This window comes from Cervus canadensis, chromosome 29 (genome assembly GCF_019320065.1).
Source record: "Cervus canadensis isolate Bull #8, Minnesota chromosome 29, ASM1932006v1, whole genome shotgun sequence".
Lineage (NCBI taxonomy): Eukaryota > Metazoa > Chordata > Mammalia > Artiodactyla > Cervidae > Cervus > Cervus canadensis.
The window spans coordinates 44,646,808-44,708,220 of NC_057414.1; the positions used below are offsets into that span (position 1 = coordinate 44,646,808).

The 61,413-nt window shown below is 57.7% G+C and overlaps 1 protein-coding gene across 1 annotated transcript; it reads left to right on the forward strand.

The window, feature by feature from the left end:
• Positions 1 to 11,033: 11,033 nt before the first annotated feature.
• MUC5AC (mucin 5AC, oligomeric mucus/gel-forming) lies at positions 11,034 to 43,035 on the forward strand. The gene is given in 56 exon segments (XM_043452386.1): positions 11,034 to 11,119; positions 12,179 to 12,253; positions 12,718 to 12,777; positions 12,954 to 13,215; positions 13,692 to 13,806; positions 14,140 to 14,230; positions 14,942 to 15,051; positions 15,150 to 15,320; positions 15,578 to 15,640; positions 15,642 to 15,704; positions 15,706 to 15,896; positions 16,136 to 16,274; positions 16,425 to 16,535; positions 19,814 to 19,883; positions 19,963 to 20,100; positions 20,181 to 20,347; positions 20,520 to 20,612; positions 21,532 to 21,658; positions 21,791 to 22,046; positions 22,115 to 22,167; positions 22,307 to 22,407; positions 22,485 to 22,636; positions 22,750 to 22,888; positions 22,980 to 23,093; positions 23,234 to 23,407; positions 24,174 to 24,413; positions 24,597 to 24,753; positions 25,104 to 25,232; positions 25,484 to 25,646; positions 26,074 to 26,117; positions 26,207 to 26,395; positions 27,138 to 28,036; positions 28,159 to 28,397; positions 28,489 to 28,656; position 29,058; positions 31,034 to 31,656; positions 32,011 to 32,466; positions 33,908 to 34,027; positions 35,470 to 35,704; positions 36,217 to 36,391; positions 36,795 to 37,045; positions 37,162 to 37,345; positions 37,794 to 38,001; positions 38,446 to 38,624; positions 38,948 to 39,035; positions 39,136 to 39,239; positions 39,423 to 39,454; positions 39,768 to 39,939; positions 40,178 to 40,279; positions 40,384 to 40,421; positions 40,756 to 40,878; positions 40,959 to 41,057; positions 41,337 to 41,456; positions 41,616 to 41,676; positions 41,767 to 41,881; positions 42,372 to 43,035. Coding segments are annotated over 56 exon segments (9,087 nt in total). The 5' UTR covers positions 11,034 to 11,046; the 3' UTR covers positions 42,637 to 43,035.
• Positions 43,036 to 61,413: the final 18,378 nt, after the last annotated feature.

Genomic DNA, 61,413 nt, shown 5'->3' on the forward strand with positions numbered 1-61,413 from the left:
GTGAAGTCTGCACAGAAATGAAGACCCAGCGCAGCCATAAATCAACAAACAAAATGATAAAAAGAATACAGTGCCAATTGCAATTGCTCAAGTCAATTGAAAAAGTCAGATGTAGATCTAACAAAGCATATATGTAACTCGCGTGTCGAAAGCTACAGAACACTGATGAAAGAAATCAAAGAGGCTCTGAACAGATGGAAATGTTCTTGAACTCAGCTGGCTGCTCACCAGCTGAAGGATCCAACGCTAAGAGACAGATGTTGGGTAAACAGAAAGGTAGCTTTACCGAGGAAGCTGGCAGCCCTGGAGAAAAGGGGGACTCATGTTCCAAAGAACCAACTCCCCAGCTGCCAGTAAGCGGGCAAGCGATTTTCAGGGATTGTTCGGGATGCATAGGTAGAGCAAGAGGGTTGAATGTGAAAGCAACTGAGTCAGCGCTGACATCATCGTGAAACTGGTTATGTAGTGGTCTCATGAGCATCATCTTGATTGTTTTAGTTTTAAAGTTAATCTTCAACTCCACGGTCATTTTTTTTTCTTCCTGTTTCCTTGAGGCCAGTTCTTAGAATTGTGCAAGATGGAACAGTTTATGCAATTGCTACCATCCGATCATCATGCAGTTGGCTTTTTCCAGTTTCAGCATCTATGTAACAGCTCAGTGGATATTATCCACAGCCCCTGAGGAGGAACAAAAGATCCTTGACTTTGTTTTATAGCTAAACTATTATTTTGTCTTGCTTGACTGTTTTCCTTTGCTTTTGCATTTTCTCACTTCTCGGATTAAATTTATCATTTGGAACTCAAGGAATGTCTAGGAGGCTAGTTTTTCTATAAACAAGAGGAAGATGGAGGACGAGAGTGAGGTCTGTTCCAAGAAAGCCTCATAGGGTCCTGTTCTCTTAAAGACATCCCATGTTCATGCACTGGAGGACTTGGCATAGTAAAACTGTCAGTTCTATCCAAATTAACATACAAGTGCAACGCAATTCCTATCAAATCCCAGCAGGAATTTTTGTAGATATAGACAAGATTATTCTAAAATTCACGGGGAAAGATGAAGGAACTAGAGTAGTCAAAGCAATTTGAGAAAGAACGATGTAGGAGGAATCAGTGTACCTGGTTCTAACATTTCCTGTTCAGTCGAATGACCAGAACTGTGTGGTGGTGGTTGCTGTTTAGTTGCTTGGTCATGTCCGACTCTCTGTGACCCCATGGACTGTGGCACGGCAGGCTTCCCTGTCCTTCACCATCTCCTGGAGCTTGCTCAAACTCGTGTCTACTGAGTCGGTGATGCCGTCAAACCATCTCATCCTCTGTCATTCCCTTCTTCTCCTGCCTTCAATCTTTCCCAGAATCAGGGTCTTTTCTAATGATGGGCTTTTTGCATCAAATGGCCAAAGTACTGGAGCTTCAGCTTCAACATCAGTCTTTCCAATGAATATTCAGGACTGATGTCCTTTAGGATGGACTGGCTTGATCTCCTGGCAGTCCAAGGGACTCTCAAGAGTCTTCTCCAATACCACAGTTCAAAAGCATAAATTCTTTGGCACTCAGCCTTCTTTATAGTCCAACTCTCACATCCATACGTGACTACTGGAAAAACCATAGCTTTGACTAGATGGACCTAGTCAGAAGAGTAATGTCTCTGCTTTTTAATACACTATCTAGGTTGGTCATAGCTTTTCTTCCAAGGAGCATCTTTTAATTTCATGGCTGCAGTCACCATCTGCAGTGATTTTGGAGCCCAAGAAAATAAAGTCTCTCACTGTTTGCATGGTTTTCCCATCTATTTGTCATGAAGTGATGGGACCGGATGCCATGATCTTAGTTTTTGAATGGTGAGTTTTAGGCCAGCTTTTTTACTCTCTTCTTTCACCCTCATCAAGAGGCTCTTTGGTTTCTCTTTGCTTTCTGCCATTAGGGTGGTGTCATCTGCGTATCTGAGGTTACTATGTTCCCCGGCAACCTTGATTCAAGCTTGAGCTTCACCCAGCCCAGCATTTCACATGATATATTCTGCACAAAAGTTAAATAAGCAGGGTGACAATATACAGCCTTGACAAACTCCTTTCCCAAATTTGAGCCAGTCCATTGTTCCATGTCTGGTTCTAACTGTTGCTTCTTGACCTGCATACAAGTTTCTCAGGAGGCAGGTAAGGTGGTCTGGTATTCCCACCTCTTAAAGAATTTTCCACAGTTTGTTGTGGTCTGCAAAGTCAAAGGCTTTAGTGTAGTCAATGAAGCTGAAGTAGATGTTTTTCTGGAGTTCCTTTGCTTTTTCTATAATCTAATGGATATTGGCAATTTGATCTGTGGTTCTTCTGCCTTTTCTAAATCCAGCTTGAACATCTGGAAGTTCTTGGTTCACATACTGTTGAAGCCTAGCGTGGAGAATTTTGAGCATTGCTTTGTTAGCATTTGAAATGAGTGCAGTTGTGCGGTAGTTTGAACATTCCTTGGCATTGCCCCTCTTTGGGATTAGAACAAAAACTGACCTTTTCCAGTTCTGTGGCCTTTGCTGAGTTTTCCAAATTTGCTGGCATATTGAGTGCAGCAGTTTAACAGCATCATCTTTTAGGAGAAAGGAGGAGCAACCCCACAAAAGACTGAACCAAGCTTACCTGTGAGTGTTTTGGAGTCTCCACTGGAGGTGTGGGTCTACGGCGGCCTGCAGTGGGGTAGGGGCGCTGACAACAGCAGTCCTGGGAGGTGCAGCATGCTGGCCTAAGTCCTTTTGCAGAAGGTTGCCGTCCCGACCCTAGTTTGGCCTCAAGCCAAACTACAGGGAAGGAACACAGCCCCACCCATCAGCAGAAAATTGGATTAAAGATTTAATGAGCATGACCTTGCCCACCAGAGCAAGACCCAGTCTTCCCAGCAGCCAGTCCCTCCCATCAAGAAGCTTGCACAAGCCTCCTATCCTCATCTACCAAAGGGCAGACAGAATGAAAACCACAAACACAGAAAACTAACCAAAATGATCACATGGACCACAGCCTTGTGTAACTCAATGAAACTATGAGCCATGCGGTGTGGGGCCACCCAAGATGGATGGGTCATGGTGGAGAGTTCTGACAAAACGTGGTCCCCTGGAGAAGGGAATGGCAAACCACTTCAGCATTCTTGCCTTGAGAACCCCATGAACAATATGACAAGCCACAAAGAAAGATCCTATACAAAGATACAAAGAGAATGTATCCACTGGGAGGGCATATTTGCAAACTTCATATTCACCAAAGGATTAGTATCTAGAATATAGAACAAACACTCGAAATTCAACTGTAAAAACCAAACAATCCAATTAGAAAATGGGAAAAAGGTTTGCAGAACCGCTTCTCTGAAGAGGACACAGAGGCAGAGAAGCGCACGAGACGATGCTAAACATCATTGGCCCTGCTGCTGTCATTGCTCAGTCGCTCAGGCGTGTCTGACTCTTTGTGACCCCACGGACTGCAGCACGCCAGGCTTCTCTGTCCTTCACTACACCCCAGAGTTTCCTCAAACTCATGTCCACTGAGTTGGTGATGCAGTCCAACCATCTCATCCTCTGTTGCCCCTTTCTGCTTCTGCCTTCAGTCTTTCCCAGCATCAGGGTCTTTTCTAATGATGGGCTTTTTGCATCAAATGGCCAAAGTACTGGAGCTTCAGCTTCAGTCCTTCCAATGAATATTCAGGACTGAGGTCCTTTAGGATTGACTGATTTGATCTCCTGGCAGTCCAAGGGACTCTCAAGAGTCTTCTCCAACACCACGGTTCAAAAGCATCAATTCTTTGGTGCTCAGCCTTCTTTATGGTCCAACTCTTACATCCATACGTGACTACTGGGAACACTATAGCTTTGACTATATGGACCTTTGTTGGCAAAGTGATGTCTCTGCTTTTTAATACACCGTCTAGGTTTGTCATAGCTTTTCTTCCAGAGGGAAATGCAAATTAAAACCGTACTTGTCAGCCTGGCTAAGAAAACCACCACACCAGATGCTGGTGAAGATGTAGAGAAAGTGGCTCACTCATTCATTGCTAGTGGGAATGAAAAATAATACAATTACTTTGATAACACTTTATTGCTGAGTTTTTAAAAATCTAAATACGTAACTGCTATTTAATGCAGAAATTGCACTCAGCATTTATTTATCCCATAGAAATGAGAACAGATGTTCACACCAAAGCCTGTGTACATGTCTTCACCACAATGGATGGACACGCTATGGTCTAGCCAACCCCCGGAATCTCACTCGGCAGTGAAAATCAGGGAACACAGAACAGTCTGAGTGAATCACCAGAGAATTATGTGGAGTGGAAAGAGCCAGCCCGCAAAGGTTGTGTACTATCCTGGAAACAACAGAATTACAGAACTAGACGACGGATTTGTGGTTGTCAGGGGTTAAGTAGGTGGCAGGGGTGAGAGCAAAGGCAAGGGCAGGCTCCTGGAGGAGCTGGGGATGCTCTGTGTCTCGGCCACGTCAACGGCAGGCACTCTGCGAGATGTCACCCCTCAGGAAGGCTGGGAAACGGTGCCTGGAATCTTTCTGGATTATCTCTTAGAGCTGCATGAGAATCTACAATTATCTCAAAATATGAAGCTTAGTTGAAAACAAAAAACAACACCTCATAGGGCTTCCCTGGTAGCTCAGCGGTAAAGAATCTGCCTGCCAATGCAGGAGACACGGGTTTGATCCCCGATCCGGGAAGATCCCACATGCTGTGGAGCAACTAAGCCCGTGCTCCACGGCTGCCGAGCCTGTGTTCTGGAGTCCGGGACCCACAGCTACCGAGCCCGCACTCTGGAGTCTGGGACCCACAGCTACTGAGCTCACACGCCTCAACTGCTGAAGCCCGTGTGCCCTAGAGTCCGTGATCTGCAACAAGAGAAGCCACTGCAGGGAGAAGCCCTCTCACCGCAACAAGAGAATAGCTCCTGCTGCAGCTGGAGAGACATTATTTTCTCGGGCTCCAAAATCTCCTTTCAGGACTTGAAATAGCTCAGCTGAAATTCCATCACCTCCACTAGCTTTGTTCGTAGTGATGTGAACACCATCCTGGTTTATCTGTGTCATTAAGATCTTTTTTTTTATATAGTTCTTCTGTGGTTTCTTGCCACCTCTTCTGAATATCTTCTCTTCTGTTAGGTCCGTATCATTTTTGACCTTTATTGTGCCCATTTTTGAAAAGGCAAAAAGATAAGATACCAAATTATTTACCAATATTTTCTCAAGGTGAGAGTGGCAACTTTTGATTCATTTCTTCTCCCATTACAAAAAACCGTGTTGGCCTCTCCTTTGGGGTCGGCCCGCCCTCATGCCTCGGAGGGTGTACAATCATTTATTTACACGATAAAACTCTTGAGCTGTTAAAAAAAAAAACAACTGTGTTACTATCTGTGTGACAAAGGGCTTCCCAGGTGGTGCAAACAGTAAAGAGTCCACCTGCCAATGCAAGGGCCATAAGAGATGCAAGTTCGATCCCCGGGTCGGGAAGATCCCCTGGAAGAGGGCATGGCAATCTACTCCAGGGCTCTTGCCTGGAGAATTCCATGGACAGAGGAGCCTGGTGGGCTATATAGTCCACAGGGTCAATAAGAGTCGGACATGACTGAAGCCACTTAGCGCACATGCACGCACGTGTATTTACCATGCTAACCACGTCGAAGTGAACAGCTCAGAGGCAGAAAGGGGCCCGCATCACTGTGCGTCTCGCCCACCGTCCACCTGTAGAATCTCAGTCTCCTGATGAGCCCTCACTGCCCTCCCCCATGGCCCCAGCCCCTGGCCACCTCCCGTGTCTGTGGATGCGACCCCTCCAGGGACCTCCTGTGGGGGGAGTCAGACAGCATCTGTGCTCTGCGACTGGCTTATCTCATCGAGCACCGTGTCCTGCAGGTTCCTCTTGTGCCGGATGTCCTTCCTGCTGAAGGCTGAGTGACGCCCACCGTGTGGAGAGAGCTCCGTTCACGTCCCCCTCATCCGTCCGTGGGCCATGGACCCCTGGGCTGCCTCTCCCGGACTTGCTGTGAGCACAGGCTGCTCATATCTCCCTGAAATCCTGCTCTCATGTCTTTTGGGGATACGTCCAGAGGTGGTCTGGTTTACACTGTGAAAAACACCTTGAAATGTGCTGATGCGTTCACCCCCACCCCCCTCCAACTGCTGACTCCTTTGTCCTGGGCTCAGCAGCTGAGCTGGACAGCTGACCCTCAGCAGGCCCCCGGGGTCACAGTCAGAGCTGTTTGGACAGCCTGGCCGTCCTCCTGTCTTCCCGGAGGCTGACGGAGCGGTGATGGGGACGCCGCCTGACCTGTGCAGACCCCTGCCTGCGGATGGCGGTGCCCGGGGAGGGGCTGGCACATAGCTCTGAGGGCAGAGGAGGGGCTTCTTCGAGGGTCAGCTGCTCCCTGGCCCCTGGCTGCTGAGGGAGGCAGGTGCCTCCTTGGAACGGTCTCACTGCTGGGAGGTGGGAGATGACTGCTGAGCGGGCCTGGGGCACTGCGGAGGGAGGTGGGGAGGGGGCTGAGGCCTCTGGGCTTCCTGGGGCAGGTGGAGTGAGGAGGCGGGCAGGGCTGAGAAGCTGGGCTGGGCCCAGGGAGGTGAGCGACCCCAGGGCCCGCACTGCCCTCCCAGGCCCTGACAGAGCGGGGCCCGGCTGCGGGGCGCGGACGGGCAGGGGCATCCGGGGTCAGGGCCGGCCGGAGCTGCGGGTCGGGGCTCAGGGCTGCGGGTTCCAGGCCAGCTCTCGGCAGGAATTCTGTTTGCCCAGTGACTCAGATGAACAAACACGTGCAGAAAGGTCCAAATCAGTGCAGCCCCACCATGAAATCAAATTTACTCTCCTTCCGCCCCACGGGCATCTCTTGGTGTCTCTGCCTCCCGGGCCCCAGGGCGGGCATGAGGGTGAGGGCACCTTCCTCCTTATCAAGGAAGTCTCTGGGCTGGGAGAAACTCGGGGCTACCCTGCCCTTTCTGTCAACAGCGCGATAATTCCTGTAAGGCTATCGGAGGTTCCCAGCACCTCCAGCCAAGATGGCACCCACTTCCTCTTCATGGGCTCGAGGGGCTCCGTGTGTCTTTGTCCTGGGTTCATCCCCTGCCACGCGGGAGACGCGGCAACCTTTCCCCAGACTGCTGGTTCCCCACCTGTGACATCAGGGCCCAGAGTGGCCCATCTGCTACGCGGCCAAGGCCGCACCCTTGGCCCACAGGGTCCCCTGAGTCAGGCGCGGCTGCGGGTCCCGGATGCTGAGAATCTGGGTCAAGAGTTCAGACGCCGCCAGGCGAGGAAGGCGTGGCCCTTTTGACTGTCACAGTGCAATCTGGCCTGCGCCACACCGTGACTCCAGGCGTGCTAGAATGCACACAATCACGGGTTATACCGCGCGGCATCAGGAAGTCTCCTAGGGGGACCCCACGAGGGTGGTGGGGGCTCTTCTGGGGGCTGGATGCAGCTCAGAAGATGCTCCCCTGAAGTCTATTCTGTCCTGGGGGCAGCTCGGTCTGTGATCACTGATTTCCAGACGAGGCACAGGGAGGGTGATGTGCTGGCCGGGGGCACACAGCTGATGGGTGTCGGGGCCAGGATACACCTTCTCCCAGGGTCTGGAGCCCCTGGCCCTGGGTTCAGACCCTAGTTGGCCCCCTGAGGTCAGGTGCTTCCCACCTGTGTCACCCAGAAGTGGGGACACCCCGAGACCCTACCTCTCAGGAGTTGTTGGTGTCCCATGGACTGGATTACACGGTGAAGCCTCCAACAAGTGCACCTGGCTCACCAGGGCCGCCGTGATTGTGTCGGAGCAGCTGGCCCTGTACTCAGGGCGTCCGAGATGGGACTGGCAGAGTACCCGCAGGGGAGACAGCCGGCCACTCCACCGTCTGGGCAGAAAACAGGAGCCGCAGCCGACTGTCTGCTTTACCATCTGTGGCTGGTCCAGGCCTGTCCTTTTCTTCAGGGGGTGGGGCTGGAGGGACCTGGCATTTGGGGTGCAGGCGTCCACCTCTGGGTTGGAGGTGTGCCCCAGGTGTGAGGATGGAAGTCAGGTCTCCCCACGGCGGCCCCTTGAGGGCACTGGGCTTGCGGAGGGTGGCCTGGCTCCCAGCCGCCTGGCCACTCTGCTGTGCTCACCTCTCTGGCCTGGAGGGGCAGAGGCCAAGCCTCGAGTCCCACGTGGGAAGGGCCGTGAAGCTGCCCTCTTTTGCTGCCCCGAAGCTGCACCTGTGCCCCTGGACAGAGCATCCACCTTGGTGGGGAGCAGGGAGAGTCGGGGCTGAGGGCAGCTGATGGGACCGCTTGGGGCCCCAGGTCACACAGCTCCCGCAGAGCAAACCCCAGGCACCTGCGCTGGGACCGCAGCTGCCCCCCAAAACTGGGAGGGGTCCCGGCACTGGGCAGGCAGTGCTGAAGCCGGGGTCCCCTGCCCTGGCCACTTCGGTCAGGAACAGCTGGGCTGGGCCGGGCCAGGCCATAGTCGAGATCAGGGTCGGGGTCAGGCAGCCCCGGGTCCAGAGGGGTGGACGGGTGGGCTGTGTGTCTGTCCAAGGAGAGAGCTGTGAGGACCATGCTGCCCCTGGGTGCCCGGGGTGCTGTCACCCCGGGAGGAAAGCGCTGGGCCGGTTCCCTGGCCCCGCTCCTGCGGGCTCCTGGCCCACCCATAGGGCCGGCTCCCTGCCCCTGCTCCTGCGGGCTCCTGGCCCACGGTGGGGCCTGGTTCTCGACGGGCGGGCATTTCCCCATCATCTGAGTCAGTCACTTGTACGTGCAGGGTTGTCTGATGCTCGCCTCCCATCCCAAATCGGAGCTGCCGGAGCGAGTCGGCGGCCTGCATCCTGGGCACATCCCGCCACGGTCCTCTTGTTGCCATGGCAAGCCGTGGGCGCTCCTGTCAGGGCGGGATCCCAGCCCTCCATCCACACAAGCACTGCCCTGCCGGACCCCAGTTGACCCACAGTTTATCAGGTCCAGGTGGGGCCGGCAACAGCCCAAGGGCAGCTGACCCCGAGGAAGCAAGGCCTCTGGGGCCACTTCCCTGTGCCAGCCATGTCCCCAGGCGTAGTGCCCTACGTGAGTCCTGGACACGCAGCCTTGCTCCTGCCATGGACTCTGTTCAGAGGGGTAAACTGAGGCGGCCGACACGTCCAGCTGGGCTCCTTCCCCTGTGTGGCCTCTCACTGAGCATGGAGGCCCTGAGAGGAGGACGCTGGAGTTTAAAGGGTCCCCCTCCAGTCCCCATCCTTCCAGAGCCCCTAGTGGGCACGTGGGGAGGTCCCAGGGAAGAAGGCCCCTGGGTGCCTGGGCTGGGTCACTGGGCCACTCCGGCCCCGAAGCCAGGCCCTCTCCCCATGGGGTGCTTCTTATGGGGTTCCCCTGCAAGGCAGGCTGACCCTGGGGTGGGGCATACACTGGTGGCTCAGACAGGGCAGGGGGCATGGGGGGCCCAGGCCCCTGCCCCACGCCAGCGGCGTGAATGCCGGTTGTCCTGCTGCCTCCCGGCCTGCCTGGGGTCACGAGGAGAGTGGGCTCACGTCACCGCAGCCTCCTTCCCTGACCTGCGCTCCGGCCCCCGAGGCCGACCCTCAAACCTCCCCCAAGGCACGATTGCTCACGTCCGATATCCCAAACACAAAAGCCACAGCCCTTTGGAGCCAGACGTGACCCTTGGACTGTCCCCTAGGGACCCACTCTGCTCAGCACCAGGCTGCCAGCTGGTGGTCCAGCTCTAGAGCCCGGCAGCTGCGTGGGGACAGTGGGGATGCGAGGCGGCAGCCGGTGTGCGGGGCCGCTCCCACTGTACCCCTCAGCCCGGCCTGTGTGAGCGGCCACCAGCGCTCATCACTCACCCTCACTCACTCATTCATTCACTCACTCATTCACGTTCACTCACTCATTCATTCATGCATGCACTCATTCATTCACTCACTCATTCACATTCACTCACTCATTCATTCACACACTCATTAGTCATTCATCCACATTCACTCACTCATAACTCACTCATTCACTTATTCACTCATCACTCACATTAACTGACTCACTCATTCACTCACTCACCCACTCATTCTTTCATTCACACAGTCATTCACTCACACGCTCATTCATTCACTCACTCACCATGCCCCCCCCCCACTCCTGTTCTGTGTGAGGTGTTCTTTCTACTAGATACCAGGGTAAATCGGGGGCGTGAGAAGGGAAAGGCTCCGGGACGGAAAGCTAGGTGCCCGTAAGGAGCTCAGGACAGGCCCCGAGAGCCAAAGCAGAAGCTCCAGTCAGCTCCACGGAGCCCCTGAGCCAGGCCTGCCTCAGCATGAGGGACCCGGCCCCGCGGCTCTGCCCCGGGAAGAGCCTCCTGGCCGGCCCCCTGTGGCAGTGGGGCCACCAGTTACGGTGGGTGCTGTGTGTGGTCACCTGGGACTGAGATCCAGCCCCAGTGCCCAGCACCCTGAGTGGGTGACCATCACCAGCGTGCTTCCTCAGGCAGAGCCCGTCATGGCCAAGACCACCAGGCCACTTTCTGGGCTGGTTCACTCGGCATCGCCCCTGCCCCTCAAGGACACAGGCCTGCGTGGGAGGAGCTGGCCTGCGGCTGCTCACCGCCCGCCGGGAGCACAGCCAGCCTCCCAGGCAGCACTGGTCGGGGGGCAGTGTCCTGCCACCGGGCGTGCCGCCCCTGAGCCCCTCTGCAGCGAGGGCGGGGCCGGCCCAGCAGCCCCGGCTGCAGGAAGGATGGCGGTGGCCTCCAGGCACAGGGGCTCAAGGGCTGGCCTCACGGGAGCCTGCCCAGCCAAGGTTCAGAGCTGGGGGCACAGCAAGAGGATGCCTGAGCCAGGGCTGGGGGACCCCAGGAATCATGTCCCAGCTGCAGACACACCCGTCTCTGCTGTCTTCAGCCGCTGGCCATCCCAAAGCCAGTGACCACTGTTTACCTGGGCGAGGGGAATTGCAGGCCTGGCCCCGCCCTCCCACGTGAGCCCGGTGGGGCCGCAGCCAGCTCCAGGACTACAAAAGGCTCCTGCTGGCTCAGAGCGTCCTCAGAGGCTGCCCTGGGACTTTCTCCCACACACCATGGGTGTTGGCCGGAGGAGGCTGGCCTCGCTCTGGGCCCTGGCTCTCACTCTGGCCTGTGCCCAGCACACAGGTAAGGTGCCTGCTGACATCCCCAGGCCGGCCGTGACCGGAGCCTGGAGCCCCTGCCGCCCTCAATTCCTAGGGTGGCCCTGGCATCAGGAGGGCAGCAAGCAGCTCAGAGGCCTTGCCCGGGGCTCTGAGAAGCTGAGGGTGTCTGTGGGCCACTTTTCCTGCTCAGTCCCCGCTCCAGGAGATTGTGGGGTCGGGGAGGCGCTTTTGGGGCTGCAGGGTCCAGGTGGGGGACGGGGAGGGGTCAGCCGGGCATCTGTGAGCTCCCGGCTGCAGGGTGCCATCCTCAGAGGCCTCTCCCACCGGGGCCGGCGTCTCCCCGCCTGCTTCCCAGGGCACAGCTGGGCCCTGCAGCACTCGGCAGCCTGGGGACCACACCGTGCGGCTGAGGTGCCCAGCCTCCTGTGGCCGCCCGCCTGCCCGGGAACCAGGAGCCCGCCTGCACTGCTCAGGCCGAGGCTGCCCCACTGGGGGCTCCCTGGACGCACCTCAGAGACAAGGCCAGGTTCTCGGGGCGGCCTCTGGGCCTACTCCGCCAGTCCCCGGGTGCTGCCTGCCCGGCCTCCGTGGAGCTGAGCTGAGTTGTGTGATGGCGCTGAGCACCTCGTTTTGGGTGCAGCTCTGTCTGCGCTCTTGGTCCCAGATCCCCAGCTGGCTCTGAGTCCCTCAGGACCCCAGCTGTCTTTGGAGGGGCTGAGCCAGCACGGCCTCGGGGTCTGCCCCTCGGATGGGCTGCTCCTGGAGGGTGCTCCCGCCTGTTCCCCTGTGTCCTGAGCAGGGAACCAGGGCCTGGCGCCTGGGGGACGCTTGGTGGGCATGAATGCACCGTGCTCCAAGGAAGGGCCCCTGGAGAAGCCAGCTCAGGGCGGGGGGGTGGGGCTCATGGAGGGCATGGTTGAAGGTGCTGCGGCCCAGCGGAGGGCCTGGGGTGACTCAGAAGAGGCCCTCCCAGGCCCCCTGTCCGTGTGGAGAACCCCACCCTCCAGGCTCCCCCCACCCCCTTCTGTTGGTGCGTCCTTCGGGGCCAGCTCCAGCCCAGCACCCTCTCCTCTTCCCACAGGCCTGGCCCAGAGCAGCACTGCAGAGCTCAGCTTCAAGCACCCAGACCTCCCTCCCGCCCCTCAGGGGCCTGGTGGTGAGTGGACCCCCCACCTGTCCGAGCCCACGCCCCGCCCCGGAGGGGCCGCTCAGGTCTCATGGCGAGGCCACTGGCCACAGAGCAAGGGCAGGCTCAGGGACAGGCCCGGCCATCTGGGTCTGCTTGTCCCGGGACGGGGCTCCCGGGGAAGGCGCACCTGGGCCTGAGCTCAGCATGGAAGCATGGTTCGCAGCCATGGGTGTTGATTCAGGCATTTTTGAGATTCCGGGAGCCGGGAACTCCCAGGTGCAAACAATATCAAGGCCATGTGGGCATGACAGTTGACCTCTGCTGAGTCTCCGCTGGCCCTGGCGCTCACGCAGCAGAGAGGTCGCACACACTGCAGAGTCCAGAGCAGCGGGGGCCGGGGAGGGGCCCTGCCGTGGCGGAAGCCCTCCTGGGGTCGAGCTGGGGGTGGGCGGTGAGGGTGAGGGCTCTGCGTCAGCTGCCCGTTCCCTCAGGCACCGCCCTCCGTGGAGTGACCATCCACCCGCCTCTGAGGACCACCCCCGTGGTGCGAGGTGAGACCGCGGGGCTGGGTCGGGGCCGGGCGGCCGTGTCCACGGAGATCTGGGTCTCCAGAGCAGGAGGTGGTGGGAGGGTGCGTGGCTCCCCGCGGGGATGAGGCCCGGCTTTCGGGAGGTCCGGGCCGTGTCGCCGGTGTCCCTCGGAAACGGCCCGCTCTGCTTGACCGCAGCCCTGAACGCAGCCCACGGCGGGCGGGTGTGCAGCACGTGGGGCGACTTCCACTACAAGACCTTCGACGGCGACGTCTTCCGCTTCCCCGGGCTGTGCAACTACGTCTTCTCCGCGCACTGTGGCTCCGCCTACGAGGACTTCAGCCTGCAGCTCCGCCGCGGCCCCGGGCCCAACAGCACCGCGCCCAGCCTGGTCACCATGAAGCTGGACGGGCTGGTCGTCAGGCTGGCCAAGGGCTCCGTCCTGGTCAACGGCCGCCCGTGAGTCTGGGCCCGGATGGCACACGTGCTCCTGGGACCACGGCAGGGTGGCCCCAGGCCCCCAGGCCCCCGCACTCAGCCCCCGTCTCTCCTGGGGACTCAGGCCCCCGCACTCGGCCCCCAACTCTCCTGGGGACTCAGGCCCCCACACTCGGCCCCCGTCTCTCCTGGGCCGGGCCCCGTCTCTCCTGGGCCGGCCCCCGTCTCTCCTGGGGACTCAGGCCCCCACACTCGGCCCCCGTCTCTCCTGGGCCGGGCCCCGTCTCTCCTGGGCCAGCCCCCGTCTCTCCTGGGGCTCAGGCCCCCGCGCTGCCCCGGACATGGCCCCTGCCTCGTGCTGCTGATGCTTGAGCTCCGCACGCTTGGGTCTTGGTGACCTTGTCGGGACGTGACCTGAGGGGCCTCCCCGCCTGTCCTGACCTCTGCTGCCCAGGCCCTCGGGCCCCATGTGCCCCAGCCAGGCCCTCTCTCTGCAGAATTCAGCTGCCCTTCAGCCAGTCCGGGGTCCTCATTGAGCAGAGCAACGGCAACCTGAGGGTGGTGGCCAAGCTGGGCCTGGTCTTCATGTGGAACCAGGACGACAGCCTCCTGGTGAGGCCGGGGGCGGGGCCGGGGCCGGGGCGGAGCCAGGGGTGGGGCCGGGGTCCTGGCACATACCTCCGGCCGACAGCCCCCCAGGGAGGGAAGAAGGTGCTCTGGGTGAAGGAGGGTGGGAAGACAGACCACACCCCGATGGAGATGCCATGTGTGGGGGAGGTGTCTCCTCCAGGACACACTCCTGCTCGGGGTCCTGGCTTGGAGGAATGAGTGTCGGGGGTCCTCTGTGAGGAGCTGCAGCCCCGACCTCCTCGGGAGCCTGGTCCATCCTTCTGGTACTGGGGCAGCCCTGGTGCGGCTGGAGGCTGACGGGTCCTCTCCCGGCAGCTCGAGCTGGACGCCAAGTACACCAACCAGACATGCGGGCTGTGCGGAGACTTCAATGGTGTCCCCGTCTACAACGAGTTCTTCTCGCACAGTGAGTCCTCCCAGGCGCCTCCCCGTCCCCCCACCCCGCCCGCTCCCGGGTCCTCAGTGCTCCGTGAAGGCTGCCCCAGAATCCCAAGTCAGAGATCTCAGTCTGAACACGTGTGCACTGCCCACACATGCACGCAGACCCGAGCACTCGCACACTCCACACACGTGTGCAGACTCCCGCACCCCCTGCAAACCCCCCCCCCCCCACCCGCAGAGCAGGCAGCCTCCGCCGCATCCTGTTCTCGGCGCCGGCCCGCCCCCTCCGCTGAAACTGCAGACCTGCCTCTGCCCAGACCCTGTCTCTGTGTCTCAGTCCTGAGCCTTTGCCAGCGAGCAGTGCCTTTCCTGTGACCCACGCCTGCTGCAGCCCCGAGCTTGGGGTCCCCTCTGCCCGGCCCGTGGAGCCCCACGCAAAGCCCATCTGTGAGGGCTGCTTACTGGAGGCCAGCCTGGGGGCCTGGGGGCAGCCGGCATGGGCTTGGGCTCACTCTCCAGCCCCCTGGGCTACGAGGTGGCCCCAGGCCCATGAAGCGTCAGGTAAAGGGCCGATCCCATGGCCCTGCAGCCTAGAATGCCCGGGGATCCCTCACTTCATCTCCAGATGCCCTTGTCCTGCAGAGCTGCCACTTAACTGGGCAGTGTGGGCAAGGGAGACAGGCATAGCCGGAACACCCTGAATGAGGGATGCGGGCGGTCCTTGTCCTTCCGGCAGATGTCAAGCTGACCCCCACCGAGTTTGGGAACCTGCAGAAGATGGACGGCCCCACGGAGCAGTGTCAGGACCCTGTCCCCGAGGATGCTGGGACCTGCTCGAACAACTCTGTAAGGCTCAGAGTGGACAGGGTGGGGGTCTTGCTCCCACATCCCCGGGGCTGAGCCAGGGACGCCGGACTAAATGAGGGGTCCGGGCTCTGCCCCAGGGCATCTGCGAGGAGATGTTGAGCAGTGAGCCGTTCTTGGGCTGTGCCCTCCTGGTGAATGCCAGCAGCTACCTGGAGGCCTGCCAGCATGACCTCTGCCACTGCAGCCAAGCCAACCTCACCAGCTGCCTCTGCCACACCCTCGCCGAGTACTCCCGCCAGTGCGCCCATGCCGGGGGGCTGCCCCTGGACTGGCGGGGCCCCCAGCTCTGCCGTGAGTGCCCGTGTGGCCCGGGCCCTGCCCTGCTGTCCCCCGAGGCCGGGGGCAGGGCAGGGTGTGACGCGGCCTGTCCTCCCCCGCAGCCCAGACGTGCCCCCTGAACATGTGGTACCACGAGTGCGGCTCACCCTGCGTGGACACCTGCTCCAACCCCGAGCACTCCCAGCTGTGCGAGGACCACTGCATGGCCGGCTGCTTCTGCCCCGAGGGTGAGAAGGAGCCCCTCCCCGGCCCCCCGAATCACACAGATGCATCACGGGTGTCGGATGGAGCCCCTGAGGCGTCCCTTGGCCCCTGGGTCTGAGGAGCCCTCTAGGGCAGGTCCGTGGTGGGCGGGGGGCCATGCCCCTCCCCACGCCCTCTCAGCGGACAGTCTGGCACCTGCCACACGGCCTGCCTGCCTCTGCAGGGATGGTTCTGGACGACATCGGCCACACGGGCTGCATTCCCGTGTCTGGGTGCTCCTGCATGTACAATGGGGCCACCTACGCTCCAGGGACTGGCTACTCCACAGACTGCACCAACTGGTAGGACCCGGGCCCCGTCCTCTGCTCCCTGGACCCGCCCTGGGGGCTGTGGCCAGGTGCTGCGGGTCCGCTCCCACCTGGGGCCCGGGGCAGAGGCCAGTGGCTGTCCGGGCAGGCGCCAAGGGGCTCCAGTCAATATGGGGAGGCAGGCAGGCCTGGGCGAGCCCGCGGTCGGCCTGCCGTCTGGGTGGGGGCCATGCCTGGGGCCCAGCACGCATGCGGTGCCCCCCTGCTCTCAGCACCTGCTCCGGAGGCCAGTGGACCTGCCGGGAGGCGCCGTGTCCGGGGACCTGCTCGGTGCTGGGCGGCGCCCACATCTCCACGTTTGACGAAAAGCAGTACACGGTGCACGGGGACTGCAGCTATGTGCTGGCCAAGGTGCGCCAGGCCCTCCCCGCACGGGCGGCTGTGGAGAACCGTGGGGCTCCTGAGGCCTCCAGGAGGCCACCCCGGCTTTGGGCGGGCGGAGCGGGGAGGCCGAGGCGGGCCGGGGGCCGATGAGCTCTGCCCGGGGGCCTGTGTTTCCAGCCTTGTGACAGTGGCGCCTTCACCGTGCTGGCCGAGCTGCGCAGGTGCGGGCTGACCGACAGCGAGAGCTGCCTGAAGAGCCTGACGCTGAGCCTGGGCGGGGGGCACACGGTGAGTGCGGGCCTGGGCGGGGTGTCCTTCCTGGCAAATGACCTCTGCCCGAGCCATGACCCTACAGAAGCAGCAGCCTGCGGACACCCCCACTGCGTCCCACCTGCACCGCTTGTGGGTCTTCTGAGCGATGGTCCTCAGAGAGCCAGCTCAGAGGCGGGCTCTGGAGGCCTTCACCTGTCCAGAGCGGCCCAGGAACCTTCTCTGCTGAAATAAACTTTTAAAAAACATAGTACATTAAAAAAAAGTTTGGCTTCCCCAGGCCCTGGCTGCGGCCTGTGGAATCTTCTCGTGCCACGCGGGCGCCCCGCTGCGGCACATGTGCGGGCTCGGCAGCGCCGGCTCAGAATCTGCGACTCGCAGGCTTAGTTGCCCTGTGGCATGTGGGGCCTTAGTTTCCTGACCAGGGAGCAAACCCATGGCACCTTCTTTGCAAGGCAGATTCCTAACCACTGGACCTCCAGGGCAGTCCTTGAAGTTGACTTTTTAACTTTAGTAAATCTCTTTGCTTTTCATGTCAGTTCAGTTCAGTCGCTCAGTCATGTCCGACTCTTTGCGACCCCATGGACTGCAGCACTCCAGGCTTCCCTGTCCATCACCAACTCCTGGAGTTTACTCAAACTCATGTCCATTGAGTCAGTGATGCCATCAAGCCATCTCATCCTCTGTCGTCCCCTTCTCCTGCCTTCAGTCTTTCCCAGCATCAGGGTCTTTTCCAATGAGTCAGCTCTTTGCATCAGGTGGCCAAAGTATTGGAGTTTCAGCTTCAGCATCAGTCCTTCCAATGAACACCCAGGACTGATCTCCTTTGGGATGGACTGGTTGGATCTCCTCGCTGTCCAAGGGACTCTCATGAGTCTTCTCCAACACCACAGTTCAAAAGCATCAATGCTTCAGTGCTCAGCTTTCTTTATGGTCAAAATTTCACATCTATACATGACTACTGGAAAAAACATAGCTTTGACTAGACGGACCTTTGTTGGCAAAGTAATGTCTCTGTTTTTTAATATGCTGCCTAGCTTGGTCATAGCTTTTCTTCTAAGGAGCAAGCATCTTTTAATTTCATGGCTGCAGTCACCATCTGCAGTGATTTTGGAGCCCAAGAAAATAAAGTCTCTCACTGTTTCCATTATTTCCCTATCTATTTGCCATGAAGTGATGGGACCGGATGCCATGGTATTAGTTTTTTGAATGTTGAGTTTTAAGCCAACTTTTTCACTCTCCTCTTTCACTTTCATCAAGAGGCTCTTTAGTTCCTTTTCACTTTCTGCCATAAGGGTGGTGTCATCTGCGTATCTGAGGCTGTTGATATTTCTCTTGCAATCTTGATTCCAGCTTGTGCTTCATCCAGTGTGGCATTTCACATGATGCGTATAAGTTAAATAAGCAGGGTGACAATGTACAGCCTTGACAAACTCCTTACCCAATTTGGAACCAGTCCATTATTCCATGTCTGGTTCTAACTGTTGCTTTTTGACCTGCATACAGATTTCTCAGGAGGCAGGTAAGGTAGTCTGGTATTCCCATCTCTTTAAGAATTTTCCACAGTTTGTTGTGATCCACACAGTCACAGGCTTTGGCATAGTCAATGAAGCAGAAGTAGATGTTTTTCTGGAATCCTCTTGCTTTGTCTATGATCCAATGGATGTTGGCAATTTGATCTCTGGTTCCTCTGCCTTTTCTAAATCCGGCTTGTACATCTAGAAGTTCTCGGTTCATATACTATTGAAGCCTTGCTTGGAGAATTTTGAGCATTACTTTGCTAGTGTGTGAGATGAGTGCAATTGTGTGGTAGTTTGAATATTCTTGGGCATTGCCTTTCTTTGGGACTGGAATGAAAACTGACCTTTTCCAGTCCTGTGGCCACTGCTGAGTTTTCCAAATTTGCTGGCATATTAAGTGCAGCACTTTCATAGCCTCATATTTTAGGATTTGCAATAGCTCAGCTGAAATTCCATCACTTCCACTAGCTTTGCTTGTAGTGATGCTTCCTAAGGCCCACTTGACTTTGAACTCCAGGATGTCTGGCTCTAGGTTAATGATCACACCATTGTGGTTATCTGGGTCATTAAGATCTTTTTTGTGTAGTTCTGTATTCTTGCCACCTCTTTTTAATCTCTTTTGCTTCTGTTGGGTCTGTACCATTTCTCTCCTTTATTGTGCCCATCTTTGCATGAAATGTTCCCTTGGTATCTTTAATTTTCTTGAAGAGATCTCTAGTCTTTCCCATTCTATTGCTATCCTCTGTTTCTTTTCATTGATCATTGAAGAAGGCTTTCTTATCTCTCCTTGCTATTCTTTGGAACTCTGCATTCAGATGGGTATATCTTTCCTTTTCTCCTTTGCCTTTCATGTCTCTTCTTTTCTCAGCTATTTGTAAGACCTCCTCAGACAACGATCTTGCCTTTTTGCATTTCTTTTTCTTAGGGATGGTCTTGATCCCTGCCTCCTGTACAATGCTATGAACCTCCATCCATAGTTTGTCAGGCACTCTATTAGATCTAACCCCTTGAATGTATCTGTCACTTCCACTGTATAATCTTAAGGGATTTGATTTAGGTCATACCCGAATGGTCCAGCGGTTTTCCCTACTTTCTTCAATTTAAGTCTGAATTTGGCAGTAAGGAGTTCATGATCTGAGCCACAGTCAGCTCCTGGTCTTGTTTTTGCTGACTGTATACAGCGTCTCCATCTTTGGCTGCAAAGAATATAATCAAACTGATTTTGGTATTGACCATCTGGTGATGTTCATGTGTAGAGTCTTCTCTTGTGTTGTTGGAAGAGGGCGTTTGCTATGACCAGTGCGCTCTCTTGATAAAAGTCTGTTAGCCTTTGCCCTGATTCGTTTTGTGCTCCAAGGCCAAACAGAGGCCCTGGGGTCTCTGGGGTCCCTGGGTCCTGGTGCGCACAAGATTTAGTTTGAGTCCCCTGAGCGTCTCTGGCAGGTAAGGAGTTTGATTCCTGAGGCGATTTTGCCTCCTTCTGTCCTGCTGGGGCCTCTCGTTTGCCCTGGATGTGGGGTGTCTTTTTTTGGTGGGATCCAACATTCTCCTGTCGATGGCTGTTCAGCGGTTAGTTGCAGTTTTGGAGTTCTCACAGGAGAAGATGAACGCACATCCTTCTACTCCACTGTCTTGAACAGCTTTTCATGTCACCAAAAAAATAAGTCCTGTCCTTGTGGAAACATTAGCAAAGCAGGCTGAGCCTGAGCTGGGCAGGTCATCAGCCTTTCTCTGCCCTGTGGGGACTGTCACGACCCCTGCTGTGTGCTTCTCCAGGTCTTCATGATCAAGGCTAGCGGGGAGGTGTTTATGAACCAGGTCTACATCCAGCTGCCCGTCTCAGCAGGTGAGGGTGCCCACCCCTCCCCCACTTCTGACAGTCCTGCCCCTCACGCCCACTGAGATGTGGTCCCCTGTGTCCACAGCCAACGTCACGCTCTTCAGACCTTCCACCTTCTTCATCATCGCTCAGACCCAGCTGGGCCTGCAGCTGGACATCCAGCTGGTGCCCATCATGCAGGTGTTCGTGCGGCTGGAGCCGCAGATCCGAGGGCAGACCTGCGGTAAGAGGGTCACCACCTGGCACCCAAGTCCACCCCCCGCAGCTGGGCACGCAGGGGCCTCACACAGCCCTCCACCCCAGGCCTGTGTGGGAACTTCAACCAGAACCAGGCCGACGACTTCCGGACCATCAGCGGCGTGGTGGAGGGCTCAGCCGCTGCTTTCGCCAACACCTGGAAGACCCAGGCCGCCTGCCCCAACATCAAGAACAGCTTTGAGGACCCCTGCTCCCTCAGCGTGGAGAACGGTGTGTGTCCAGCAGCCCCGGGGCCTGCCTGGTGCCGGGCAGCCTCAGACCGCTCACACCTGGCGCTGCTCCACACGGAGGGACTCGGGGTGGAAGGAAGCTGCTCACCTCGAGGGGTCTCCCGCTTGACGTGACTGCCCAGCCCCACTGACCAGCCGTCCTCCATCCACAGAGAAATTCGCTCAGCACTGGTGCTCCCGGCTGACAGACCCCCAGGGCCCATTCGCCCAGTGCCACTCCACCGTGGACCCCAGCGCCTACTACTCGGTAACGCCACCTCCTGGCTCTGCCCCTGGGCCTGGGCCACTCTCAGGGTCCCAAGGGCCAGGGCAACAGTGTCTGGGCCAGGCTGGTCTCCCTGGTTCTGTCCCCGCCTCCACTCACTCACTCACTCATTCACTCACTCACTCATTCATTCAGTCACTCACTCACTCATTCACTCATTCATTCACTCACTTATTCATTCATTCACTCACTTGTTCACTCATTCATTCATTCATTCATTTAGTCACTCATTCACTCACTCATTCTGTCACTCACAAACTCACTCATTCATTCACTCACTCATTCAGTCAGTCACTCACTTACTCATTCATTCACTCACTCACTCGTTCACTCATTCATTCACTCACTCATTCATTCAGTCACTCACTCATTCACTCATTCATTCACTCACTCGTTCACTCATTCATTCACTCATTCACTCACTTATTCATTCATTCACTCACTCATTCACTCATTCATTCATTTAGTCACTCACTCATTCATTCACTCACTCATTCAGTCATTAATTACTCAGTTGCTCATTCGCTCACCCACCCATTGTGAGATTCCAAGTCCATCAAGTCCTCCTGCCCTACACCCAGGCACTGGGGCAGGGGCTGCTACATGCAGTGAGTGAGTAGCCCGCTGGCCCTGGGGTCAGTGAGAAACTGGTGTCTGGGGCTGACCACACGGGGCTGGACCGCTGGGTCACAGAGATGAGGGACAGTGATCCTTCCGGCAGCCCCCCATCAGCCCAAGGACGTGACTGCAAGATGGTCTGTACGCGTTCTTCTGAGGGAGGGGGAGCCCCCGTGAGCCTGGGGAGGGGTCCTGGGGAGGCAGGGGCTCCGGCCGCGGTGTGAGGAGGGACCGCCGTGACCATGTGACTGGGGTTCCTGACGTCCCGGTGCATGCCCCCCAGAACTGCATGTTCGACACCTGTAACTGTGAGAAGAGTGAGGACTGCATGTGCGCGGCCCTGTCCTCCTACGTCCGGGCCTGTGCCGCCCGGGGCGTGCTGCTCAGCGGCTGGCGGGACGGCGTGTGCAGTGAGTGTCCCCCAGCTGGGTGCGGGGCTTGAGCAGCACTGAGCCCACGGCCCAGGGACCCTGTTGGGGGGCTGTGGGGGCCGGGGGAGCCTGCCAGCTCTGGCCTGAGTGCCGCGCTCCCTGCATCCACAGCAAAGGCCATGGCGACCTGCCCCAAGTCGCTCACCTACCGCTACAACATCAGCACGTGCCCACCCACCTGCCGGGCCCGGAGTGACGAGGACGTAACCTGTGGCGGCGGCTTCGTCCCCGTGGACGGCTGCACCTGCCCCGACGGCACCTTCCTGGACAACACGGGCGCGTGCGTGCCGGCCGCCAGCTGCCCCTGCTACTTCCAGGGCTCCGTGGTCCCCAATGGGGAGTCACGGCATGAGCAGGGCATTGTCTGGTAAGAGCCGGAGCGGAGTGGGCGGGCGGGGGGAGGCTGGGGGCTCTCTGACTGCGCTCTCCCGGCAGCTCCTGCACCCAGGGTGCACTCACCTGCATCGGAGGCCACACCCCAGATCAAGGTGAGCTGGGGCGGGTGGGGGGCCCTCGGTTATCTCTGCACCAAGCTTCGTAAGTACCTGCGGGATGACATGCTCGGCTCGCAAGGCAGCGAGCTTGGCGGTGGCGTTGGGCTCCCCTGAGCGCCCCCTCCCTCCCCAGTCTGCGTCCCGCCCATGGTCTACTTTGACTGTCGCAACGCCACGCCTGGGGCCAGCGGGGCCGGCTGTCAGAAGAGCTGCCAGACCCTGGACATGGACTGTGTAAGCGCCCCCGCAGCCCCTGGGGCCCCTCTGCAGGCCCGGGTCACCCGCTAAGCGGGCTCTGTCCCCCGCCACAGTACAGCCTCAAGTGTGAGCCCGGCTGTGTGTGTCCTGACGGGCTGGTGGCCAGCGGCGACGGCGGCTGCGTCCCCGTGTCCGATTGCCCCTGCGTGCACAACGAGGCCAGCTACCAGCCAGGCCAGACCATCCGCATTGGCTGCAACACCTGGTACCGGGGAGGGGGTGCTCCGGCAGCGGGAGGGGTTGCGGCCCAGCCAGCCGCGGGGGCGGGCAGCTAGGGCCTCGAGCAGGGTGGTGTGGGCTGATGGCACCCTCCCCCAGCACCTGTCGCAGCCGGATGTGGCAGTGCACCGACCAGCCCTGCCTGGCCACCTGCGCGGTGTATGGGGACGGCCACTACCTCACCTTCGACGGGCGGGACTACAGCTTCAGTGGGGACTGCGAGTACACCCTGCTCCAGGTACATGGCCTCCGAGCTCCCCCGCCCGCCCTGAGGCCCACTCACGGCCCCGGTGCACGCTCACCCCAGCGGGCTGCTCCTCTGACCACAGGACCACTGTGGCGGGAACGGCAGCGCCCAGGACAGCTTCCGCGTCGTCACCGAGAACGTGCCCTGCGGCACCACAGGGACCACCTGCTCCAAGGCCATCAAGATCTTCCTGGGGGTGAGCAGGGGAGGGGGTCGGGGCAGGGAACCCCCCGGGAGGCCACGCTCCCATGACTCGGCCAGGACAGGGGTGGCCGAGTCACAGACCCACCCAGGCGGTGGCCAGGGTCCTCAACCAGACCCTCACTGTCCCTGCAGAGCTATGAGCTGAAGCTGAGCGACAGGAAACTGGAGGTGATCGAGACGGGCCCGCGGCCACCCTACTCCATCCGCCAGATGGGCATCTACCTAGTGGTAGACACGGAAGTTGGCCTTGTGCTGCTGTGGGACAAGGGTACCAGCATCTTCCTCAGACTCAGCCCCGAGTTCAAGGTGAGGCCTCGCCCCAGACCCGGGGCAACTGGTGATGGAGGTGCAGGCAGGGGAGAGACAGAGACCCCGAAACAGAGACAGAAAGACACAAGCAGAGGGACACAGAGAGAGACAGAGAGACAAGAAACAGGAGAAAGAGACAAGGCGAGGCGGAGGGACGGAGAGGAGCTGGCAGCAGGCAGCAGGAGACCCTCGGCCACGTCTGGGTCCTGCAGCTGCTGGAAAAAGACCACGGACAGGGGGCCCTCCTCCCCAAGGCTGCATGCTGAGTCGGTCAAGGCGCCCCAGGGTTATGGGCCTCCTGAGGACCGAGGCCTCCTTGCCTCCTCCAGGCTCCATGGCCCCAGGTGGGCCTTCACCCCAAACTCTGCCCCCCCACTTCTCTGCACAGTCTTCATTCCATGGACCCTCGTTCCATAAGGCCTGCAGCCAGCAGATCAGCCATCTCAGGCCAGGGAGCCCTCATGGCAACTTGGTCACGCCCGCAGAGACCTCACTCCCACTCTGGGCTGTGTTGGGGTCTGGGATGAGGACCCGAGCCTGTCTTTGGGGGCACCCCATGGCTGCTACGCTGCGTCGCCTGTACCCTCTGCTCCAGGAGACGCCAGTGCCCAGTGGGCTGCACCCAGGGCCACCCTCACACTCACTGGGGCTCCTCCGGGGGGCATCCTGAGGGAGGTGCGGGCCCGGGGCAGTGAGTGGGGTCCCAGGGCCCCTCTTGCACTCGCCCGGAGCTGCTGCCACCTCCTCGTCCGTCTGTCTGCAGGGGAGGGTCTGTGGGCTGTGCGGGAACTTTGATGACAACGCCCTCAACGACTTCACCACACGGAGCCAGTCCGTGGTGGGCGACGTGCTGGAGTTTGGCAACAGCTGGAAATTCTCCCCATCGTGTCCGGACGCTCTGGCCCCCGGGGACCCCTGCACTGCCAACCCGTACCGCAAGTCCTGGGCCCAGAAACAGTGCAGCATCATCAATAGCGCCACCTTCAGCGCCTGCCATGCCCACGTACGCGGGGCGCCTCGGGCACCTGGGGAGGGGGGGATGGAAGTGGGTCCGGGCTCCCCACCGCACTCCAGGGCCAGCGGTGGCCGCGCGGGACCCTGTGCACCAGGGGAAACCGGCCCAGGCAGATGCCGAGCCGCGCGGGTGCCCGGGCGCCTCCTGGCGTCTGAAGCCTCTCTCCCGCAGGTGGAGCCGTCCAAGTACTACAAGGCTTGCGTGAGCGACGCCTGTGCCTGCAACTCAGGGGGCGACTGCGAGTGCTTCTGCACGGCCGTGGCCGCCTACGCCCAGGCCTGCCACGATGCGGGCGTGTGCGTGTCCTGGCGGACCCCGGACATCTGCCGTGAGTGCTCTGAGACCTGCCTCCCTGGGCGGCACGGGGGCGCAGGGGGTCACAAGAGCGGGGCTGAGAGTAGGAGGGGAGGCAGGGAATCAGCAGAGCTCCCTTCCTGCCCCAGGGCCCGGGCGCAGGGGGCGGGTGTCCCCAAGAAGCTGGCCACCTGCCCCCTCTTGCCTATGGGCCTCCTAGGCCCACACCCTCCGAGGCCACATTCGGGGGCGCAGAGGAGAGACATGTCTTCAGAGCAAGGATTGGGGTGTGGGGGTGGCCCCAGGCTGCCCTTCCAGGAGCAGCCCTCTGCCTTGGGCCCCCCGGGCCGAACGCCTGGCCCTGAGCTGACCCTTCACCCACAGCCCTGTTCTGCGACTACTACAACCCCCAGGGCCAGTGCGAATGGCACTACCTCTCCTGCGGGGCACCCTGTCTGAAGACCTGCCGGAACCCCAGCGGCCAGTGCTGGCACGACACCCGCGGCTTGGAAGGTGGGCTGCCCTGCTGGTCCGGGGTGGGGGGGCATGCTGGGGACCCTGGGTTGGGGCTGGGGTCTGTCCTGGCAATCCTGGGACCGTTGACCCAGCTGGACCCCCCCAGGCCCATCGAGGTGCCTTTGTGGCCGTAGCCTCGAGTTCCCCGCTGCCTGAGGGGTGAGGTCCAGGGCTGGGGGCTGAGCTGAGGTGGGAGCGAGGTAGTGGAGGATTGGCCCGGCTGGGACTCACGTCTCTCTGGCCCGCAGGCTGCTACCCCAAGTGCCCACCAGAGGCCCCCATCTTCGATGAGGACCAGATGCAATGTGTGGCTTCATGCCCGACCCCATCCCCACCACCAACCTGCCATGCTGGAGGCCAGTCCTTCTGGCCAGGCTCCAAGGTGCCCTCGGACAGGAACTGCTACTCCTGGTGAGTCTGGCCGGAGCTGCGAGGACCTGGAGCATGTGGGGGATTCGCCCGGCCGCCTCCCAGCAGGGACACCTTCCTTCAGGGCCAGAGGGGTGCCCCATTCTGGGTCTCGGTGGGGGTCCGTGGGGAGTCTCCTCTCTGCTGGACGAGGGTGGGAGGCCTGGAGGTGAAGGAAGCGGGCAGAAGGGAACCTGGGCCGTGACACCACCCGAGGAGCCCTCCCCAGGAAGAGGCCCTGGGGAGGAAGTGGCCTGGAAGGCCCTGGAACCACCTCCTCTGCTCATTGGCTGAAAGGCTCCCCGAGAGGGCGTGACCTCTGGGCTGAGGCCTGGCCGCAGGGACCCAGCGGGGTGGCTTCTGCCTGCCTGCCCCCCGGCACAGGCCAGGGGACACCTGGCACGCCGACTCACCTTTCTCCTGTCACCAGTGTCTGCACTGAGGACGGCGTGCAGTGTGCCTATGCCGCGAACGGTGAGCAGTGGACAGCCCTCCTCGCACCCGGGGCCCGGGGCTCCTGTCCACGTCCCTGCCCCGTAATGCTGGCACTCTGCTCCCAACAGCTTGCGTCTGCACCTATGGCGGGAAGCAGTTCCATCCTGGGGACGAAATCTACCGAACGACGGACGGCTTGGGGAGCTGCATCTTGGCCCGCTGTGGGGCCAACGGCACCATCGAGAGACTGGTCTACCCCTGCAGCCCCACCACGCCCACCCCCCAGACCATCTTCTCCTTCTCGACATCCCTACCGGGTAAGGCAGATGCGTGGGTACCGCGCAGGGCTGCTCCCCCACCCCCGCCTGGAGTCAGGAAGGAGCCGGGACCCAGCAGAGCCCGTGCCCCTGGGCCGGTCACCCTGCAGCCAGGAAGGGCCAGCCTCCTCAAGGCCCCCTGGCAGGACTGATGCCCCTGCCGTGCTTTCGGAGCTGAGGCTCCCAGCGAGGGGCAGGCGCTGTAAGCGGAGGTGTCCCAGGACAGTCCCCGGGGAAGCCCAGCTCGAGCAGACCTGCTGCCCTCGAGGCCCCTCTGAGTCCTCACTCTTCCAGGGGCACCTCAGGGCCTTATTAGAGCTTCCCCAAAGGGTGACGAGCCTCTGGAACTCTGGGCTTAGGTTCCAGGGAGCAGGCTTCCTTACACAAGCTCGACTCACCTCTTGACTCAGGAGCGGTGACCTCCACACCTGCCAGGTGTGGGCGCCCTGCCTCCCAAGCCCCTGTCGGGGCAGACAGATGCGGTGAAATGCCCTGGCAGCTGATGCTGACAGAGGGGTGGGGCGGGGTGTCCTCAAGGGCCCAGGAACCCCTACACCTGTCCCAGGAACCACTATACCTGTCCCAGGCACCTCAACACCTGTCCCAGGCACCTCACCCTCTGTCCCAGGACCCTCTACACCCAGCACAGGTCACTCGACTCCTGGGAAAACAACCCTCTTGACTCCCAGCCTAGTGCCAGTTTCAACAACTATTTCAAGCACAACTTCTGTGTTGACCACAGCTCCAACGTCCTCAGAGCGGCCCTCAACTGAGCCCACCACGGTCACCACGGTCACTTGTTTACAAGTTTTATGCAACTGGACTGAGTGGATGGACGGCAGCTACCCTGGCCCAGGGAGAAACAGTGGAGATTTTGACACTATCCCGAATCTCAGAGCCGAAGGTTATAAATTCTGTGCACAGCCCAAGAATGTGCAGTGCCGGGCAGAGCGCTTCCCTGACACCCCACTGCAGGAGCTTGGCCAGGACGTGATCTGTAACAAATCCGTGGGCCTGATTTGCCGGAACGAGGACCAGCTGCCCCCCATCTGCTACAACTACAATGTCCGCTTCCTGTGCTGTGAGCTGGTGGACACTTGCAGGACACATACCATTTCACCTGCTACACCTGCCACCATACAGACAGCCCCAACTGAAGCCAGCACTACCTGGACCACGGGAACCCTCTCCACTTCCAACAAACTCAGCACTGCTAGCTCACCTTATGTGACCACAGCAAGACCGGTCACAACCAGCACACATGAGCAATCCTCTCCAGGGACCACACCATGCAAGCCAAAGTGCAGGTGGACCAAGTGGTTCGATGTGGACTTCCCCATGCCCGGGCCCCACGGGGGAGACAATGAAACCTTCGGCAACATCCTGAGGAATGGAGACCTCATCTGCCACCGACCCGAATCCATCAGCAAAGTGGAGTGCCGAGCCGAGAGCCACCACGGGGTCAGCATCCACGAGCTGGGCCAGGTGGTGCAGTGTCGCCAGGACGTGGGCCTGCTGTGTCGGAACCAGGACCAGAAGGGTGAGACCAGGACGTGCCTCAACTACCAGATCAGAGTGCTCTGCTGTGAGCCCCAGGAACACTGCCCTCCACCCACTGTCACAGGAGCCAGCACGACCAGAGTGAGTGTCAGTGTGCACACAGGGACCACCTTCCACGAGGCCACATCCAGTGCAACCTCTGTGCACACAAGCACCACAACCTCGGCTTCTACAACCAGTGCAACCTCTGTTCAGCCAAAGAGCACAACCTCGGCTCCTACAACCAGTGCAACCTCTGTGCAGAGAAGCGGCACAACCTCGGCTCCTACAACCAGTGCAACCTCTGTGCAGACAAGCAGCACAACCTCGGCTCCTACAACCAGTGCAACCTCTGTGCAGACAAGCACCACAACCTCGGCTCCTACAACCAGTGCAACCTCTGTGCACACAAGCACCACTACCTCGGCTCCTACAACCAGTGCAACCTCTGTGCACACAAGCACCACAACCTCGGCTCTACAACCAGTGCAACCTCTGTTCAAAGAGCACAACCTCGGCTCCTACAACCAGTGCAACCTCTGTGCAGAGAAGCGGCACAACCTCGGCTCCTACAACCAGTGCAACCTCTGTGCAGACAAGCAGCACAACCTCGGCTCCTACAACCAGTGCAACCTCTGTGCAGACAAGCACCACAACCTCGGCTCCTACAACCAGTGCAACCTCTGTGCACACAAGCACCACTACCTCGGCTCCTACAACCAGTGCAACCTCTGTGCAGACAAGCACCACAACCTCGGCTCCTATAACAAGCTCAACCTCTGTGCACAAAGGCAGCACAACTTCGGCTCCTACAACCAGTGGAACCTCTGTTCCTACATCTGAGACTACCCCGTTCCCACTGGGGACCACACCATGCAAGCCAAAGTGCAGGTGGACCAAGTGGTTCGACGCGGACTTCCCCACGCCCGGGCCCCACGGGGGAGACAATGAAACCTTCGGCAACATCCTGAGGAATGGAGACCTCATCTGCCACCGACCCGAATCCATCAGCAAAGTGGAGTGCCGAGCCGAGAGCCACCACGGGGTCAGCATCCACGAGCTGGGCCAGGTGGTGCAGTGTCGCCAGGACGTGGGCCTGCTGTGTCGGAACCAGGACCAGAAGGGTGAGACCAGGACGTGCCTCAACTACCAGATCAGAGTGCTCTGCTGTGAGCCCCAGGAACACTGCCCTCCACCCACTGTCACAGGAGCCAGCACGACCAGTGTGACTGTCAGTGTGCACACAGGGACCACCTTCCACGAGGCCACATCCAGTGCAACCTCTGTGCACACAAGCACCACAACCTCGGCTCCTACAACGAGTGCAACCTCTGTGCAGACAAGCACCACAACCTCGGCTCCTACAACCAGTGCAACCTCTGTGCAGACAAGCGGCACAACCTCGGCTCCTACACCCAGTGCAACCTCTGTGCAGGCAAGCGGCACAACCTCGGCTCCTACAACCAGTGCAACCTCTGTGCACACAAGCACCACAACCTCGGCTCCTACAACGAGCTCAACCTCTCTTCAGCCAAAGAGCACAACCTCGGCTCCTACAACCAGTGCAACCTCTGTGCACACAAGCACCACAACCTTGGCTCCTACAACGAGCTCAACCTCTGTGCACACAAGCACCACAACCTTGGCTCCTACAACGAGCTCAACCTCTGTGCACACAAGCACCACAACCTCGGCTCCTACAACCAGTGAAACCTCTGTTCCTACATCTGAGACTACCCCGTTCCCACTGGGGACCACACCATGCAAGCCAAAGTGCAGGTGGACCAAGTGGTTCGACGCGGACTTCCCCATGCCCGGGCCCCACGGGGGAGACAATGAAACCTTCGGCAACATCCTGAGGAATGGAGACCTCATCTGCCACCGACCCGAATCCATCAGCAAAGTGGAGTGCCGAGCCGAGAGCCACCACGGGGTCAGCATCCACGAGCTGGGCCAGGTGGTGCAGTGTCGCCAGGACGTGGGCCTGCTGTGTCGGAACCAGGACCAGAAGGGTGAGACCAGGACGTGCCTCAACTACCAGATCAGAGTGCTCTGCTGCGAGCCCCAGGAACATTGCCCTCCACCCACTGTCACAGGAGCCAGCACGACCAGTGTGACTGTCAGTGTGCACACAGGGACCACCTTCCACGAGGCCACATCCAGTGCAACCTCTGTGCACACAAGTAGCACAACCTCGGCTCCTACACCCAGTGCAACCTCTGTGCAGACAAGCACCACAACCTCGGCTCCTACACCCAGTGCAACCTCTGTGCAGACAAGCACCACAACCTTGGCTCCTACAACCAGTGCAACCTCTGTGCAGACAAGCACCACAACCTCGGCTCCTACAACCAGTGCAACCTCTGTGCAGAGAAGCACCACAACCTCGGCTCCTACAACCAGTGCAACCTCTGTGCAGAGAAGCAGCACAACCTCGGCTCCTACAACCAGTGCAACCTCTGTGCAGACAAGCAGCACGACCTCGGCTCCTACAACCAGTGCAACCTCTGTGCAGACAAGCAGCACAACCTCGGCTCCTACAACCAGTGCAACCTCTGTGCAGACAAGCACCACAACCTCGGCTCCTACAACCAGTGCAACCTCTGTGCACAGAGGCAGCACAACTTCGGCTCCTACAACCAGTGGAACTTCTGTTCCTACATCTGAGACTACCCCGTCCCCACTGGGGACCACACCATGCAAGCCAAAGTGCAGGTGGACCAAGTGGTTCGATGTGGACTTCCCCATGCCCGGGCCCCACGGGGGAGACAATGAAACCTTCGGCAACATCCTGAGGAATGGAGACCACATCTGCCACCGACCCGAATCCATCAGCAAAGTGGAGTGCCGAGCCGAGAGCCACCACGGGGTCAGCATCCACGAGCTGGGCCAGGTGGTGCAGTGTCGCCAGGACGTGGGCCTGCTGTGTCGGAACCAGGACCAGAAGGGTGAGACCAGGACGTGCCTCAACTACCAGATCAGAGTGCTCTGCTGTGAGCCCCAGGAACACTGCCCTCCACCCACTGTCACAGGAGCCAGCACGACCAGTGTGAGTGTCAGTGTGCACACAGGGACCACCTTCCACGAGGCCACATCCAGTGCAACCTCTGTGCACACAAGCACCACAACCTCGGCTCCTACAACCAGTGCAACCTCTGTGCAGACAAGCGGCACAACCTCGGCTCCTACAACCAGTGCAACCTCTGTGCAGACAAGCACCACAACCTCGGCTCCTACAACCAGTGCAACCTCTGTGCACACAAGCAGCACAACCTCGGCTCCTACAACCAGTGCAACCTCTGTTCAGCCAAAGAGCCCAACCTCGGCTCCTACAACCAGCGCAACCTCTGTGCAGACAAGCGGCACAACCTCGGCTCCTACAACCAGTGCAACCTCTGTGCAGAGAAGCGGCACAACCTCGGCTCCTACAACCAGTGCAACCTCTGTGCAGACAAGCACCACAACCTCGGCTCCTACAACCAGTGCAACCTCTGTGCACACAAGCACCAGAACCTCGGCTCCTACAACCAGTGAAACCTCTGTGCAGACAAAGAGAACAACCTCGGCTCCTACAACCAGTGCAACCTCTGTGCAGACAAGTACCACAACCTCGGCTCCTACAACCAGTGCAACCTCTGTGCAGACAAGTACCACAACCTCGGCTCCTACAACCAGTGCAACCTCTGTGCAGACAAGCAGCACAGCCTCAGCTCCTACAACCAGTGCAACCTCGGTGCAGACAGAGATAACAACCTCGGCTCCTACAAGTGCAACCTCTGTGCAGCCAAGCACCACAACCTCGGCTCCTACAACCAGTGCAACCTCTGTGCACACAAGCACCAGAACCTCGGCTCCTACAACCAGTGCAACCTCTGTGCAGACAAAGAGAACAACCTCGGCTCCTACAACCAGTGCAACCTCTGTGCAGACAAGTACCACAACCTCGCCTCCTACAACCAGTGCAACCTCTGTGCAGACAAGCACCACAACCTCGGCTCCTACAACCAGTGCAACCTCTGTGCAGACAAGCAGCACAGCCTCAGCTCCTACAACCAGTGCAACCTCGGTGCAGACAGAGATAACAACCTCGGCTCCTACAAGTGCAACCTCTGTGCAGCCAAGCACCACAACCTCGGCTCCTACAACCAGTGCAACCTCTGTGCAGACAAGCACCACAACCTTGGCTCCTACAACCAGTGCAACCTCTGTGCAGACAAGCACCACAACCTCGGCTCCTACAACCAGTGCAACCTCTGTGCAGAGAAGCACCACAACCTCGGCTCCTACAACCAGTGCAACCTCTGTGCAGAGAAGCAGCACAACCTCGGCTCCTACAACCAGTGCAACCTCTGTGCAGACAAGCAGCACGACCTCGGCTCCTACAACCAGTGCAACCTCTGTGCAGACAAGCAGCACAACCTCGGCTCCTACAACCAGTGCAACCTCTGTGCAGACAAGCACCACAACCTCGGCTCCTACAACCAGTGCAACCTCTGTGCACAGAGGCAGCACAACTTCGGCTCCTACAACCAGTGGAACTTCTGTTCCTACATCTGAGACTACCCCGTCCCCACTGGGGACCACACCATGCAAGCCAAAGTGCAGGTGGACCAAGTGGTTCGATGTGGACTTCCCCATGCCCGGGCCCCACGGGGGAGACAATGAAACCTTCGGCAACATCCTGAGGAATGGAGACCACATCTGCCACCGACCCGAATCCATCAGCAAAGTGGAGTGCCGAGCCGAGAGCCACCACGGGGTCAGCATCCACGAGCTGGGCCAGGTGGTGCAGTGTCGCCAGGACGTGGGCCTGCTGTGTCGGAACCAGGACCAGAAGGGTGAGACCAGGACGTGCCTCAACTACCAGATCAGAGTGCTCTGCTGTGAGCCCCAGGAACACTGCCCTCCACCCACTGTCACAGGAGCCAGCACGACCAGTGTGAGTGTCAGTGTGCACACAGGGACCACCTTCCACGAGGCCACATCCAGTGCAACCTCTGTGCACACAAGCACCACAACCTCGGCTCCTACAACCAGTGCAACCTCTGTGCAGACAAGCGGCACAACCTCGGCTCCTACAACCAGTGCAACCTCTGTGCAGACAAGCACCACAACCTCGGCTCCTACAACCAGTGCAACCTCTGTGCACACAAGCACCACAACCTTGTCTCCTACAACAAGCTCAACCTCTGTGCACAAAGGCACCACAACCTCGGCTCCTACAACCAGTGCAACCTCTGTTCCTACATCTGAGACTACCCCGTTCCCACTGGGAACCACACCATGCAAGCCAAAGTGCAGGTGGACCAAGTGGTTCGACGCGGACTTCCCCATGCCCGGGCCCCATGGGGGAGACAATGAAACCTTCGGCAACATCCTGAGGAATGGAGACCACATCTGCCACCGACCCGAATCCATCAGCAAAGTGGAGTGCCGAGCCGAGAGCCACCACGGGGTCAGCATCCACGAGCTGGGCCAGGTGGTGCAGTGTCGCCAGGACGTGGGCCTGCTGTGTCGGAACCAGGACCAGAAGGGTGAGACCAGGACGTGCCTCAACTACCAGATCAGAGTGCTCTGCTGCGAGCCCCAGGAACACTGCCCTCCACCCACTGTCACAGGAGCCAGCACGACCAGTGTGAGTGTCAGTGTGCACACAGGGACCACCTTCCACGAGGCCACATCCAGTGCAACCTCTGTGCACACAAGCACCACAACCTCGGCTCCTACAACCAGTGCAACCTCTGTGCACACAAGCACCACAACCTCGGCTCCTACACCCAGTGCAACCTCTGTGCAGACAAGCACCACAACCTCGGCTCCTACACCCAGTGCAACCTCTGTGCACACAAGCACCACAACCTCGGCTCCTACAACCAGTGCAACCTCTGTGCAGAGAAGCGGCACAACCTCGGCTCCTACAACCAGTGCAACCTCTGTGCACACAAGCACCACAACCTCGGCTCCTACAACCAGTGCAACCTCTGTGCACACAAGGACCACTACCTCGGCTCCTACAACCAGTGCAACCTCTGTTCCTACATCTGAGACTACCCCGTCCCCACTGGGGACCACACCATGCAAGCCAAAGTGCAGGTGGACCAAGTGGTTCGACGCGGACTTCCCCATGCCCGGGCCCCACGGGGGAGACAATGAAACCTTCGGCAACATCCTGAGGAATGGAGACCACATCTGCCACCGACCCGAATCCATCAGCAAAGTGGAGTGCCGAGCCGAGAGCCACCATGGGGTCAGCATCCACGAGCTGGGCCAGGTGGTGCAGTGTCGCCAGGACGTGGGCCTGCTGTGTCGGAACCAGGACCAGAAGGGTGAGACCAGGACGTGCCTCAACTACCAGATCAGAGTGCTCTGCTGTGAGCCCCAGGAACACTGCCCTCCACCCACTGTCACAGGAGCCAGCACGACCAGTGTGAGTGTCAGTGTGCACACAGGGACCACCTTCCACGAGGCCACATCCAGTGCAACCTCTGTGCACACAAGCACCACAACCTCGGCTCCTACAACCAGTGCAACCTCTGTGCAGACAAGCACCACAACCTCGGCTCCTACACCCAGTGCAACCTCTGTGCAGACAAGCACCACAACCTCGGCTCCTACAACCAGTGCAACCTCTGTGCAGACAAGCAGCACAACCTCGGCTCCTACAACCAGTGCAACCTCTGTTCAGCCAAAGAGCCCAACCTCGGCTCCTACAACCAGTGCAACCTCTGTGCAGACAAGCGGCACAACCTCGGCTCCTACAACCAGTGCAACCTCTGTGCAGAGAAGCGGCACAACCTCGGCTCCTACAACCAGTGCAACCTCTGTGCAGACAAGCACCACAACCTCGGCTCCTACAACCAGTGCAACCTCTGTGCAGACAAGCACCACAACCTCGGCTCCTACAACCAGTGCAACCTCTGTGCACACAAGCACCAGAACCTCGGCTCCTACAACCAGTGAAACCTCTGTGCAGACAAAGAGAACAACCTCGGCTCCTACAACCAGTGCAACCTCTGTGCAGACAAGTACCACAACCTCGCCTCCTACAACCAGTGCAACCTCTGTGCAGACAAGCACCACAACCTCGGCTCCTACAACCAGTGCAACCTCTGTGCAGACAAGCAGCACAGCCTCAGCTCCTACAACCAGTGCAACCTCGGTGCAGACAGAGATAACAACCTCGGCTCCTACAAGTGCAACCTCTGTGCAGCCAAGCACCACAACCTCGGCTCCTACAACCAGTGCAACCTCTCTTCCTACATCTTTGACTACCCCACTCTGCTACTGCAACGCGTCAAGCACGTTGTACCCCCCAGGTATGTTGACTGTTCCCCTGTGTGTGGTTGTGCCCCCTCTGGTCCCAGCGCCCTCCTCTGAAAGCCTCAGTGTGCAGGAGACACAGGTGTGTCTTGTCTGTGATGGGCTAGGTGTGTGTCCAGGATCATAGTAAGCTCTCCATGAAGATGAAGTCTAGACCTGGGTGGGAGGGCCCCAGTCAGGCCAGCTCTTCCCTGGAGTCACTTCCTGGCCTTCAGTGCCTGCCTCTTCCTTTGTCCTGCAGGATCCATCATCTATGAAGTGACCGACCTATCGGGCCACTGCTATTATGCCTTTTGCAGCCTGGACTGCCACGTGGTCAAGCAGATGGCCCCCTCCTGTCCCACCAGCATGCCACCTCCCACCCCGACCACCTCCCCACCAGAGTCCTCCCCTTCTACCTCTGTGTCGCTCCCTCCACAAGGGTGCCCAAATGCAGTCCCCCCAAGAACGGTAACCTCACCTCTCCTGCCCTTCCCAGGGGCTCAGGGGGCCTGGGAAGGGACCCTCAGTGGTTTCCAACTAGAGAGTGTGGCATGAAGCGTGGGTGAAGGTCAGTGACTCCTGGGCTGATGCAGGCTGGCCATGACAAGCGGCCATCTGGTCTCCAGCTCTTCTGGATGGGGGCGCCAGGATCACGGGGCCCAAGGTTGAGATTCTGTTCCCTGTAAAGTGGGCTGGAGCAGGCTATTGTTTCTCGGGGGTGGGTAGAACAGCCAAGGACTGGAGACCAGAGTTGGAGGCAGGGGGCGCGGTGGAAAGGGGGCCGCCTTCACCAGCCAGAGCTCCCCCTCCTCATCCCTGTGCCCTCTGGGTGGGTCTGGGGAAGGAGAGGCCTGGGGCAGGGCTGGCCCCTAGTCCCGGAAGGGTGGCTCTTCTCCCCAGGGAGACCCAGGCGCATGCTGAGCCCCGTGGGGTAGGTGCCAGGCGGGGACGAGGCCCTGTAGCTTTCTCTGCTTCCACAGAAAGGTGAAACCTGGCCCATGCCCAACTGCTCTGAGGCCACCTGCCAGGGCAACGGGGTCATCACGGTGAGCCCGCGCCACTGTCCGAAGGTGCAGAAGCCCACCTGTGCCAACGGCTACCCCGCCGTGCAGGTGGCTGACCGTGACAGCTGCTGCTCACACTACCAGTGCCCGTGTGAGTACGCGCGGCGGGGCGGGGCGGGGCTCAGCGGCCGGACGGGACTGGGCGTGGCTGGGCGTGGCGGGGCGGGGCGCAGGGGCGGAGGCAGAGAGGGCAGAACGGAATCAGGCTGGACCCAGGGAGGACACCCCAAGATCAAGGCACCAGTGGTGGCGCTCAGCCTCCACCAAGGTGCCTCGCGGAGCCCTGCCCGGGCCTGGAGGCCCCGGGCCGCGCAGGGGTGAGGAGGCGGAGGGAGTCTGGTCCACTTCGGGCGCCTGCTGAACAGAGTTCTGTGCGGTGCCGGTGCGTGGGCCCCGACGGCAGGGTGGTCACCTGCTCCGCTTGGCGTGGGACCACGTGTCCCTGGGGTGGGGGGCGGCGGTGTGGCCCGTCAGGCGCTGGCTCCTCTGTGCAGGCGTGTGCAGCGGCTGGGGGGACCCACACTACATCACGTTCGACGGCACCTACTACACGTTCCTGGACAACTGCACGTACGTGCTAGTGCAGCAGATCGTGCCGGTGTACGGCCACTTCCGCGTGTTGGTCGAGAACTATTTCTGCGATGCGAAGGACGGGCTGTCCTGCCCACAGTCCATCATCGTTGAGTACCAGGAGAACCGCGTCGTGCTGACCCACAAGGCCGTCCGCGGGGTGATGACCAACGAGGTAGGCACGCAGCAGAGCGGCCCCCACAAGTGCCGGGCGGGCTGAGGGCGCCGGGCGCTGGCTGATCACCACCACCCCTCCCCCTCTCGTTCTGTTCCTCGCTGGTCACCATCCAGATCATTTTTAATGGCGAGGTGGTCAGGCCCGGCTTCCAGAAAGACGGCATTGCCGTCTCCCAAGTTGGCATCAAGATGTACGTGAGCATTCCTGAGCTCGGCGTCCAGGTCATGTTCAGTGGCCTCATCTTCTCCGTGGAAGTGCCCTTCAGCAAGTTTGCCAACAACACGGAAGGGCAGTGTGGTGGGTGCCCGGCTCCCACTCCCCACCCTCCTGGCTCCGGGCCATGTCCGTGGTCATTCAACGTGGCTGAGTGTGTCTGGTGTGAGAAGGGTTGGCCTTGGGTGTGTCTCCCCCTGCCCCCGGAGCTGCACTCGGCCCCGGGCTGAGGCCACTGCATGGTGCTGAGCCTACAGGCAATTCCGCTTTCTGGTTGCACCAAGAATGTGCGACCACAGAGCCCAGGGCCCAGCCACGCGGCCCACACCTGAGGCCCACCCCTGTCATCCTTCCTGGGAACGGCCCTGGGGTCTGGCTTCTTGGAGGGAAAGGAAGCACACAGAGGTGGAGAGGCAGGTTCACACACTCCATCGAGTGCCGCCCGGAGATGCTGGGCCCGATCCTCGGCTCAGGGATGCTGAGCCCCCGGTGGGGCGCAGGAGGCCCCCTGACCGCTGCCCCCACGCTGCAGGCACCTGCACCAATGACCAGAAGGACGATTGCCGCCTGCCTGGGGGCGCGGTGGTGGCCTCCTGCTCCGACATGTCCGGCCACTGGAAGGTGACATACCCTGGCCAGCCGCCCTGCAACGGGCATCCCCCGACGCCTACCCCAGTGGACCCCAGGACCTCGCCCACCCCGTGCCCACCTTCACCAATCTGCCAGCTCATTCTGAGCAAGTGAGATTCTGGGGCAGGGCTGGGGCAAAGGCAGGGGTGCTAGTAGTCCTGTTGACCCCACGCTGCCAGGCTGGTGGGAAGAGGTGGGCCTGCAAGGGGCTGCGAGGGAGAGGGGGTCACAGCTGCTGGGATGCCGGGCGCAGAGCCCCGTGGAGGCTGGCTGCGGGGCAGCCTCAGGCTCTGTGGCAGCTCATGGCCACAAGTCCTCAGCCAGCATGGCGCTGGGTGGGCAGGCCCCGGGGAACTCAGCGGAGAATTTGCAGAAAGAAAAACTGTGTTCAGCCAGACAGCCACCCCACCGCACACAGATGGCCCCAGGGGCCGGGGTCCCTGGGCACGTGGGTCAGCCCAGCGACATCCCTCCCTCGGGGCCCTTTTGGGGAAAGCCCGCAGCCGAGCAGCCCCTCCCTGGCGCTGCCCACGACCCCCGTGTTTGTGCCGTAGGCCCTTCGAGCTATGCCACGCGCTAATCCCGCCCTGGCCGTACTACCAAGGCTGCGCCTTCGACCAGTGCCACATGCCCGGCGTGGACGTGGTGTGCTCTGCCCTGGAGCTCTACGCTGCCCGCTGCGCCTCCCTTGGTGTCTGCGTCGACTGGCGGGCCCAGACCAATTACACGTGCCGTGCGTGTCCACCCCCTCCCCCTCCCTCTGGGCAGTGGCATTCAAGAGGATGGGCACAGTGTGCGATCAGTGGGTGGGCCTGGGTGGTCAGGGTGGGCTTCTGGGAGGAGGAGGAGGGCTGGGCCCAGGATGCAGAGCATTTGTTTCCTGAGAGACAAGAAGGGGCATCCAGGTGAGAGCGTCTGGTCCTGGGGTGCAGGGGTCAGGGCTCGACCAGCAGGGCCTGGCCCGAGAGCTCCCGGCCCCGCCTGCCAGTGGGACCCAGGCCAGGGCCCCCGGCTGCTGCCCTGCGGCCTCAGGCGCGTCCTCCCCCCCCCCCACAGCCTTCACCTGCCTTGCTGGCATGGAGTACCGGCCCTGCGGCCCGCCCACCCCCTCCTACTGTTGCATGGACAGCAGCACCAGTGCCCCGTAAGCACCTGCCCGCTACCGTGGGGACCCCCTCCCTGGCCCAACCCGTGTGCCCCCCGGAGGGCGCGGCCCGCTCACCCTCTGCTCCCACTCCCCACAGGGCGCTCCTGGGAGCCAGTCCCATCACGGAAGGCTGCTTCTGCCCGCAGGGCACGGTGTTCTACAGCTCGAGCAGGGAGGTCTGCGTGCCCGCCGACTGCAACAGTAGGTTCCCGGGCTGGGCTCCCCGGGCTGGGCTCTGGGCTTCCAGGCACTGCCCCTGGCTTTTCAGCCAGACCCCAGGGCTTTCTGCCATGACCTGGGGCCCCCCTGGCCCCAGACTGGGTCTGGCCGTGACGGGCTGGGGGCCAAGGTGGCCCAGCAGTGATCTTGCCTCTTTTCCTCCAGCTTGCCTGGGGCCCGGTGGGGAGCCTGTGGAGGTGAGTTGGGGCCCTCAGGGGCTGGGGGCTTCTCTCAGCCCTGGAGACTCACAGGATAGGCAGGAGGGCGGCCGGGGTTCTCTGGCAAGAGTCAGGACCCCCATGCACGGCCCTGGGGCCGGTGCACCCCATCTTCCCAGGGACCCCTCCCACCCACCCCTGCAGAGCCACGGCGTGCAGGACCGCCTCCTGCCTCCAGGCCCTCATGAGCCTCAGCTGCACCCACACCTCTGGAGACCACTTGCAGGTTCCGAGCCGTGGGTTTCTGCCCCTCCGGCCGTGGCCATGGGCTCTCTTGTCCCTCCCCTGACAGCCCGGCCACACGGTCAGCGTGGACTGCCAGGAGTGCACCTGTGAGGGCAGCACGCGGACCATGAGCTGCCGGCCCCAGGCCTGCCCCCCGGCCCCCACCTGCCACGAGTCCGGCCACGTGCCTGTGCCCGAGGCCCTGCAGACCGGCCAGTGCTGTCCCCAGTACCACTGCGGTGAGCCCTTGGCGGGGGCGGGGGGCGCCGGGCTGGCCGGCAGAAGGGCTCCGAAATGTGGGCTACGGTGAGGTCAGAGCTGACCAGAAGCCTCATCCCTCGGGCAGCGGGCACCGCTCCGAGAGCCTACCCCCTGCCAGAGTCCTCCCCCACTCAGGATTTCTGGAGACCCCCCATAGGGGTGGCACTCAGGCCAGGGTGGGAGGCAGATCCCTGACGCCCCCTCTCTCCGCTGTAGCCTGTAACACCAGCCACTGCCCTGAGCCCGAGGCCTGCCCGAAAGGCTCACACGCCATCCAGACCTACAGGGAGGCGGCCTGCTGCCCGACCTACAGCTGCAGTGAGTGCCCTGGCTAAGCGGCGGCCAGGCAGGGGAAGCGGGGCTGTGGCAGCTGCTCCAGGGGCTGAGGGTGCATCTGCAGCTTTGCTTTCTCCCCCGAGCAGGCTGGAGCGTCTGCAGCATCAATGGCACCTTGTACCAGGTAAGAACTGGCGAAGGTTAGGCCCCCCTGGTGCGCAGGGACCAGAGTCCCCGTCCTGCAAGCTGCTCCGTGGCCGAGGCTGCATCCCTGCGGGGCCTGGGGAAGGTGCACTTTGGAGCAGCAGTAGGCTCTCCTGGGACCACAGCCCTTGTCCTGAACTTGACAAGGTCTCCAGACAAGCTTTCCCCTGGCCAGGTCCTCTAGAGCATGTGATGCAGCCTTGGGACTCTGTCCCCAAGACCGGGACCCCCGGCAGGAGGCACTCCCAAGGGTCATCCAGGGGGAGGACAGTCCACCAGGCCTGTCCCGCTGACACTACCCCTGACTCCTGCAGCCTGGCGCCATGGTCTCCTCGAGCCTGTGTGAAAAATGTTGGTGTGAGCTGCCTGGGGGAGCCCCATCAGACACCTTTTCGATCAACTGTGAGACCCAGATCTGCAGTACCTCCTGCCCCCTGGTGAGTGCCCCTGCACCCCGGCCTCCACACCCCCCTCCGCAGTGTCCAGAGGGGCTCAGGCCACGTCTTGCCTCCCTCAGGGCTTCAAGTACCAGGCTCAGGCCGGGCAGTGCTGTGGTGAGTGCGTGCAGGTGGCCTGCATCATGAACACCAGTGAAAGCTCTGCCCACCTCTTCTACGTGAGTAGTGGCCGCAAGGCCTTGGGGTGCGTTCTGGGCGGGGTCAGCCCCAACCCTGGACAGAGGGCAGAGTGCACAGTGATGGTGGGGGTGCAGGGTGAGTAGCATCCTGGCGCACTGGGGACCCTGGGGAGCCGTCAGAGCTAGGCAGCCTCTGGGCAGAGCCGCGGGAGCTCTGGAAGCCTGTTGGCTGGGGGCTGATGGACAGACACAGCGCCCGCCCCAGCTGGAGTGGGCCCCGGGGAGGACCGCTTACCTGCCGGCTGGGACTCCCTGCAGCCGGGCGAGTCCTGGTCAGACCCTGGAGACCACTGCGTGACGCATGAGTGTGAGAAGCACTGGGATGGGCTCGAGGTGGTGACCACGAAGAAGGCGTGTCCCCTGCTCAACTGTCCTGCGGTGAGTCCGGGCAGCCCGCCCGCCCTTCCTGGGGGGCCCACAGTGGCCGGGGAGGATCAGTCCCTGTACAGGAGTGGGTGGCCACGATCAGCAGGTGGGCGGGCATGGATGCACCCTCCTGGTACCCACTCCCCGCCAATGGCACCGTGGTCCACACAGGACAAGGCTCTGCCCAGCGAGGACGGCTGTTGCCTCTCCTGCCCCCCACCCTACGAGAACCGTGAGTGGGTGGCTCTGCCGGGGAGGGGACGCGGATTCCCGCCTGCCCCGGGCCAGGGCTGACCTCTGCACACCCCCTGACCCTCCCCAGAGTTGACCTGCGCGATGCACTACCAGCTCCAGGTCCTCCGGCAGCAGGGCTGCAGTTCCTCCGGGCCCGTGCGCCTCGCCTACTGCCAGGGCAACTGCGGGGACACCACCTCCGTGTACGTGAGGCCGCCCCCACCCCACCCCGCGGGGCCACCACCCCGTGCGCGTGAGCCCCGACCCCACACTACCCTGCGGGACACCACCTCCCTGGGCGTGAGCCCTGACTCCGCCCCACCCCGAGGGGACACCACCTCTAAGCCCGTGAGCCCCGCCCCGACCCCGCACAGAAGGCTACTGCAGGGCAGTGCTCAGTAAGGTTCAACGGGGCCCGCCCGCCGGGGGCTGCGGGGAGTACCCCCGGGAAGGGACTGGAGGGACCAGGGGCCAGCAGGGGGCTGGGCTGGGGTCCAGGGACGGTGGCTCTTAGCCTGTTTGGAATCACACTCTTCTATTTACTAAGAAGCCCGCTGGGGTCCTGGGGCTGGTGGTTCGGGAGCCTGGCGGGCCCCTCCCTGCGGAGGCGGGACCTCGAGGGGCGGGGCTAGGGAGGCGGGGTCTCGCGGGGCGGGGCCTCGCGGGGCGCTGCTGAGCGGGCCCCGCCCACAGGTTCTCCCCGGAGGCGAACGCGGTCGAGCACCGGTGCAGCTGCTGCCGCGAGCTGCGCGTGTCTCTGAGGAACGTGACCCTGCGCTGCGAGGACGGCTCGAGCCGCACCCTCACCTACACGGAGGTGGAGGAGTGCGGCTGCAAGAACCTGCAGTGCGACTCCACCGGGGGCCTTGCCCTCTCGGCGGTGGCGCTGGAGCCAAGCCCGGAGAGCGGGCTCAGGCGCCGCGGGAGAAGGGCCCCGCGGGCCCGGCCCCTGCAGTAGAGGCCACAGCCCCGGCTTGGGCCTGGCGGCCGCGCTCCTCAACAAACCCGCAGGAACGCTTCTATTTGCTGCCAACGGCCTCCAAGGCCGGTGGAACCTGAGCCCCGGGCCAGGGAAGCACCCCCCCACCCCTTTCGTCCCTCCCAGGGTCCAGCTGCCCCCGTGTGCAGTGGCCCCAGGGGCCTGCTCAGGACCAGCCCCGCGGGCAGGGGGTGGGGAGGCTCCTCTGGCCGTGGGTCCAGCCTCCTGGCCCCAGGCCTCAGCATCACACCGGTCCCTCGATGTGGCGACTGGGGCTGCTCGGCTGGCCACTGGGAGGCAAGCCTCACCCCCGTTTCCCGCCCCTGGGCCTCAGGAAAGGGCCAGAGGATTTGTGAATACACTTGGAGCATTTTGCGATTCCTGGACTCCGTGTGATTTTTTAAGCTTGTCCGTAATACCCAGGAGAGGGGCGGGGGGTCAGGCGTGGGCCCAGGGTGTGGGCCCGGGACGGGGCAGGCCTGTTGACTGGTCTTCTGTGCGCTTGGATGGACAGAGGGTGTGCATGAAGGTTCAAGGGCGGGAGTCTCCTGTGTCTGCCCAGCTGAGCTGTCAGACAGGAGGGGCTCCGTTTTCTCCCAGACCTCTGGACTCTACCATCATGCCAGAGCCTAGCTCAGTGTGCGGTGCCTGTGTGTGTGCGTGCAGGCCCAAGGGAAACCACTGCCCCAGGAGTCCCGTCACCCCTTACTGCAACCCCTGACCCCCACCTGGAGAACCTCCGTGATCCTAAACCCAGCCCCTCTTCCTTGGAGGCCCCAGGGGAGCCCCTACCCCTCCAACGACACACTGGCCTCACGCTGGGCCTGGTCCCACAGCGGTGCTGGGAAGGCGCGCAGAGGCTGTTGGATGTGCGGAGGGGCCCCCCGCCCAGACAGGCAGCAGAGTGGGGTGGGGACACATGAATGTGTCCAGCACATGAATGCCCCTGGGGGGTCCAGAGTCCCCCAGACCCCAGTGTTGGAAGGGGGCCCCCGGAGCGGACCAGCGGACAGCACGCGAATCGGGCCCACTTCGTCCACCTCAGGCTGCCTTGGTTGCAAGCAGCAGGCCCAGGCTGAGCGGGTCTGGGGCCCCGAGTGCTGTGGGTGGGGTAGGAGCCAGGGCTGGCGGCCGGACGTGGCTGCAGTGTCTGCGGCCGCCACCAGGTGGCAGCACAGAGGCCTGCTCTCTCCGACAGACCGGGGGCTCGGGAAGCAGTCGGGGGTCTCCGGGCCCAGGTCCGCGGCTTTTGTTCTCCTAGGCTGGGCCGCCTCTCAAGGCCAGCGGGGACACGAGGACCCTGAGTGAGGGCCAGGACCGCCCTTTACAGTTCCACAGCCCCACTGGCCGGCGTCGCCCACTCCCACCCTGTCTGCCCCGTGCTGAGCCCCGCAGCCGTGTGGGCTGTGGAGCTAACCCGGCAGGCTGACCCTCCGGTCAGAGCCCAGGTGGGGGCCGAGGGGCTCCCGCAGCCATGACCTCATGATCCCTGGGCCTGGGGGACGGGCGGGTAGGGGGTGGACGGACGTGGCCAGGAGGTGGGGGCAGAGAGCTCACTGCCGCCCCCACGGGACGCTCCCCTTGGAAGCAGGAAGTTCCTGGTCCTCGCGGTCTGGGAGCCGCTGCCCCAGTGACCGGCTGACCCCGCAGCCGCAGGCGGCACCCTAATCAGCGCCTCTGCCCCCCGAGGGGCTCAGGTGTCGGGAGCCGCCTCTTCCTCTCTGGCCGGGCTGGACGCCACCGCAGGGACTAATCCCCACCCCCCACGGAGCGCACGCCGCCCCCACCCCCGGAACTCTGACCCAGCAGCTGGAGAAACCAGATAACGGGCCCAGCCCCACCCCAGGCCCCAGCCGGGCTGTGAGGAGGCGCTCCAGGGCTGGGCGCGGCCCACCGCAGCTCTGCCTCCTCTAGGCAGTGCTGGGCCCCCCACCCCGTGGGGTGCTGGGAGTGGGGCGCACCGCCCAAGAGGCTCTGGGGCCGGGACTGCTTGGGGCGGCCCACCACCCTACCTCCTGTGGCCCCCCTTGGAGTCCAGCCTTGGCAGGGCTGTCGCTTCAGGGGCTGGACGAGGAGTGGTTCTGGGTTCTGCCCCAGTCAGATGGAGGAGGGGTGTCCCCGCTCGCGCAGGGGGTCAGGCTGGGTGCAGCTTCTGCCCAGATGAAGGGCTGAGGGGTCTTGGAGATGGGGAAGGGGGCGAATACGGACACAAGATGCTGGCAGCCCCCTCCTGACTTCTGCCCCTAGCACACCCACCTTACCCAGGGACACCTGGACTCCTATCCTGGCCCCAACCTTCAGGAGAGGGCTGCTTGGTCTGAGGCCAGAGGCGGGGTGCCAGCGGCCCGCTTGGTCCTGCGGACTCGTGGGCCACTCTGTCCTCTTCTGACCTGAGCCCTGGGCAGCGGTTGGTGCTTCATAGCTGGCCCCGCAGGGACATGTGGGGCCCGGGACATCCCGCAGGTGTCTCTGTGAGCGCAGCTCAGACGGCTGCATGGCCGGATCTTCAGAGGAAGTGAGCAAACTGGCTGCAGGATCCGCGTGGACGTCAGAGTCCTTGGGTCTCCGGGGGTCAGCGACGACAGAGAGCAAGAGGTGCTGTCCACTGGCGCAGGAAGGACCCCGGTGACCTCAGAGCAGAGCCGCCCCCGGCGCTGTGCTGCGTGGCGGCCAGGACCCACCCAAGGCGCGCCGGGCTCAGGGCCCCGGCCTCTCGGGGAGCCACGCCCAGTGTGAGCCTGGCGACGCGGGCAGAGTGGACAGATCACCCAGGTCACCCAGAATGAGGCCGCGTGTTGGTGCCACAGAAGCAAAGCAGAAACCCCCGTCTGCTGGGAAGTTGGGTGGTGTCCCGCTAAGAGACCAGCACAGGAGGGAGGGAGGGCAGAGGTGCCCCCGCGGGATTTGGCAGCGTCAGAGGTCGGAGCGGCAGGGACACAGGAGTGCCTGACGTGGGTGGTGGAGGGGGCTGGAGGGCGGCCGGGCCAGGCGGAGTGGGTCTCAGGGTCACCCAGAACCAGGCCTCCGTGCTGGGTGAGGGGCACGCGGGGCGGGCAGGGGGCCCTGCCTGGTCCCTCAGACCCGCCGCTGGGTGAGGGTGGACACATGTGCTGAGGAAGAAGCCAGCTGGGGGACGGGTGGTGGGTCAGAGGTCACTGGTCGGCGATGGGCCAGGTGTGGAGTGTGGGTGAATGGAATGGACCGGACCCCTCCATGTGGGAGGAGGATGGGGTGGCTGAGGAGAGGGGTTGGGGTGTGTGGGAGTTTGGTTGGGTCGCACTGTGTTTGACTTACTAGATGCCTGATGGAGAGGTCAGGCAGGCAGCTGGACATGAGTGTCAGGGGCCAGGGCAGGAGCCTGCCTTTGATGGACAGTAAAGATGGGAGGATCACAATAAACTGTGGAAAATTCTTGTGTGCACCAGGACCCAGAGACCCCACAGAGACTGAGCCAGCACTGTGTCTGAGTGTCTCCTGAGGAGGCCCGGGTCAGCAGTGAACTGCTGCAGGGGCAGGGGCTCTGGGTGCAGTAGACCTGGGCATGGCATAAGCCCTCTTGGAGGAGGTCACCATTAACCCCACCATGAGCAGCCAAGACTTACACAGGACTGGGGAAACAGACTCTTGGAGGCACAAACAGAACCTTGTGAGCACCAGGACCCAGGAGAAAGGAGCACTGACCCTGCAGGAGACTGACCCAGACTTACCCGTGAGTGTCCAGGAGTCTCGGGCGGAGACGTGGGCCATCAGTGACTTGTTGCAGGGTCGGGGGCACTGAGTGTGGGAGTGTGTGCATGAGACATTTTGAAGGAGGTCGACATTATCTTCATTATGTCCACCATAGTTTGGCCTCAGGTCAAACAGCAGGGAGGGACCACAGCCCCGACCATCAACAGAAAATTGGATTAAAGATTTACTGAGCACGGCCCCGCCCATCAGAACAAGAACCAGTTTCCCCCTCAGTCAGTTTCTCCCATCAGGAAGCTTTCTTAAGCCCCTTATCCTTCTCCATCAGAGGGCAAAGAGTGAAAACCACAATCACAGAAAACTAACCAATCTGATCTCATGGACCACAGCCTTGTCTAATTCAATGAAACTATGAGCCATGCCGTGTAGGGCCACCCAAGACAGAAGGGTCATGGTGGAGAGTTTTGACAAAACATGGTCCACTGGAGAAGGGAATGGTAAACCACTTCAGTATTCTTGCCTTGAGAACCCCATGAACAGTACGAAAAGGCAAAAAGATAGGACACTGAAAGATGAACTCCCCAGGTCGGTAGGTGCCCAATATGCTACTGGAAATCAGTAGAGAAATAACTACAGAAAGAATGAAGAGATGGAGCCAAAGCAGAAACAACACCCAGTTGTGGATGTGACTGGTGACGGAAGTAAAGTCCGATGCTGTAAAGAGCCATATTGCACAGGAACCTGGAATGTTAGGTCCATGTAAGTAAGTAAAGTCGCTCAGTCATGTCTGACTCTTTGCGACGCCATCGACTGTAGCCTAACAGGCTTCTCCCATGGGATTTTCCAGGCAAGAGCACTGGAGTGGGTTACCATTTCCTTCTCCAGAGGATCTTCCCCACCCAGGGATCGAACCCAGGTATCCCGCATTGTAGGCAGACACTTTACCGTCTGAGCCACCAGGGAACTCTGTATGTTTCAAAAGATGATGTAAATCTTTTCTTAAAAACTTGCACTTCTCAACAGATGTTGAAGACTGAAATTGGTGTTTTCCCCAATTTGACTCATGTTGCTCCTTTCTTTTTGCATTATTGTTAGCATTATGTGTAACTGTCTCAACTTCTTTATGTCCATGAACAAGGCAAATTGGAAGTGGTCAAACAGGAGATGGAAGGAGTGAACATTGATATTTTATGAATCAGTGAACTAAAATGGACTGGAATGGGTGAATTTAACTCAGATGACCATTATATCTACTACTGTGGGCAAGAATCCCTTAGAAGAAATGGAGTGGCCCTCATTGGCAACAAAAGAGCTTGAAATGCAGTACTTGGATGTTATCTCAAAAATGACAGAATGATCTCTGTTCGTTTCCAAGGAAAACCATTCAACATCACAGTAATCCAAGCCTATGCCCCAACCAACAATGCTGAAGAAGCTGAAGTTGAACAGTTCCATGAAGAGCTACAAGACCTTCTAGAACTAACACCCAAAAAAGATGTCCTTTTCATCATAGGGGACTGGAATGCAAAAATAGGAAGTCAAGAGATACCTGGAGTAACAGGCAAATTTGGCCTTGGAGTACAGAATGAAGCAGGGCAAAGGCTAATAGAGTTTTGCCAAGAGAACACACTGGTCATAGCAAACACCCTCTTCCAACAACACAAGAGATGACTCTACACATGGATGTCACCAAATGGTCAATATCAAAATCAGTTCAGTTCAGTCACTTAGTCATGTCCGACTCTTTGCGACCCTATGAACTGCAGCACGCCAGGCCTCCCAGTCCGTCACCAACTCCCGCAGTTTACTCAAACTCAAATCCATTGAGTCGGTGATACCATCCAGCCATCTTATCCTCTGTTGTCCCCTTCTCCTCCTGCCTTCAACCTTTTCCAGCATCGGGGTCTTTTCAATGAGTCAGTTCTTCGCACCAGGTGGCCAAAGTATTGGAGTTTCAGCTTCAGCATCAGTCCTTCCAGTGAATAGTCAGGACTGATTTCCTTTAGGATGGACTGATTGGATCTCCTTGCAGTCCAAGGAACTTTCAGGAGTCTTCTCTGTCTTTAGAAAAGACAGAGGAACCAGAGATCAAATTGCCAACATCCATTGGATTATCGAAAAAGCAAAAGAATATCAGAAAAACCAACCACTTCTGCTTTATTGACTATGCCAAGGCATTTGACTTTGTGGATCTCAAAAAACTGGAAAATTCTTAAAGAGATGGGAATACCAGACCACCTGAACTATCTCTTGAGAAATCTGTTTGCAGGTCAGGAAGCAACAGTTAGAACTGGACATGGAACAACAGACTGATTCCAAATAGGAAAAGGAGTACGTCAAGGCTGTATATTGTTACCCTGCTTATTTAACTTATATGCAGAGTACATCATGAGAAACGCTGAGCTGGATGAATCACAAGCTGGAATCAAGATTGCTGGGAGAAATATCAATAACCTCAGATATGCAGATAACACCACCCTTATGACAGAAAGCAAAGAAGAACTAAAGAGCCTCTTGGTGAAAGTGAAAGAAGGAGTGAAAAAGTTGGCTTAAAGCTCAACATTCAGAAAACTAAGATCATCGAATCTGGTCCCATCACTTCACGGCAAATAGATGGGGAAACAATGTAAACAGTGACAGACTTTATTTTTCTGGGCTCCAAAATCACTGCAGATGGTGACTGCAGCCAAGAAATTAAAAGATGCATGTTCCTTGGAAGAAAAGCTATGACCAGCCTAGACAGCATATTAAAAACCAGAGACATTACTTTGCCAACAAAGGTCCGTCTGGTCAAGGCTATGGTTTTTCCAGTGGTCATGTATGGATGTGAGAGTTGAACTGTGAAGAAAGCTGAGCACCGAAGAATTGATGCTTTTGAACTGTGATGTTGGAGAAGACTCTTGAGAGTCCCTTGGACTGCAAGGAGTTCCAACCAGTCCATCCCAAAGGAGATAAGTCCTGGGTGTTCATTGGAAGGACTGATGTTGAAGCTGAAACTCCAATACTTTGGCCACCTGACATGAAAAAGTGACTCACTGGAAAAGACTCTGATGCTGGGAAAGACTGAGCGGAGGAGGAGAAGGGGACGAGAGAGGATGAGATGGTTGGATGGCATCACTGACTCAATGGACATGGGTTTGGGTGGACTCCGGGAGTTGGTGATGGACAGGGAGGTCTGGCGTGCTGCAATCCATGGGGTCGCAAAGAGTCGGACATGACTGAGCGACTGAACTGAAAGATGGGAGGGGGAGGGCAGGGGGAGATGCCCTTCACTCTGGACTCCAGGAGCCTCCGCATCACACAGGTGAGGCCCCCGAGGCCACAGGGAGACGGGAGATGGGGAGCGAGTCTTCCGTGAGATGTCAAACACCAGATACACACCAGACATTGGCAACGCCCCTGGGCTCTGACGACATTCCCTTTACTGTGGACAGGGTGACCGACCTGGGATCACTGTCTGCCTTGGCGGCTGTCTCATGGCTCATGGAATTTCCCTCAAGGTGCCTGCCAGGGTTTTATTTCTTTACAGAATAGAATGAAAACAGAGCATCAGCATGTTGCCATTGTAAAGCCCCTGTGTCCTGGCTTCTGGAGGAAAGCATGTCCACGATTAAGGTTTCAAAGAGCGTGGTTCCCAGAGCCAAGTGAGGATGGACAGAGGGACATGGGAGACACCTGATCTGCCAACAAAGCAGGCCAGAACCACGACGACGGCATGAATGACCCAAGTGTTCTGACCCGGAGCCCGGGGGCTCTGTGCGGTCAGCCTGGGATCCAGGGCCGCCCCCCAGCGCCCATCCCAGGGCCCCCGCTGTCCAACAGGGGTCTGCCCAGGCAGGGTGGGCAGGAGAGCCCCCAGGGCAGGTCAGAGCTGATGCGGCTGGACTTGGACTGCAGTAGCCTGGGTGTTGCCTCCACGCCCTGCAGGGCCCGGGGACTCGGTGCCCCTCTCCCCAGCTGACAGGCCCTGAGGGCACGCAGCACCCGTGGCAGGCTCAGGGCCGCCCCGTCCTGTGAGTGCTACAGCCCCCACCCCACGCAGAGAAGGAGCAGATGGGCACCCTCAGGGGCACGGCCGTCAGCAGGTGCCGCCCGCTTCAGGAGACCCTTCTGCATGGGGACTGGGCCACTGGAGGCCATGAGGGGCTAGAAGCCCCCGGGGGCCTGAGACAGCCCCTCCCACGCCCCACCCTGGCCCCTCCTGCCCAGCTTCCTCCAGGGAAGCAACCTCAGGGGCACCCGTGTCCACGGAGCTGGCGGCCCCCAGCAGCCTGGGTGTCTGGAGACTGTCCCTCCAGGTGAGAGGGGTGGCGTGGGCCTCATGGGCTCAGCCTCAGCCTCACAGACTCCACGCTGAGCCCTTGGTGGAGGGACTTCCCATCCTGTCTCCAGACCTGCTCTTTCCTGGACCCCCTCCCGGCCCTTAGCCTCCAGGACCAGGAAGTGGGGCTCCCCGCCCGGGGTGGGGTCTCTGCTTCCTGCTGGCTGTGTGCACGCCGTGTTCTCCGCCAACCGCCGAGCCTCCGTGGCTCTAGAAGGGGGCTGGTCAGTGAAGCCAGCAGGGACCCGCTCCTGCTGAGAGCGGCGGGCGCGGGACTGCTGCCCCGGGAGACTCCACGCTCCACGGGGCTGTGCCCGGCCCAGGAAGCCCCCAGGAGCTCCCACCAGTGCCCCCTCCTTCCAGGGATCTTACCACCCCCCACCCCGGGTCCCACCCAGCCCCCCCCCACCCCCCCCAGGGCCCCTGCAGACAGCTGTCCCGGGACGGCTCTGGGCATGGGGAAGACTATATTTCCAGCCACGGCTGCAAGTCTGGCGCCTGTGTCTCTGCTCACGGTGCACCTGGGCATGCGTGTCTCTCACACAGTCTCTGGCCTGATGTGCAGACGTGGACGACAGGCCCAGGGGGTGGAGGGGGGGACCCCAGAACCCTGGGAGCCCCGGGCAAGGGCTGTGCCGCTTGGCAGTAGACCTTCATCCAGAGGCCAGGCAGCCTCCCCAGGGAAGGGGTCCTGGCAGGGGCTGTGGGGGAGGGGCTCTGGCCACTGCTGCCCCCCTGCTGGCCCCACCATCCTGCCAGCCAGGAAGGTCCATCCTGAGCTGCCCTGAGCTCAAGGGGGCCTGGCAGTGCTCAGCAGATCTGCTGGGCAGGCCTGGGGGTGGATGTGGGGAGGTGGTCCAGCGGGGTCCAGCTGGGGTGCCTGAGAGGACTCCATCTGACCCCCTGCTAGTCCAGCTCACCCTTCAGCGCTTTTCCTGGACACAGGACCCCTGCTGTGAGCCCCCCTCCTGTTACAGGACAGAGTTCAAGTTCACCAATCTCTGGGGTGTCTCCCCACTTACTGCATTGACCACATCGCCGATGGGAGAGGCTGGGGTCCTGACAGAACACGAACACCGCATCCGAGTGGGAGGGAACCCTTCAGCCTCCCCAAGAAAGCTCGGTGGAATGAAGTCGGGGGGCCTCAGGGGGTCACGGATGAGGTCTGGGCCTGTGACCCCCAGGAGGGCTGTGCCCGGCAGCCCGGCTTCCTCCACCAGGGCTGAGCCCAGACCCAGGACAGCGGTATGCCTCCCAGCCGCCCTCTCCAGTCACTGGGCGCCTCTGGGCCCTGCCCGGGGGAGAGGTCAGCAGGCGGGCTTGGTTGTGGATGGCTGGCCTGTGCGGCCTCAGGGAAGGCCAGGCACCCCTGGCAGCGCTGGTGGGGGGAGCTCCGGGCGGCATGGGGCTGCGCTGGGGCTCCTCTGCCAGCCTGCGGTGCTGAGTCAACACTGGGCTTCCTGGAGGCAGGAGGCACGTTGCCCACTGACACCTGGTCATCTCTGCTGGCATCCAGGACATCCCGCCTGCCACTGTTTATTCTCCCTCACACTGTCTTAATCCTGAGCAAACGTGGGCCCAGGGGCCTGACCTTTTCCGCTGTCCACATCTGCCTCCCATGCTGGGCCACACCTGCTCCCTCACCTGGTCTCTGCCCCTTCAGGGGGACCCCACGACCCTCCCCAAGACCCTGGCCCTGTATGGGGTGAAGATTCTCCAGGAGACTTAGCAGGGCTGGGGAGAAGTGGGGGAGAGGGGAGTGGGGAGGCCCCTCCTGCACTTGCCTGGGGGCCTCCCGCGTCACGGGGCCCCTGCGCAGGCCGGCTCTGTCCAGGGGCTTCCTTCGCTCTCCCCCACCTCTGACCCCCGCTTCCCCCTCTCCCTTTGGTCCTCTCCCACCTCACCACCATGTCCCCGCCATGTCCAGCTGCAGTGGCGCCCCCAGTCCATTCTCCAAGCCAGAGCCAGCATGGAGCTTCCTGGAGCGCTCTGGGGTACGATTTCTAGTTTGTGGATGAGCTGCAGAAACAGCGTGAAGAGCTCCTGGCTGTCATGAGCCCAGATTCTCCAGTGTTTGTGTTTGGCTCCCTTTGGTGAACTGTCTGCTTCTGGGCTGTGCTGGGCCTGCCCTCTCCTCTCTCTGTGTCTACACATTTTTTTCTGCAACACTGAAGTTTGAGAAGCCTTGCTCTTTCATCCTGAAGAGACAGGCGTGTGTCTCCCAGAAATAAGGTGGGGCCCGCCGTGACGCAGCACCGCTGTCTCCCCGAGGTCTGTAGGCTGCTGCGCCCGACTCTCGTCCTGCTCTCGTCCCTTCCTCCTGGTCTGGGGTCTGATCGAGGGCCGCGTGTCACACGAGCACGGCCTCCTTGGTCACCTCTAGCCTGAAATCTGCCCCAGCCTTTCTCTGGGCTCCTTGACCGCACCCTTCCTGAGGAGTGTGGGCTGGTGACGTGGTGAAGCGCCCCCGCGTCTGGGTCTGCCTGCAGCTTTCTTTGTGCTGAGGTTGGCGTTCACACTCAGATGAGTGGAGCTGTGTCCTTCTCAGTGCCCTGTATCCGGGTGACATCCCAGATGACATGATGACATGTCAGATGACAGATCACGTGATACGGGGCCACTGTATCATGGTGTCAGTTGGACCCACCACTGGGAGTTCACTTCGGCTCAGGTGAGGCCATCAGATTTTCCACTGGAAAGCAATTCCTCCCCACCCTTGGAGTGAATAGGGTCTTGTGGGAGATGCTTGGGGACCATGTAAGGTGTCAGCACCCGTGATGCTTTTCTAATTGCTCCCACTCTTGGCTGCATCCTGCAGTAGGAAGACCTTCCTCTACTCCCCATTTATCTATTTCTCATTTACTCATTTATATCTGTTTAGTCTCACACTTTGTATTTTCAGAATGCTCTGTGATGGGCTTGGAATCTCTGAGATCTTGTTCTCCACAGAAAGACTGAAAAAGATGGGACACTGTCAGGACTAACTTTGTCAGAACTCTAGAAGACAGGCAGTGGTTTACAAAAACCAAGCTAATGTCCAACCCAGAAAAAGCCATCTTCAGAACAGCAGGGAAGTTTATTGGCATTTTGCTCACCCTTGCCTGTCTCCAGAGCAGGGGCAGTTTTGGGCTTAAATTGCCAACCCAGTTCCATTTCCCTCCCCACCCCAAGTCAGAAGGAGCAGGGAAAACCATATTTGCAAATGGCTGTGAACATCTGGAGACTACATGAACAAATGATGCAAGGCACCCATTTCTGTTTTGCTTAATCAGAAACCCAAGTAGCAAAAATGGCATGCACAGTTCATAAAAGCTGTGAGGTGACTATAGACCCACAGACTCCTGTGGCAGGAAACTATAGTTGGAGAAATATAATGGACCATCTCGGGACTGAGGGAGTTGAAACATGACTCTTTGAGAAATTAGGATGTTTGAAAGCAGCCATGCACACGCAGGAATTTAGAAAGACACATTCATGCCTGGCGAGATTTCATCTTGGGCTTGTCCCCAGGCTCAGAGCAAGTATACCTAAGTGTTGAAGGACAGACCCAGGCTGTGAAGACTGGGAAAGCTCCTATTACTCAAGGAATCCCTGTCCAAACACCAGCTGAACACAAGCTAAAGGAACAGAGAGTCAGTGATCACATGCAACAAGCAATAGTCTTTATAACAATTGTTTGGAAAAATTTCAAAACAAATGGATCAGTACAGTCTTCAAAAGGACAAAAAAGAAAGAAAGAAAAGAAAAAGGATATCAAATACTGGGAAAGGGAAGAATTTGATTTCCAGAGTTACAATATGGTCAATTCTCCAATTTTCAACAAAAAAATACAAGGCTTACAAAGAAACAAGAGAATATGGCCTATTCAAAGGAGCAAAATAAATTTACAGAAATCATCCACGAGGAGGTGACAGTATCAGTCTTACTGGGCAAAGACTCAAAAAGCAAAAATAAAACGTGGGCAGAAATAAAGGAAATCAGGAAAATGATATGTGTACAAAATGAGAATATTAACAAGAAGATAGATGTTAAATAAAAAAAAAAAAACAAGCAGAAATTCTGGAGCTGAAAAGCACAGTGACTGAGATGGAAGATTCACCACAGGGGCTCAATAGCAGAAGAAAGGTTCAGTGAACTTGAAGACAGAACAACTGAAATGATCAAACCGAGGAGCAGGAAATAAAGAATAAAGAGAAATGAATAGAGCTTAGGGGACTCATGGGTTATCATCAACATAAGCATAATGAGAGTCCCTGCAGAGAAGCAAAAGGGAAAAAAATATTATGTGAAGAAATAATGGATGAAAACTTCTAATATGCTTAGCCAGCTCCAGACAGGATAAGCTCAAAGAGCTCCACATTGACATACATTATAACCAAACTGCTGAAAACCAAAGAAAAAAATCTCAGAAACATCAAGAGAAAAGAGGCATGCAAGTCATTCTTAGTAAGATTATCAGCTAATTTATTACCAGAAAAGTTGGAAGCCACTAAGGCACTGAATGATACATTTAAATGGTGAAAGAAAAAACAGTCAACTCAACCAAGAATTCTATATCTGGCCAAGTTGTCCCTCAGTAATGAGAGAGAAATTAAGACATTTCCAGATAAACAAAAACTGAGAATTCATTACCACTAAACCTGTTCTATAAGTAAGTGAAGGTTGCTTAGTCATGTCTGACTCTTTGCAACCCCATGGACTACACAGTCCATGAAATTCTCCAAGTCAGAATACTAGAATACTGGAGGGGGTAGCTGTTCCCTTCTCCAGGGGATCTTTCCAACCCAGGGATAGAGCCCAGCTCTCTCACATTGCAGGCAGATTCTTTACCAGCTGAGCCTCCAGGAAATCTATTCTGTAAGAAATGCTAAAGGAAACCCTTCAAGTTGAAATGAAAAGACACTAGACAGTAAATCAAAGCCCTGTAAGAAAGTAAAGATCTCCAATAAAGCTAAATATGTGGCCAAATATAAAAATTGGTATTATTGTAATCTTGCTTGTAACTCCAGCTTTTATTTTCCATGGTTTAAAAGATAAATGTGGGAATTCCCTGGCTGTCCAATGGTTAGGACTTGGCACTTTCACTGCTGGGGACCAGGTTCAATCTCTGGTCAAGGAACTAAGATTCTGCAAGCCAAGAAGTGTGGTTAAATTTTTTAAAAAAGATAAAAATAATTATGTCTGTTATTAGGACACAATCAATAAAGATTTAATTTGTTGCAACAGTAACATAAAGAGAGGATGGATTATATGGGATTAGAGTTTTGCATGCAATTTAGCTTGCCTAAATGTGATTAAAGGGAATACTATGAACAATTACAAGCCAACAAGTTTGATAACCTAGAAGAAATGGACAAATTATGAGAAACATAGAGTTTAACAAAACTTGCTCATGAAGAAATAGACAAACTGCACAGACCTTTAAATAGTTGTTGTTGTTCAGTCACTAAAGTCATGTCTGATTCTTTGCGAACCCATGAACTGCAGCACGCCAGGCTTCTCTGTCCATCACTATCTCCCTGAGTTTGCTTAAACTCATGTCCATTGAGTCAGAGATGCCATCCAGTCATCTCATCCTCTGTGGCCCCCTTCTCCTCCTGCCGTCAATTTTCCGCAGCATCAGTCTTTTCCAACGAGTCAGCTCTTCACATCAGGTGGCCAAAGTATTGGAGCTTCAGTCAGCATCAGTCCTCCCAATGAGTATTCATTGGGTTGATTTGAAAGAGTTGATCTCCTTTAGGATGGACTGGTTTGATCTCCTTGCTGTCCAGAGTACTCTCAAGAGTCTTCTCCGGCACTACAGTTTGAAAGCATCAATTCTTTGGTGTTCGGCCTTCTTTGTGGTCCAGCTCTCATGACTCAAAGCATAGCTTTGACTCTACAGACTTTTGTCGGTGGGATGACAAAGTGATGTCTTTGCTTTTTAATACGCTGTCTATATTTGTCATAGCTATTCTTCCAAGGAGCAAGTGTCTTCTAATTTCATGGCTGCAGTCACCATCTGCATTGATTTTTGGAGCCCAAGAAAATGAAACCTGACACTGTTTCCATATTTCCCCCATCTACTTGCCATGAAGTGATGGCACGAGATGCCATGATCTTAGTTTTTTGAATGTTGAATTTTAAACCAGCTTTTTCACTCTCCTCTTTCACCTTCATCAAGAGACTCTTTAGTTCCACTTCACTTTCTGCCATTAAAGTGGTATCACCTGCATATCTGAGGCTGATATTAATTAAATAGTAAGGAGATCAAATTAGTAATCAAAAACCTCTCAACAAAGAAAACTTCAGTCCAAGCAAAGAAAATTATGGGCAAATATCTGTTATGAGTATTTATGCAAAAATATTCAACAAAATACTAGCAAAAAAATTCAGAAGTGTATAAAAAGGTTTCTACACCATGATCAAGTGAGTTTTATTACTGGAATGCAAGATGTCCAACATACAAAATCAACCAATCACCACCTTAATAGAATGAAAAGGGGAAAACCCCACATCTAAATGCAGAGAAAGAATTTGCCAAAATTTAATACCTTTTCATGATTAAAAAAAAAAAATCTCAACAAACTAAGAATAGAAAGAAACTCAATGTAACAAAGGCCATATATGAAAACCTCACAGCTAAATCATACTCAATGCTGAAAGATAAAATCTTTTCCTTTAAAATCATTAACAAGACAATGATACATACATTCACCACTTCTATTCAATACAGTATTAGAGGTTCTAGCCAAAGCAATTAAACAAGGAAAAAAAGTAAAGGTACCCACGTTGGAAAATAAAGAAACTATCCCTGGTCACAAATGGCATGAAATTATGTGTATAAATTTCTAAAAATTCCAAAAATTATTCAAGCTTGCTATGATGTGAATGTTTCCCTCCAAAATCCATATGTTGATATTCTAACCCTCAACAGTGATGGTATTAGCAAGTGCTTAAGTCACAAGAGTGGAGGCCTCCTGAATGGGACTGTGCATTATAAAAGCAGTTCCAGAGAGATCCATAGCTCCTACTGACTTTGCAAGAAGTGGATAGTCTGAAATCAGGAAGAGGACTTTCACCAGAACCCAATCATGATGGCTGAATTCCAGTCTCCAGCACTGTGAGAAATAATTTGTATATAACCCAGTCTGTGGTAATTTTTTATAGCAGCTGAAATGGACTAAAACAGATCTAATAAAGGAATTCATCAAGCTGCTATACACTAGCAAGGAACAACCCAAAGAACAAATTAAGAGAATAATTCCATTCACAATACCACCAAAAAAAACCTTAGGATTAAGTTAAGCAAGGAGGCAAAAGACTCGCACAATGAAAATTATGAAACTTTGCTAAAGGAAATTCAAGAATACATAAGTAGTAGAACATCTCATATCCATGGATTTGAAGACTGAATACTGATAAGATAACAATATTACCCAAAGAGATCTACAGATTTTACATAATCCCTATCAAAATCCCAGTGGTGCTTTTGCAGAAATACAAAAATCCATCCAGAAATTCATACGGAATCTCAAGGGAGTAGACAAAATACTCTTGAAAAAGAAGAACAAAGTTGAAGGACTAATTCTTCCTGATTCCTGCTTTCAAAACTTATTACAAAGCTACAGTACTCAAAGCACTGTGGTACTTCCATACAGACAGACACGTAGACAGATGGAATAGCACAGCCAGAGCAGAAGTAAGCCCTGGCACACACAGTCAGTTGGTGTTGATTGGTTTTTGATCAGTATGCCAAGACCATTCTGTGAGGCAAAGAACGGTCTTCTCAACAAATGGTTCTGGGAAAAAAATTGATATCCACAAGCAAAAGAGTGAAGTTAGACTCTTATCCGACACCATATATGAAAGTTGGATCAAAGGCTTAAATGTAAGACCTAAACCAATGAAACTCTTAGAAGAAAATTAGGGGGAAATTCTTGTGATGTTCTTTTTGTCAATGATTTTTGGATATGATACCAAAAGCACAGGTGGCAAAAAAAAAATTGATAAATTGGACTACATCAAAATTAAAACCTCTTTGCATCAAAAGACAAGACAAACAAAATGGATAAGATATTTGCAAATCATATATCTGATTAGGGATTAATATTCAGAATATTGCTGTTCAGTTGCTAAGTCGTGTCTGACTCTTTGTGACACCCTGAACTGCGGCACGGCAGGCCTCCCTGTCCCACACTATCTCCTGGAGTTTGCCCTAGTTCATGTTCACTGAATCAGTGATGCCACCCAATCATCTCATCCTCTGTTGCCCTCTTCTTCTGCCTTCAATCTTTCCCAGCGTCAGGGTCTTTTCCAATGAGATGGCTGTTTGCATCAGGTGGCCAAAGTATTGGAACTTCAACTTCAATATCAGTCCTCCCAATGAGTATTTAGGATTGATTTCCTTTAGGATTGACTGGTTTGATCTCCTTGCTGTCCAAGTGACTTTCAAGAGTCTTCTCCAGCATCAGAGTTTGAAAGCATCAATTCTTCTGCACTCTGTCTTCTTTATGGTCCAACTCTCACATTTGTACATGTCTAGTGGAAAGACCATAGCTTTGACTATGCAGACCTTTGTCGGCAAAGTGATGTCCTTGTTTTTTAATACACTGTCTAGGTTTGTCATCGCTTTCCTTCCAAGAAGCAATTGTCTTCTAATTTCATGACTGCAGTCCCCATCTGCAGTGATTTTAGAATCCAAGAAGAGAAAATCTGTCACTCGCTTCTACATTTTTCCCTTCTATTTGACATGAAGTGATGGGGCTGGATGCCATGATCTTAATTTTTTAATACTGAGTTTCAAGTCAGCCTTTTCACCCTCCTCTTTCAACCACATCAAGAGGCTCTTTAGTTCCTCTTCACATTCTGCCATTAGAGTGGTATCATTTGTATATCTGAGTTCTGACAAAACGTGGTCCACTGGAGAATCAGAATGTTAAGAACTCCTAAAACTCAATAACAACAACAACAAAACAACCCAACTTAAAAAAAAAAAAACAAAAAACCTGAGCCAGGGACTTGAATAGACATTTCTCCAAAGAAGATATCCAAATAGCTAATTAGCACCTGAAGAGATGCTCAACTTCAACAGCCATTACAGAAACACACATCAAGACCTCGTTGAGAGGCCACTTCATACACGTTGGGCTGGCTATTGTCAAAAAGAGGGCTCCCCAGGTGGTACTGGTGGCAAAAAAATCTGCCTGACAACGCAGGAGACACAAGAGACTCAGTTCGATCCCTGGGTCAGGAAGATCCCCTGGAGGAGGAAATGGCGACCTGCTCTAGTATTCTTGCCTGGAAAATTCCCTGGACAGAGGAGCCTTGTGGACTCTAGTCCATAGGGCTACAAAGAGTCAGACATGACTGAGTGAGTGAGTATATCTTGTTTATTAAAAAAGAGGGGGTAGGGACTTCCCTGGTGGTCCCAGGGCTAAGATTCTATGCTCCCAATGCAGGGGGCCCGGGTTTGATCCCTGGCCAGGGAAACAGATCCCACATGCTGCAACTGAGTTTGCATGCTGCAGCTAAAAAGATCTCGAATGCTGCAACAAAGACCTGGTGCAGCCAAATAAATACTTAAAAAATAAAGAAGAGGAAAAATAGCAAGTGTTGGCAAGGATGTGGAAAAGTTAGAATCTTTGGGCACTGTTGCTGGGAATGTAGAATGCGTCTGTGTTTGGTGATTCCTCAGAAGGTTAAACATAGACAATATGATTTATTATTCCTAGGTACACACCCAGAGGAATTGAAGGCAGGGGCTCCTATATTTACACCCGCCTGTTGATAGTTGCCTTATTCACAACAGCCAAAAAGTGAAAACAACCCAAATGTCCATCAAGAGATGAATGTGTAAAGTGTCTATTCATACAGTAGAGTATTATTCAGCCTTAAAAGGGGAAATTCTGACACAAGCTACCCCGTGGATGAAACTTACATTGTGCAGAGCAAATAATCCAGTACCAAGAGGACCTAGAAGAGTCAAATCCACAGAGACAAGAAGTAGGGTGAGGCCAGGGCCTGGGGGAGGGGAGGGGAGTTGTTTAATGGGTACAGAGCTTCTGTGGGATGATAAGAGTGTTCTAGAGATGATGGTGGTGATGGCCACACAACACCATGAATGTACTTAATGCCAATTAATGTACACTTAAAATGGCAAATTTTATATTATGTATGAGTTTGAGTAAACTCCAGGAGACAGTGAAGGACAGGGAACCCTGGCATGTTGCAGGGCATGTCGGACGTGACTTAGTGACTGAGCAACAACAAACAACAACGTGTCATAGATGGGTGGAAGAAAAACCGAGATCCCCTATGGTTTCCACGCTTTAAATGCTCCAGTAACACGTACGCCACATTCGCAGGAAGCCCTGACTCCTCCCCTCATCCGACCTTGCCCACCACGTCCCGCCGCCTCTTGCAGGTGCCCCAGCCACACCAGGAGCCTCCAGACCCTTCACGGGCCACGTTCACGCCTGCCACAGGGCCTTTGCATCTGCTGCTTCCTGAGCAGAAGGCTGCCTCCTCTGCGTCCTTCATCTCAATGCATGCTGCCCCACCCCACACAGAGCGCTGTGCTGCTGCCCTACATGGCCCGTGTGCTGTGAGCTCCAAGGGGACCTCTCTCTTCCTTGGCGGCGTCAGATCCCCAGGGCCCAGGGAGGTATGCCTCAGGGTGCATCAGAATTTGCTAGAAGGCGGACAGGAAGGCCGGAAGGAGGGTGGGAGGGGAGAGGAGTTAGGCAAGAAGAGGGGTTTCTGTGAAG